The sequence below is a fragment of the Ranitomeya variabilis genome, chromosome 7 (assembly GCF_051348905.1).
Source record: "Ranitomeya variabilis isolate aRanVar5 chromosome 7, aRanVar5.hap1, whole genome shotgun sequence".
Classification (NCBI taxonomy): Eukaryota; Metazoa; Chordata; class Amphibia; order Anura; family Dendrobatidae; genus Ranitomeya; species Ranitomeya variabilis.
In genome coordinates, this window is record NC_135238.1 from 187,615,634 (window position 1) to 187,687,722 (window position 72,089).

The 72,089-nt window shown below is 45.2% G+C and overlaps 2 protein-coding genes across 3 annotated transcripts; both read right to left on the reverse strand.

Moving 5' to 3' along the window:
- Positions 1 to 2,423: 2,423 nt before the first annotated feature.
- LOC143784351 (lanosterol synthase-like) lies at positions 2,424 to 32,985 on the reverse strand. Its single transcript, XM_077272544.1, has 22 exons — positions 32,833 to 32,985; positions 32,357 to 32,516; positions 31,909 to 32,047; positions 31,169 to 31,277; positions 27,672 to 27,793; positions 27,453 to 27,549; positions 26,732 to 26,867; positions 26,410 to 26,518; positions 25,973 to 26,091; positions 25,796 to 25,893; positions 24,019 to 24,046; positions 13,560 to 13,616; positions 13,283 to 13,354; positions 12,608 to 12,658; positions 12,269 to 12,418; positions 12,096 to 12,192; positions 11,913 to 12,018; positions 11,271 to 11,336; positions 10,547 to 10,627; positions 9,700 to 9,864; positions 9,239 to 9,317; positions 2,424 to 5,480 (listed from the first exon to the last, which is right to left on the reverse strand). The coding sequence occupies exons 1-22, from the start codon at positions 32,886 to 32,888 to the stop codon at positions 5,334 to 5,336; spliced, it is 2,244 nt and encodes a 747-aa protein (XP_077128659.1). The 5' UTR covers positions 32,889 to 32,985; the 3' UTR covers positions 2,424 to 5,333.
- A 3,702-nt stretch (positions 32,986 to 36,687) lies between these two features.
- On the reverse strand, positions 36,688 to 47,931 carry LOC143784352 (endoribonuclease YbeY-like). 2 transcript variants are annotated; one of them, XM_077272545.1, is made up of 5 exons: positions 47,718 to 47,920; positions 47,140 to 47,353; positions 46,554 to 46,685; positions 42,517 to 42,585; positions 36,716 to 38,596 (listed from the first exon to the last, which is right to left on the reverse strand). In XM_077272545.1, exons 1-5 carry the CDS (start codon positions 47,771 to 47,773, stop codon positions 38,501 to 38,503), a joined length of 567 nt encoding a protein of 188 aa, XP_077128660.1. In that variant the 5' UTR covers positions 47,774 to 47,920; the 3' UTR covers positions 36,716 to 38,500. The 2 variants fall into 2 exon arrangements, with proteins under 2 accessions (XP_077128661.1, XP_077128660.1); XM_077272546.1 differs by lacking the exon at positions 42,517 to 42,585 and having other exon boundaries at positions 36,688 to 38,596; positions 47,718 to 47,931.
- Positions 47,932 to 72,089: the final 24,158 nt, after the last annotated feature.

Genomic DNA, 72,089 nt, shown 5'->3' on the forward strand with positions numbered 1-72,089 from the left:
CGTCCGCTTCCTGCACTGACTGAGCGCTGGCCCTAACAGCAGAGCGGTGACGTCACCGCTGTGCTGTGCTTTCACTTTACAGCCGGCGCTCAGTCAGTGCAGGAAGCGGACGGCGGGGGATGCGAAGGTGAGTATGTAGTGTTTGTTTTTTTACATTTTACACTGGTAAACAGGGTAAACATCGGGTTACTAAGCGCGGCCCTGCGCTTAGCATCCCGATGTTTACCCTGGTTACCAGTGTAAAACATTGCTGGTATCGTTGCTTTTGCTGTCAAACACGACGATACACGCCGGTCTGACGACCAAATAAAGTTCTGAACTTTCTTCAACGACCAGCGATATCACAGCAGGATCCTGATCGCTGCTGCCTGTCACACTCAACGATATCGCTAGCCAGGACGCTGCAACGTCACGGATCGCTAGCGATATCGTTTAGTGTGAAGGTACTTTTAGGACAAAAGAGAGATTTGCTTAACAATACTGACACAACTGAATGTCTGGTGGGATAGTTTGCTAGCCATTTTTTTCTTCTTCCACTACTTTTTGACCAGCTTTGATATGTACCAACGCCAACTCGTTAAAAGAATCCCCTATGGGCTATGTTCCCAAAGTAAAAACTGTACAAATCCTCCTACAAATCTAAAAACTCTGCAAAAAGATTCTGTGTGGCCTCTTTGAGGGGTTTTCAGAGCAGAAATTAAGCAGAACCTCCAAGTTTTTGAAGAGTTTTGTGGAGAATTTCCGCTTATTAATTACGTGCACACGTCTTTTTTCAGGCAGATTCTGCAGCAGAAAACATAAAGAAGAAAATGCAAATGTTCAAAAGAATGAACATATGCATTAATATGGAAAAATAACTTGCTGTGCATATCTTCAGGCTTATGAATGTCTTTTAACTGCTTGAACAAACGAAAACCATCAAGAAGTTAAAAGAAGTTAATTTTTCTAGCCTTTTCCGCTTGCAAAACGCTCTGTACTTTACAATTCAAGTCAGCGGGAAAACTCAAATGACGCCTGAATGTCTGAGTGTTTTTCAATAGTTTTTGCTTAGGAAAAAAACGCTAACAGCGTCTTCATTATTCAATGGAGGGGAAAAAAACAACTGGAAAACATTAAAAAGACTTCATGAAAACCTTTTATAAAGCCCTGCAGAAAAAAACAGGTGGAAAAAAAAACATCCAAAAAATGTTCAGGAAATGACCGAAAAAACTCAAAGGCCATGTGCACACGTTGCGGATTAGGCTGAGGAATTTTTGGTGCGGATTCTGCATCTCTTGGCAGAAGACGCAGGTGCGGATATGACGCGTTTTTTGTGCGGATTTACTGTGTTTTTTACCTCTGCGGATTTCCATAATGGAATGGGTACAAAAACGCTGCAGATCCGCAAAAAAAGTAGTGACATGCTCCTTCTTTTAATCTACAGCGTTTCCGCACAGAATTTTCCGCACCATTAGCACAGCATTTTTTTTTCTACCATTGATTTACATTGTACTGTAAATCACTTGCGGATCTGCAGCGTTTCTGCACTGCAAAAAACGCTGCGGATCCGCAGGAAATCCGCAACGTGTGCACATACCCAAAAGATGAGTTGGGGGGGGGGGGGGGGGGGGGAGATAACTCGTTTCTTAAAGCGTCTTTTACTTGAAACTTGGTTGGTTCACCTGAGTTTAGACATTGTGTGCACATAGCCACTGAGCGGAAACTCTCCAAATCCTCATCCAAAAATATAGAATTTTTGCTCAGTGTCTGCTCCAAAAACAAAGCAAAAATACGTTGTTATCACCTAGCCCTTCAATATACTTTTATTACCTGCACTTCTTCTCTGGGCGCATCTCGCATTATTTAACGTTGACATGCAGTTCCTCCTTCTTGTGCCGTATCAGACGATCCACCCTTTGCCAGGCTCTGGATTCAATCAGAACTGGAGGAACACATCAGCGAGCGTACTGCGATAAGGTGTTATCTGAGCATGCTCGGGTGCTGAGTGTCTTCTGCCTGCTCAAATACTATGTTGGAGTCCCGCGGCTGCATGTCTCGGGGCTTTTGACAACAGCAACACATGCAGGGATTATCTGTTCGTTAGGCAATCCCTGCATTTAGTAATATTAATTGAATACTAATTGAATACTAATTATGATGTATTATATGTACAGAAATATTTACTTTTTTTTTTCTTTCAATAATATTTTCTTTTAGAAAATCACTTGCTCAGCCAGGAAATAACTTTTTGATTTAGCACGGAGCAATTTATGTAGGAATCCTGTCGACCACACAGCGTTATTCTCATTTAATGCAGTAACATCTACTAGGAGAATCACCGGAGAGAGCTGCTGTCGTCATTCTCAAGAGATACCTCTGACAATGTGCGCAAATATAATAAGAGAAGCCAAACGACTGTACGGAGATACAAATAAAGCAATTGGTCGTATTACGTATTTTATTAAAATGTACAAAGCCGGTTTCAATGTTTTTAATTATTAAAAAGAAAAAATACAAACAAGTTTGGAAAATTCTGAATTGAGAAAGGATGGGAAGTTTTGTGCATGGTTTGAAAAAATGTCCACTTGCCTACCGTTAGCTATCAAACCATGAAGAAGACACCCAGGGGCGATGAATCATTGATCATGGTTGTGCAGTTATTGCAAATCAGCTCCATTCAACTCAACGGGGCAAAGCTGCAATACCCGACAGAAACCAAAGTCAGGGGTGGCGCCGTTTCTGAAAGACAACTGCCTTGTTTCTCTAATCCCGGATAACCCTTTTAATAAGAGTTTGTACATAGGTTCAAAACACTTACTATGACAATATCAACCTCAAAGTCTTAATTAAAGGGGAAAACACTACTACTACTTGACCAACCCCTTGTTAAGTGGGAACCGGTCATGTAAAATAATGCTACTTACCAGCACATATGGGGATAAACTGCAGGTTAATGGTGTTTTGAAACCGTGTAGCGCCGACACTGAGAGCCCCCAGCCAGGAGGAAATTACCTTTATTCCTCCCGGCAGAGTACTACTTCCAGTCCTAGGGGTGGCGCTGACAAAACTATTTTAAACACAAAAAAAATAAAAAAACCCTAGATTTTTAATTCCTTCTCTCCAGCGAACGATGCTGGGGAGAAGGAATGAATGCCGGCTTCAGCACCACACGCAGGGGGGACAGCGCTTAACTCTAGCGCTGTCTCCTGCACGGTCCGTGTGGTCCTTAGTCGGCACACGGGCGGCACATGGCTGCCACCTGTGTGCCACACTGATGTGCCACATGAGCACACGGACACGGATAACTCCGGTACCGATTTTTCCGGTACCGGAATTATCTGGACGTGTGAGACTGGCCCAATAGACACTTCATGTATTCAGCATAAAACAGAACTAGTATTGTAAAATCCTTATCTAATATATAATTGCCTAGAATACTACTTCCTGCAATTTGTGCCAACTTCCGTGGCTTTGTCCGGAGCTAATGTCCGGAGATAATGTCCGGAGATAATGTCCGGAGCTAATGTCCGGAGCTAATGTCCGGACATAAGTGACGTCACCAGTGTCCTACACCCAGGCAGAGCACAGGGGCCCCAGGCAGAGCACAGTGGCCCCAGGCAGAGCACAGGGGCCCCAGGCAGCATATGGGGCCCCAGGCAGAGCACAGTGGTCCCAGGCAGAGCACAGGGGCCCCAGGCAGCCTATGGGGCCCCAGGCAGAGCACAGTGGCCCCAGGCAGAGCACAGGGGCCCCAGGCAGCATATGGGGCCCCAGGCAGAGCACAGGGGCCCCAGGCAGCATATGGGGCCCCAGGCAGAGCACAGGGGCCCCAGGCAGCTTATGGGGTCCCAGGCAGAGCACAGTGGCTCCAGGCAGCTTATGGGGCCCCAGGCAGAGCACACACCAAATCGGAGGCCGAGGGTCCCCGCCCACCAAATCGGAGGCCGAGGGGCCCCACCAACCAAATCGGAGGCCGAGGAGCCCCGCCCACCAAATCGAAGGCCGAGCGGCCCCGCCCACCAAAGCGGAGGCAGAGGGACCCCGCCCACCAAATCGGAGGCCGTGGGGCTCCGCCAACCAAATCGGAGGCCGAGGGTCCCCGCCCACCAAATTATTCTTACATTTGAATAAATAAAGTATATATGGATTCTAGACTCCCGATTCTTTAGAATCGGGCTGCCATCTAGTCTACTATATAATTGCCTAAGGGTACTTCCGTCTTTCTGTAACGGTTATTCGTTCGCTGACTGGTCTCGGCTGCCGCGACCAATCAGCGACGCGCACAGTCCAGAAAAAAATGGCCGCTTACTCCCCGCACTCACTGCCCGGCGCCCGCATACACCGCTCACACAGGGTTAATGCCGGCGGTAACGGACCGCGTTATGCCGCGGGTAACGCACTCCGTTACCGCTGCTATTAACCGTGTGTCCCCAACTTTGTACTATTGACGCTGCCTATGCGGCATCAATAGTACAAAATGTAATGTTAAAAATAATAAATTTAAAAAAAAAACCTGTATACTCACAATCCGCCGCCTTTCTCGCTCCTCGCCACGCTCCCCGGACCGCTCCATTACAAGCGTCAGCTTGCGGTGAGGTCCCGTCCCAGGGCTGGTGTGCGGCAATGACCTGCCGTAACGTCACGGTCACGTGACCGCGACGTCTTCATAGGTCCTGCTCCCACCAGCCCTGGCACTTGCAATGGAACTCGGCTTCAGGAAAATGGCCGCCGCGATCTCGATCTTCGCACGCGCAGCATCCCGCGGCCATTTTCCTGAAGCCGAGCACTACCATCTGCACAGAAAGAGGATCCCAGGAAGAGGAGACACAGGACGCATAGGAGCAGCGACAAGAATGGTGAGTATGATACACTACAAGGGCCCCTCGGATCGTTAGGTGAGTATGTTTATTTTTTATTTTTTGGACCTGTGACATACGTGCCTCGGCAATATACTACGTGGCTGGGCAATATACTAACTGGACATGCATATTCTAGAATACCCGATGCGTTAGAATCGGGCCACCATCTAGTTTATTCATAGATATATTCACTTGTATCATTACTTTTCTTGTTTCAAGTAATTACATTATATCATCCTCGGTGCTCAGTTCTCAAGTTCTGGTTTTACATGAAAAACATCTCAGAGCCTTCATTTAATTTAAATTACTGAAATGCCTAAAACTGAAATAACACCCATATTACCCTAAATTATCTACTGCGCACACCAAGGAACTCAGAACCGGGAAATGATCATTCTACAAAAAATAAAATTGGAAAATTAATCTGTTAATTCTTAGAAGAATATCAGCAGGGCAGCAGCCAGGACATTTCTTCATACTGTTATTTGCCTTCCTTCAGCCATGCCGGCTCTTATGAACTCCGGCCACGGGATTCTCTGGGTGAAGATGGGAAAAACGACCAAGTGTCCATATGGGGAATACATTTCGGTATGAAGTGTAGCTGATCGCACAGCTCTTGTTAAAGACACCTGATATATTTTCCTGGAAAGAAAATATAAGATGTATTATTACAGGTTTCTGTGGGTAAAGGGGAGTTCATAAGTGACGGATTGAATCCGAGCATGTTTAACCCCTTAATGACCAGGCCTTAAAGGGAATCTGTCACCAGGTTTTTGCTATCCCAACTGACAGCAGCATGATGTAGGGGCAGAGACCCTGATTCCACCACTTACTTTACTGGGTGCAGGAGTTCTGATAAAATCAGTTTTCTCTGCTGTAGATCTCTGAATCCTGAGCTCTGTATAACCTCGGCCACACCACTAATTGTCAGCTTTCTATGTACACTGTGCATAGGCAGAAAGATACCAGTCAGTGGTGGGGGCATGGGCGGACATACCGCCGGTTCAACCGGTGCAGCTGCACCGGGGCCCGGAGGCTCTGGGGGGCCCCTGCAGAGCGGCTAATATAGAGGGCAATCTGGCCAGTCTATCCGTCCCCGAGGCTCCGGGGGCCCCCTGGCCAGATTGCCCTCATGTGCGGCAGGCAGGGAGCAATCCCTGCAGCTCCGCTGCCTGCAAGAGAAAATGGCAACGGATCTCTGCAGGGAATGAATCCATCCTGCTTCCTTTCTCACACAGACAGCAGCGGCTGAATGACATCATCATTCCGCGCTGCGGCTGTCTGTGCGAGACAGGAAGCTGCCGGCGTGCGGCTTCAGGATAGGATCCGTGCGCAGAGGTGAGACATCTCCTGTCTTCTTCACAGCTGCTCCTCCTGTCTGGTGCTTGTTGTTAGATCATCCCCTTCTCCCTGCACACACTTCCAGCCTGTGCAGAACGGCGTCTGCACACTCATGCCTGGAAGGAAGCTGCAGCTGTGTGCAGGACCTCAATCACCCCCTGAACAGGAGGTAAAGAACGGTCTGAATGTGACGGATTGTGTGCAGAGTAAAGAGGGGAGGCAGGGGCTGCAGTCAGAGACTAGAAGCAGTGATTTACTGACTGTGACCCCGGAGCTTTGTGTTCTCTGGTCAGTGCAGGATTTTCATCCACACACAGCAGGGACCAGAGAGCTCAGAACTCGGGAACACAGTCACTAAATCACTGGGTCTATTCTCTGACGGGACTCCAGTCATCACTGCAGTATCAGATCCAGGCTGGGACTGACCCCTGAGCCCATCCCCCAGTGAAGACTTTTTCACATATACTGTATCTGTTGCATTAAACACACAGGTACAATACATAGACACATATAAGGGTATGTTTCCACTGTCGGTAAACTCTGCGGATTGGACGCTGTGTACATCCGCAGCATCCAATCCGCAGCAGCCGGATGTTACAGCATAGTGCATGAGATTTCAAGGAATCCAATGTCTACTATGTAAGCAGCGGCACCCGCAGCTTCCCTGCGGAGACGAACATGCGGCGCATCTTTCTAGACCGTAGCATGTCTATTTATCTTGCGGAGACGCTCAGTCTCCGCAAGATAAATATCACAGTCCACTGTATAGGATGCGGTGATTCCGCATGTGTTCAATGAACACATGCGGAATCATCACTCGTACAAAAGCCGGCAGCGCTTTGGACTGAGCGGACATGTGCTGCATCCAAAGCTTTGCCGATTCCTGACCGTGGAACCATACCCTTATACATTAATGTATAGTATGTCACATATGCAGTAGACACAGGTGTTTATTATACATGGGCATATTCTACAGTATATGTATGCATTTTATTATATAGGTATGTACTATGAGTGCACTTCATATATATAGTTATACACTGATGCATTGATATACTGTAGGCAGCTACATCATTTTGCCTACTACTAGTTTTGAAAAGTCTCCCCAGACTGTATAAGCCCTTAACGAAATATGACATACTGCATACATCATATGTTGTCTTCCTGCCTTCATGCAGGAAGGGTTGATGGAGAAGGCAATGATGGGGCAGAAGGCAATGATTGGGTTGACGGAGAGGGCAATGATAGGGGTGGTGGGGGAGAAAGCAATTATGGGGGTGGTAGAAAGGGCAATAATGGGATGGTGGGGAGAAGGAAATGATGGAGGTCCTGGAATGTTTAATGATGGGGTGGTGGGGAGGAGGAAATGATGGTGGCAGTGGAAAAGACAATGATGGGGTGGTGGGGAGGAGGCAATGATGGAGGTGATGGAATGGGCAATAATGGGGTGGTGGGGAGAAAGCAATAATGGAGGTGGTGAAGAGGGCAATTAAGGAGGTGGGGAAGAGGGCAATAATGGGATGCGTGGGGAGGAGGACAATGAGGGATGTGGGGGACTGGGGTGAGAGGAAGGGGGATTTGGATGGGAGGAAGGGGGATTTATAATGGATTTAGGATCAGGGGGAGGTGGAGGAAGACGGTATTATCGATTATTATGTCTAACACAGTCCCTTAGTATAAAGTGTACTCACTTATTATGTATAGCACAGTCCCTTAGTATATAGTGTACTCATTATGTATAAAACCATCCTTAGTTACATAGTTTCCTCTTCTGTTATGTATAACACCGTCCCTTATTACGTACCATCCTCTCTAGCTATGTATGATGCCCTCCTTTATTATATAGCTTCCTCTGCTGTTATGTACAGTGCAGTCTCTTACATAGTGTATTCTTGATATTTTTGTTATTCACAGCGCCTTCTTTTACTACATGGTCCCCTCTCTTGTTAGATATAAAATGGCTACTGATGGAGGAGCCGGTGACCAGACTACCAGTCCATCAGCTCCTCCTTTAGAAAAGAAGCTTTCTTATGCTCCATCAGCCATCATTGCATTTTACAGCTAACAAGACAGGACGGTATGTAATAAAAACACAGGGCTCTATAAAATCCAATATGTAAGGGACAGTGCAGTACATAATAGGAGAGGGCACTGTATAATAAGGGACGGCAATATACATAATAAAGGAGACTATTTAATATATATACATGTATGTGTGTGGAGCTATATATATACTGTATATATATATATATATATATATATATATATATATATATATATATATATATATAATGTAGCTTTGTCGCCTTTATAAGAGGGGGGGCCCAGACACATTTCCTGCACAGGGGCCCCAAGCTGTCTGTGTCCGCCCCTGGGTGGGGGCGTGGTTGGACTACCTAATTTCATCAGCTGGCATGAGCCCCTAATAGCCGCGGGTGGAATCGCAATCCACCCACGGCTGTTAACATGTTAAATGCTGTTACCAGCGTAAGACATGTAATGACTGACAGTGCACTCTACTGGTCAGCAGTGCCAATGCTTCGGCACGCTACACAGCGGTCATTGAGAGCTATGTAGCCAGTGAAAAAGAAGACAAATGCAGTAATAAACCACTTCTGTCTTCTCCACAGGGTTTGCATTTGATACCTGGAGACAGAACACGCTCATCCTATGAGCAGAAGCTTTAACCCTGCACCATCATATTTTTTTTTAATTAATTTTATAGAGGATTTTCCAACATAACAAGGTTACATCATAGAACAAAGAGCATTTCTCATTAACACTGTCTGGCAATGGTAACTCTGCGCTTAACATACTGTGGGTCTAATATCTTACCCAAAACCATAAGACCCCCCCCATGTCAGGCACCAAATATCCCATACTGTATCTCAAGAAAATACTCCTCATTATTTGGGGGCTATTTTGAGTCACAGAGGAATCAAACCAAGGCTTCTATAAATTACTGATTTTTGTTATATTTTTTTTTTTTTTTAACAATGAAAGCATTTTTAGGTTCTTTGATATAAATCTATTTTATGTGTTTCTATATTTTGCTGTACCTGAGGCCAGTCTCCGTTGCTGAGCTGCTTCTCCAGTAGCAGTTTTACTCCTCTCTCCAAAACACCAACATTGGGAAACCTGCAAAAGATCAGCAAGCTCAACAGAAAGCTTCTATCACACAGCCCGACCCTGTAATCAGTACAGCACATAAAAAGCATGTCGCATTCACACATCCGTACGTCACGGTCTGAGCACGGGCCGTAATCCATGGACTGTCCACGGGTCTCCTGATCCGAACTTGACAGCGTCATAAGCATATTTGAGGCTGCCAAGTTTGGGCCAGGAGACCCGTGAACAGTCCATGGATCCATGCTCGGACCTTGACATGTGGATGTGTGAATGCAGATTGTGCTCTACAGCGAGAACCGGCCCCATATTTCCGGGAACATGCACAGTCAGCTTTTGTAAACCTCAGTGCAAAGAGAACATCCAGCACCAGTCGCCATAAAAGTGGTCGTACCTGACGGCCATCAGAGCCAGCAGTGCCCAGCAGGTGTTGTGTAGCTGAGAGCTGGCACTCTGAACATATCTTCTCTCTTCACATGATTCAAAGTCCTCCCCCCAGCCTCCATCTTCCATTTGGTGAGAGAGAAGAAAATCGCAGGCACGGGTGACCTCCGGGCAACTGAATGGTGTAGGACACAACAAGGCGGATTAGTAGAAATCAATTCATTTCACAAATGCCAGCAATAACTTCCTCTGCTAAGTTTTTCTTTGTTTCTAGGTAACATAAATGCCTGTTAGAGCTAAAGTGGCATTCCCATATCCAAGATCCTATCCCAATATGTAGCAGGTGCAATAATAATAATATTAGCAAATACCTCCAATTAGAAATTCAGTAGAGTTCTTCTGATTAGTCATGTCCCTTACCTCATGTGCAGGGTATAGCTTAGGTATCCATGGTTACGACCAGTAGCAACTATCACTACGCCAGTGGTTGTAACCATGGATATCTAAGCTACTGCAATGCCCTGCACATGAGGTAAGAGACATAGCGAATCAGAAGAACTATTCTACATTTCTAGTTGGAGGTATTTGATAATATTAGTACTACACCTACTAGATATTGGGAAAGGATCTTAGAGATGGGAATACCCATTTAGGACAACTGAAGAAAATAAAAGTCAGGGTCAACCTCTTCACCCTCAAGTTGTAATTTTTTTGGAGTGATAGTAGATAAAAAAGTAATCATTTTAACTAATAATATCCCCTTGCACAACCTTAATCCCAACGACTGCACACAACTCAACAACTAACATATCAGACATTGTTTTGCATCTACGTGTCGGCTCCTTGATGACACTCACCCATCTGAGTACTTATATCCCATGCAAGCAAAGGCCTCCAGTCCAAACCATATGCCATATGTAAAGCACACACCCCAGGACCTGGACAACGGGGAGAAATAGAAGAATATATTAAACTAAGAAAAAACAACAACATTTCTTGTCCTTAGCATTGGGGACCCAGCATCATTGGTTCAGGATCTGTCATTAGGAGGCTGATATTAGGTAGAATAAAAAGTAAACTGGTGGGGGTGATGTGGAAAGCGCCACACAAGAGAACATGTGGAGGGCAGCGTGCTCACACGGCAGCTTTTTAATGCAAATTTTCTGCTACAAAAACCATTATCCTCCCAACAGGTCCATTGCTATTACGGAGAAAATTAAACCTTTACACTTCTTGTAAAACCCCTTTGCTGTTGACTACACTAGGGCACACCAGTCCCACCCTATACATATTTTACTGCTCTCCAGAGTTGATTTCCGACCCCTTTGCACATGGCTCTCTTCCCCGGGTTCAGATCATGTTGGTTCTACTTTTACACATTTTTTTTTTTTGCTCTCTTGCTGCTTTTGGCACAAACCTCAGCTGGCCAGTTAGCCCACCAGACAGAGCCAAGGCTTCTTTTCTGCCTACTACTGGAAGGTTCTACGCCCAAGGTTCTGCGCTCCTTAAGGTATTCATCGAGAGAAGGATTTTACCAAAAGTTCAAAAGTCTAAATGATAACACAGTTCTAGAATACTTACCCTTCCCAGGATCCATCTTTACGCTGAACCCTGCGACAGTAATCCAGGCCTTGTTTGAGAGTTTCCCTAAGTAAACAAAAAAAAAAGGAGAAAAGTCCCGATAAGAAAATCAGTGCAGTTGCCTATCATAGTTTTGAAAAAGAACTCCTTTCTATATGAGGGCCATTTGCTTTCCCTGCTGGAAAGGGAATTCTGGACAAGAAGAACAGTACTGTGGATGCAATGTCACAGACCTAAAAGTGCCAGTGCAGCGGTAATACCAGAATTCGATCATTTACAAACGGTCATGCATTTATAATATATTATTGGAAGGTGCTTTAAGATGAAAAAACCTGAAAGAGGTTTTCTAATCTTAAGATACTGATGACTTTTCCTTTGGCTAGGCCATCAATATCAGATCGGTGGTGGGCAGATACCCAGGACCCAAACTGATCAGCTTCATTCTCCGTATAGCAGCCACTGCCAGGTACTGCAGAACAGCTCCTAGTCAAGAGGATAGGGCATCAATATCTTCTGACCACACAACCCCTTTAAATGAGTTTGCCATACAAATCCGAAAGGCAAATTTATATAAAGTAAATAATTTTCTGAACATCAGGAATATGTAACATTGCCTTTGAAGAAGAAGGTCTGAGAAATTACCCGATTTCATGTGCTCTGTAGTCCGGGTCCCAGGCTTGGTAATGTTTCAAGGCTTGCATTGCAGCAGATGTGCACTCCACATAGGTGTAGTCAATCATAATATCGCCTGCAGTGAGTGAAAGCATTGAATGTGATCTCCATGCTCCTCATCAGGATGTATTTATTACATTACTATGTACGTACCAAACACTTCAGAGGGATTGAGCCTTTCCAACAAGCGGCCACCTCGTTTGGTTTCATAGGTAGCAAATCCGCCATCAGAATTCTTCATACTAAGTAGCTACAGCACATCGAAATTATCAAGTTACATCACAGAAGACCACCAATTCCCACATACACGGCTGAACGTTTCTTACCACATCGACGGCATCCCGTAATCTGCTCCTCGGAATATGTTCAGATAAGAAAGAGCAGTTTTCTTGGAGCAGCATTGCAGACTTCAGCCCCTCCGCAGTACAATCTGCTACAACCCAACCACAGTCCCGAGTGCTGAATGGGAATCCGCCCTGGATTACAACAAAAAGTCATAGTACTGAAAATACTCAAAGGAAAACAAGATATCGGATACTGCGTTTCTAAAAGAGTCACTTGTTAGGAAGAATGATGTACGGTCATATAATTTGTATGGTAAATACACCTGCCCCCTCAGGAAACCTACAGATGACCATGAACACTCCTTTATAATATATACCCACCTTGTTCATCTGTCTGTAGAATTTCTTGTACTCTGGTGGGTTATCAGGTATCTGCAACATAAAGAAATTAATCATATATTATGTGTATGTGACTGACAAACACAACTGATCACAGAAAAAAAACAAGCCCTCATCTGACTTTGTCACCCAAAAACCACAACGTATGACTCCTGGGATGCCACAATAAATAAAAAGAACAGGCTTGCAGTTGTCGGTTATTAAAAATGTACTACTGTGTAACTTGTAGAGCTTGCATGTAATACAGAACAGTGCACGCTGCTCGATAGCATACTTTTCTCATTGCATCATGTAAGCTCTGTGACCTGTGCCGAAGCTAATCTAAGCTCAGATTCTTCATTTATGTTAATTTTATTTGTGTGTATATATATATATATATATATATATATATATATATATATATATATATATATATATATATATATATATATATATATACACATATATATATAAAAGCTAAGATTAGCTTCAAGATTCATCATCTCATCTGAACTAATGAAGACAAAAAAGAGCAGCATAACCTGCAAGCTCTACAAATCGAAAGGCAAAACATTTTAATGAAATAATCAACTGCAAAAATAAAAAAAAAAATGTTCAAAAGATGTATATAGTGTTCACATCTCTTCAAGCTCCTTTTAACATTTTCCAAAACGTCACCTGTGTAATACGAAGAAATTCATGCGCCTTCTCCAATGTTTTCTCAAATAGTTTTTTCCGGTGTGCTCCAGCCTGTAGACAGACGGCAAAAAAAATAAAAAAAACAAAACAATAAAAACATACTGAAACAAATTATAGAAACTGATATGAAAAAAAAAATATGGGCTTTATTGTAATTTTTTTTCATGTTTTTTTTCACTAATGTAAATAAAATAAATTAAATCTTACAAAATGTCCCCGAGATGAGGCACAACTGCTTGTAGTTCACATACTTTACCTCTAAATATGCCTGTATTGCAAATGCCGTGTCCCAGAGCTGCGATCCATTTGTTCCCTGCGAAAAATGAACAGACAACTGTTACATTTTGGCTACACACGTGGACACAGCACATGGTACCTACGAATGAAAAGCTACCAAGTTGTTAAAAATATCACTAAAATCTCACACGCACTCAGGCCTCATTCAGACGTCTGATTGTCGCGTACGAGTACAACTTGTGGTTTTCACGGATAGCACTCATACCCGTGATACACTATGGGGCCATTCACATATCCGTGATTTTCGAGGACCAAAAGAAGTTCTACACATGTCCGTTTTTGATCTAATTTTATGGAACCAAGGGAAAAAAAAATCATTATATATATATATATATATATATATATGTATATATATATATATATATATATATATATATATATATATATATATATATATATATATTTTTTTTTTATTTCTTCTTTTTTAAATCCACCATATGGTCCCAGATCTCTGGCCTTTTTATCTAATGCCAATGTTTATGTTCTTTACCAAGGAGACGTTGCTCCCAGGGTTATCTAAGGGCATATGTAACCTGTTTTGCATAATTATCTTGTGAGCCCTGCCGCCTTGTAAAGACTATGAAAATTATCACTAAATAAAAAAGGCCTATATTTCTGAAACTGTATGTCAGATTTATGACAAAAAATAAAATAAAAATATAGAAAAAATATCCCAAAACAAAAGAATGGTCAGGGGAGCAGCGAGAATAAAAATCAGAGCAAAACCTGACCACTTTAGACCTGGAACTTGGTAAACACTAGGGTAGCTCAATCAACATTTGTTAGGCAATTCAAACACCTCCTAGCAGAAACACAATTGCATCATCGTCACGGGGAGAAAAACAAAAACATGCTGGGAATCCCTTTGTTGTAAAAATTTTAGAGATTCTAAATTCATAAACCCCAACTAATCTCCTGACACGTCACGTTATAAAGTGTTCTACCATGTAGGCAACCTGACTGCTTGTAGGGCGAACAGGACCTCCAAAGGGCGATATACGGCAGGAAATATCTGGGTGCAGTGGTGTAAGCAACAAAGATACCAATAAAATAAAAAAGACATAGATTTCAGCCTTTAGTTTGAGGGTATATGCACACGTCAGGATTTCTTGCAGAAATCTTCCTGACAAAATCCAGACATTTCTGCCAGAAATCCGCATGCGATTTTTTTTTGCACGTTTTTTACGCGTTTTTTTTTTTTTGCGGAATTTTTGCGTTTTTTCCCAGACACTCCAATTTCATGGGAAATCCGCAAAAAATCCGCAAAAATAATGAACATATTGCTTCTTTTTCCGGATTGCGTTTTTTTGCGGAAAAAAAGCAACATTTGCACAAAAAATGCGGAATGCATTCTAAATGATACGATGCATAATGTATGCGTTTTTTTATGTGGTATTATAGCGTTTTTATCAGGGAAATCCTAAAAAAAAACGCAAAAAATCCTGAAGAAATCCTGACGTGTGCACATACCCTAAGGGTTTGTCCAGTAGCGATCTAAAGGAGATAGGAAATAGAATTTAAAAAAAATGATACTCATCTCCCAAAACCGGCCCCTCTCCTCCATAGTCAGTGTTGTGGGGCCAGTCTAGGAAGTATACTGAATAACAGGATTTTTGGTTGCTTACCGTAAAATCTGTTTCTTGGAGCCTCCATTGGGGGACACAGGAACCATGGGTGTATGCTGCTGCCACTAGGAGGCTGCCACTATGCAAATAAAAAAGTTAGCTCCTCCTCTGCAGTATACACCCCACCGACTGGCATTATACTCTTCAGTTAATGAGAAAGCAGTAGGAGATAAATAACAAGGTTGAAAACCATAACCACAAACTATCTAACTTCAAAATAAATGAGACTAAATCAGAAATGTTAAATCTAGGCATACCAAACAATATAATGAGGAAACTCAAATCTACATTCCCCTTCCCGTGGCAACCCAAAAGTTTAACTTACCTAGGAATTCAAATAAGTGCGTCTCACAAAGATTTATTTGAGCTCAATCTTAACAAACTATACCAAACTACAGCCACCAATCTCAGATCTTGGAAGGACCCCTTTCTTTCCTGGATTGGAAGAAAAAATATACTAAAAAGCCTCATTCTCCCCAAATTTATATACGTCTTCAATATGCTCCCAATCCATATACCCATATCCTTTCTAACTAAAGTCCACTCATTATTTTTTAAATATATATGGCAAAAATGTAAACCCCGCATTAATTTCCAAACCCTCACCCTACCGAAAGACAAAGGTGGCATGGGTGCCCCAGACATTGTCAAATACTATCAAGCCTCTCACCTAGCTAGAACGATCCACTGGTTCAGAAATGATAAAGGAAAACAACAATGGCTTCAAGTAGAGGAAGCAATGTCTCCCATGCCACTGCGCTCTATCTTATTAAACCGCAATAAAATACTAAATCTTAAGGACCATAAAAACAATTTTACGCTAGCTACCTTAAAAATCTGGAAGAAGTGGGGTGAAACCCTGGCTCCATCCTTCTCCCCATTGACCAGAGTCTCCGATTTGATAGACACTCTCCCCATATCCGCTGCCCGTATATCAATCGAGCAATTGCTTGAAGATGGGTCACTTCTCCCATTACATGACCTACGTAAAATTCCAGGCCTATCGGGCCTCACCTTTCTTCAACATGGGAAATTGGCCCATCTTTTCTCTCCACCAAACCGGCCAATTGATTTGAACAGAATACTAACTCCCTTTGAGGTCCTCTGTGCCAGATTTGAACCCCCTCGAAAAATTCTTTCAACGATTTACCAAACCTTATTAACCATAGATACACCCCTGAAACGAGCATACTTAGCCCATTGGGAAAAGGACATAGGGATCCCTCTAACTGAGCAACACATCAAGTATATCTATAAAAACTCTCATGGGCCCTCAAATTGCGTCCGCATACAAGAGAACTCTTATAAAATTATTACAAGATGGTATGTCACCCCCAAACAGATACATAAATGGCACAGAGCCTCATCTAATAATTGCTGGAGATGTGGGACCAATGAAGGAAGCTATTTTCATATCTGGTGGACATGCCCACAGATCTGTCCTTTCTGGAAAGAAGTATCCCAAGTCATATTTACACTTTTGGGTAAACGTGTAACACTGAAGCCAGAGAACCTTTTTTTGAATCTTCCGATTTGGCCTCAAGACAGCAAAGCTTCAAAACTAGCTCAATATGTTCTAGCAGCCGGGAAAACGCTAATCCCATCTAAATGGAACTCAACTATTACGCCCACCACCCAACAACTTTACCTTAAAATAGATCAGTTATACTACGTGGAGAAATTAGCGGCAAGAGTCAATAATACTCACAGCAGATTTCTTAACGTCTGGTCTCCATGGACTCAATTCAGATCTCAATTAACCTTCTTAAGTTCAGTATCAGCTAAATGAACTCACCCTTGGTGCCCACCCTCCTGTCCCCCTCCCTCCACCCCTCCCTACTCTACACCCACCTAAGTCCCCTTATTCTTACCTTTTTTTTCTTTTCTCGTCCTCTTAGCCTACATCATCTTCCTATCACTTACAGATACAGTTCTTTTTTTATTGTCTGACATTCTTAAGTTGTACGTGAATGGATGTAATAATATACTTAATATGTCAATATTTTTTTGTTCGCTCAAAAGTTCATTTGTAATATTGCATATTATTTAATAAAAAGATCATTGAAATGAAATGAAAACCATAACCACAAGCTTGAGAACTGTAAACGTGAGAACAGTCATAGAACATAAAACAACAGAAACTGAGAAACATTGGGAGGGTGCTGTGTCCCCCAATGGAGGCTCCAAGAAACAGATTTTACGGTAAGCTACCAAAAATCCTGTTTTCTTTATAGCCTCTCATTGGGAGACACAGGAACCATGGGACGTCCCAAAGCAGTCCCAAGGGCGGGAAGAAACAGACTTCCATCAGGCCAGAGGACTCACCACTGCCGCCTGCAAGATCCTTCTGCCTAGGCTGGCATCCGCCGAAGCGTAGGTATGGACCTTGTAAAATTTGGCGAACGTGTGGATGGAAGACCAGGTTGCCGCTTTGCAAAGCTGTAGGGCGGAAGCCCTGTGGTGCACCGCACAGGAGGCGCTGACTGCCTGGGTAGAGCGAGCCTTGATCCCAGGAGGATCAGAATTGCCATTCTGATCCAGCGAGCAATAGTCACCTTAGATGCCGGTTGGCCTCTGCGCAAGCCATCAGGAATGATGAAAAGAGAATCCGTCTTCCGGAAAGTGGACTTTCTATCCAGGTAGATCTTCACTGCCCTGACGAGGTCCAGCTTGTTCAACGATCGCTCCAGAGGATGAGTCGGAGCTGGACAAAAGGAAGGTAGAACGATGTCCTCGTTGAGGTGGAAGGTGGAAACCACCTTAGGAAGAAAAGAAGGCGGAGGCCTGAGGACCACCTTGTCCTGGTGGATGACCAAGAATGGAGGACGGCAAGACAGGGCCGCCAACTCGGAAACGCGGCAGATAGAAGTGATGGCCACAAGAAAGGCCACCTTCCAAGATAGAACTGACAGCGAATTTGTAAATAAAGCCGTAGGCACAACTATTGGTTGTGGTGCTCAAGTAGGTGCCCAAACCATATAATATTAGAGATAACTTGGCACACACGTAGTGAGATGCAATAAAGATTTAATCAGTAAAGGAGAGTACATACAATAGACGTTTCGGTCAAAATTAGACCTTCATCAATGTACCTCTCTTAGAGCATTTTAAGCTTATGGGTCACCAAAGGGTTAAGCCCCACTCTTAGTAGAGAGTCAATAGAGAGTCAATTGAGAACTGGCCAAATCCGGCACAAGTGGAAGATAAGATGGACGCGGTATCCACCGCTCGTCCAGTGTGTGCTAGGCCCGAATCCAGTCCTGCCTGAAGGAAGGCCAAAATGGAAGGCAGGGAAAAGGACATAGATGAAATGCGGTTGGACTCGCACCAACGGAAGTAAGCCTTCCAGGTACGATAGTAGATCCTGGAAGAAGGCTTCCGAGCCTGGATCATGGTGTGAATCACCCGGTCCAAAAGGCCGGACGCTCTTAGAACTGCGGTCTCAACAGCCACGCCGTTAAACTGAGCGACCGAGAATTCAGGTGGCAGATCGGACCCTGAGACAGCAGATCGGGCCTGTCTGGAAGGCGCCAGGGAGCGTCCGCGAGAAGATTGACGAGCTCCGCGAACCAAGCTCTCCTGAGCCAATCCGGGGCGATCAGAATGAGCGGCACCCCTTCCGCTTTGATCTTTTTCAACAGTTTGGGAAGTAATGGAAAGGGTGGGAACAGGTAGGGCAGCACGAACTGTGACGAAGGAATGGTCAGAGCGTCGACGCCCACAGCAAGAGGATTGCGAGACCTGGAGACGAACTGCGGAACCTTCCTGTTCATTCGAAACGCCGTGAGATCCACGTCCGGAGTCCCCCATCGAAGACAAATCTGATGGAAGACCTCCGGATGCAAGGACCATTCCCCTGCCGCGAGACCCTCACGGCTGAGGAAGTCGGCAGCCCAATTGTCCACGCCGGGGATATGCACCGCGGATATCACCGGAACTGTTGCCTCTGCCCAGAGGAGGATCTTGGATACCTCGGCCAAGGCGCTCCGAGTCCCCCCTTGATGGTTGACATATGCCACCGCCGTGGATTCGGATTGGAAGGCCCCTGAAAATCCCTTCCCAGTGACGAAGGAACATAAAAATGGCCCGGATCTCGAGGACATTGATCGGCAAGGTTGACTCCTGCGCCAACCAGCGGCCCTGTACAGTCAGGTGGCGAAACACCACACCCCAGCCGAGTAGGCTAGCATCCGTCGTCACCACTTGCCAGTGAACTGGAAGGAAGGACCTGCCCTGGGAGACGAGAGGTGACGTGAGCCACCAGTTGAGAGACCGTTTGACCAGGGGAGAGAGTCGGATCGGGCGGTCCAGGGAGAAGACAGACCTGCTCCACTGAGACAGGATGGCTTGCTGAAGAGGTCGCGAGTGAAATTGGGCGAAGGGAATTGCTTCCAATGTTGCTACCATCCTCCCTAAAACCTTCATGGTCGAACAGAAGGAGGGAGACCGAGAGCCCTGGAGCACGCGTATGTCCCGACGAAGAATGGATCTCGTCTTCGGGAAGAAAGACCTTGGTCTGACGAGTGTCGAAGAGCATGCCCAGAAAGATGATGCGCTGAGAAGGAATAAGGCAGGACTTCTTCTGGTTGACCAGCCACCCGAAACGGGCTAGGGTGTCGAGAACGATGGACAGGCTTTCGTGGGCCTGAGAAAAGGACGGAGCCTTGATGAGGATGTCGTCAAGGAATGGAAACAGAACCAGGCCTCTGACCCTCAAGATGGCCATCAGCGCCACCATGATCTTCGTGAAAACTCTTGGGGCGGTTGCAAGACCGAACGGCAGGGCGACGAACTGAAAATGTTCCTGAAGCACTGCAAAGCGCAGGTATCGGTGATGTCCCGGGAATATCAGAAGATGGGACGCACCCTGCCGTCTTTTTTCGGTACCACAAAGGTTTGAATAGAAACCTGTGAACCGTTCTTTTTCTGGGACGGAAACAATTACCTCGGCTTTGAGGAGAGAAGTGATGGCTGCAAAGAAACCCAGAACTAGAGTGGGATCTCTTGGAGATCGGGATTCGAAAAAACGATCCTGGGGTCGTGAAACGAACGCTATCTTGTATCCCGAGGATACAACTTCCCTGAGCCATGCGTCCTCTACTGAGAAGATCCAGACGTCCCTGAAGAAGAGGAGACGGCGGCCCAGCCTGGGAGGTGGGCTGACGACTAGCCGAGAGTCATGCCGAGGTGGTTCCTCCAGTCCTGGACCTGGAAGATCTACCCTGGGAGTAGCGAGGATGCCAGGAAGGAGTGGGCCTAAAGGATACCGTCTTCTTCTCATGACGTGCCTGTGGCCTCTGTTGCTGCTGGGAGAAGGAATTCGATGCCGCAAAGCGACAAAAAGGCCGAAAAGACCGAAATTGATGTCTAGGAGGAGGGCGACGAGGCTTGGCCTGGGGAAGAAGGGAACTTGTGCGCCCTGTAGCGTCCTTAATGATTTTGTGCAGCTTAGAACCAAAGAGACGAGACCCCTGAAAAGGCAGGCTGTTAAGGGACTTTTTAGAAGACAAATCCGCCTGCCAGGCCTTAAGCCAAACGGTCCGGCGGATGGCAACCGCGTTGCCGGACGCCTGAGCCACACAAGACGCAGCGTCCAGGGAGGTGGAGACCAGATATTCACCTGCGTGAGAAATCTGGTTGGCAAGTTCCACCAGCTGTCCAGATGGAACCCCGTCCAGAATGCCCTGACGGAGCTGTTTGGCCCATTTGGATATGGATTTTGAAACCCAAGTGGAAGCAAAGGCCGGGCAAAGACTAGCTGAGGCCGCTTCAAAGGCTGACTTTGCGAAAGATTCTATGACTCTATTGTTAGAATCCTTCAGAGATGCTCCGCCGGACAGTGGGAGGACTGTGTTGGTGGACAGTCTGGAAACTGGAGGGTCCACCGAAGGAGAAGCAGTCCAATTAGCAGTGAGCTCCGGAGAAAAGGGATATAAAACGCCAAGTCGCTTTCCTCTCTGAAAGCGTCTGGTTGGGTTCTCTCTTTCTCTGGTCATAATCTCTTCGAATTCCGGGTGAGGAGCGAAAAACTTGGAAGGTGGTTTAGCCCGTCTAAACGAAACCGCCTGATCTGTGGGTTCCGTAGAGGACTCCTTGATGCCACAGGTTAGATTTATCGCTCCAATGAGATTCTGAACGATATCCCTCATGGTAGCGATTTGGTTCGAATCCAGCTCCGAAACATCCTCCGAAAGCGCATCAGAGAACGCCTCGCCTGACTCAGGAGAGGGAGGACGCCGACCGCAGAGGACCGACTGGCGAGATGGAGCGAGAAGAGGACTCAGACCGACGTTCCTGTCTGGACCTTTTGCGGCTAATCAAGGAAGGCTTGGGCGGAGGCTCCTGCGACCCGCTGGCTACTGCGGGGGTCTGCAGAGTTAATCGGTCCAGCACGGACACCAGGGTTTGAGACACCCGTGTTAGATCGGCCACCGATTGTGACAGAGAGGAAGCCCAGCCTGGGATGGGGGTATCACTCTCGGGTGGATCGGCCGGGGGATCCTGGGCGGTGGGAACAATCGGGTTGCTGCAGGCCTGACAGAGCGGAGAGGACTGAACTGAGGGAAGTTTGCTGTTACAGCACGAACATGCAAAGTACTTGACTAAGGCAGAAGAGGAAGAAGTAGGAGGACAAGAGCAGCCCCCTTTAGAGTTAGACATATTGAAGAGGTCCCTGAAGAAAATGCGAGTGGGTTAAGGGACAGTGGGGCAGAGGGGGGTGTCAGTCTGCAGTGCAGAGCTACTCACGGCAGACGAGAAAACGGATACCAGGTTGCTGCCGGCCTGGATGTCCCCTGTTGTGAATTCTGCTTTTTGGCTCCCTCCGGTGGTTGTAGGTGGTAATGCAGTTGTTTCTGAGTGGCAGCCCTGGTCAGGTGTTTCTGCTGATTGCAGTTCTGACTGGGGTATTTAGGTTTGCAGGATTCATTAGTCCTTGCCAGTTGTCCATTGTTTTGGGAGGTTTTGTCCTTGCCTGGTTCCTCTGCCTTGCTGCCAAATCTACAAAGATAAGTGTCTGGTTTTCATGGCACACATGCCGTGTGCTTATGATTTAGTGCTATTCAGTGTTTTTTTGTCCAGCTTAGATTGTATCAGTGATTTCTCTGTCTTGCTGGATTCTCAGGAGTTGCAGATATACATTCCATGTCTTTAGTTGGATTGTGGAACTTTTTGTATTTTCTGCTGTGGATATTTTTAGTGTTTTAATACTGACCGCTTAGTATTCTGGTCTATCCTTCCCTGTTTAGCTAGAGTGGCCTCTTTTGCTGGAATCTGTTTTCTCTCTGTGTGTGTCCTTCCTCTCCTATTCACAGTCAATATTTGTGGGGGGCTGCCTATCCTTTGGGGTTCTGCTCTGAGGCATGTGAGTATTCCTATTTCTATCTATAGGGGTATTTAGTCCTCCGGCTGTGTCGAGGTGTCTAGGGTTGTTAGGCACACCCCACGGCTACTTCTAGTTGCGGTGTTAAGTTCAGGGTTTGCGGTCAGTACAGATTCCACTTCTCCTGAGAAAGTCTCATGCGGCTCCAAAGTCACCGGATCATAACACTAACCTGAGGGGAATGAGACGTCCACGGAACTGTGATGGACGTCCTCTTCCCCTCCAACCGACAGGCTCTGGTGGGCGAGTGGGTGGGGGACAGAGCCAGGACCGGACTTCTAAGCACGCTGGTGTGCTAGGCTCTTGGTCCTGGAGAGGGATCTATGAGGATACGAGGTGGCAGTACACGCCGTACTCATAGTCTGTATTATGGGACTACAGGTGTGACTGTTCACCCTGTATCCCTCCGGAAAAACCTGAAAAGAAACGACACACATTGAGGTAGATAAGGGTCTAATGAAACACCCGTGTCCACCTCCTACTGACACTAAGCTAAACGGAAGAGCATAATGCCAGTCGGTGGGGTGTACACTGCAGAGGAGGAGCTAACTTTTTTATTTGCATAGTGTCAGCCTCCTAGTGGCAGCAGCATACACCCATGGTTCCTGTGTCCCCCAATGAGAGGCTGTCAGGACTCTGAACATTTTTTACCTTTTGTGCATTACTGCCCTTTTCCAACATGGCGTCTTTGGTCTCATGTGCACTTGTCTTCCTGCTATAAAACTCCACCCCAGCCTTCAGTCTGTGCTAGATTATTCTGCTTTGCATCCAGCTCCTTATTACTCCCTGGCCTTGCACTTGCACCTGCTCCTGTGAACCTGTTTTGGAGATCCTGCCACTCTGCTCTGAGTTCCTGCTGCATACATCAGTGTTCAGTAATCCTCCTTCATCTGCTGCTCGTGTTACTTCCATCTGCATTTGCTGGACATGTAAGCTGTTTCTGCTCTGCAAAACCTGAGACTATTAACCAGGCCTCCCTGGTTGAGCTAAGATATGATTTGAACTGCCTAATAGCATATCTATCTGTGTCTGGACTAAGTCAAGGATCTATTCGTGTCAAGTTTCCTCAAGTATAACTGTGCTTCATAGACTTTCTGTTTGTTTGCATCTAACTCTGAAGTTTCCTATTGACTGCGAAGCTGCGTTTATTATTTGGACCAAGTGTTGTGGACTTGAGTTTCTCTCTGCACCTGCTTGAATCACCGTGTGATAATATAAACTTTACCACTTATAAAACTGTGTCCTGTTGTCTTGTTCCACGCAAAGAGTCTCCTGAATTATCCCCTATAATTATTACAGAGGCGATAAAGAAATTTTTTTTCTCATCACCCTGTGCCCATTACTAAAGGGTTGTCTAGTTCCTATTTTCCAAGTGTATAGGAAGAAGAAAAGATTAAAAAGAATTCATTTACCTGCATTTTCATTCCATCCAATCCGAGCCTGCAAGAAGATCATTGTTTAAAGAAAAATGGAGAAAGGAACTAAGTTTCAGTTACATGTGGCAGCATAAAATAAAATATTTTTTTTTCGAGGTGAATTCTTATGCTACATTGTACAGTAACATCTAGCTCTAATAAAAAAAGAAAACAGGTGCAATAGTTTTAGGTCCCCATGTGCAGTACCTGAGACGCCTTTCCCTTCACAGCTCAGCTGTGTGTGTCGCACTTGCAGATATCTTCTTCCTCTCAATGCACATGTTATTAAAGAGAATCTGTCAGTAGGATCCACCCTCCTAAGCCGTCTATATGGGCATGTAGGTCATAGGAAGCTGAATAACATGATACATTGATATCTGTGATCTGATGTCTTATTCCAGAGAAATCCACGTTTTTCTTATATGTAAAGGAGCTGTTCTAGGCTATGGGCCGGACACTGATCTGCATAAGAATCTGCCTCCAGAGATTAATTTTGAATGGCAGGGAGCGTTACCAGTGTAACTAACACAGAACAGTAGAACTGAACTTTGTCTTATTACACATTTGCTGCAGCTCTCACAGCTCTGCTGTATTGCAATACTGTCTGCCTGTGAGATGGAAGCTGAAGCTGAGAGGAACCTGCAGATGTGTCAGGTATAATCACACACAGTTCTGCAGTGAGATCAGGAGAGCAGAGAACGGACATTACACGTCACACTGGTAACCATTACACGTCACACTGGTAATACCCCCATCTATTTAAAACAAGGCCTGGAGGCAGATTCTCAGGGAGATCTATGTCCGGCCCATAGATCTTAACAGCTCATTTACACCTAAGAAAATTGTGGATTTCTCAGGAATAAGACATCAGATCGCAGATATCAAGGTATCATTATATTCAGCTTCCTATGACCTACATGCCCATATAATGCAGAGGCTGCTGTAATCATAGGATCTTATTAAGAACACGAGCACTAAGACCTGTATCTCGGCTGTTGTGAATTCTGCTTTTGGGCTCCCTCCGGTGGTTGTAGGTGGTAATGCAGTTGCTTCTGAGTGGCAGCCCTGGTCAGGTGTTTCTGCTGATTGCAGTTCTGACTGGGGTATTTAGGTTAGCAGGATTCATTAGTCCTTGCCAGTTGTCCATTGTTTTTGGAGGTTTTTCCTTGCCTGGTTCCTCTGCCTTGCTGCCAAATCTACAAAGATAAGTGTCTGGTGTTCGTGGCACACATGCCGTGTGTTTATGATTTAGTGCTATTCAGTGCCTTTTTTGTCCAGCTTAGATTGTGTCAGTGATTTCTCAGTCTTGCTGGATTCTCAGGAGTTGCAGATATACATTCCATGTCTTTAGTTAGATTGTGGAACTTTTTGTATTTTCTGCTGTGGATATTTTTAGTGTTTTAATACTGACCGCTTAGTATTCTGTTCTATCCTTCCCTGTTTAGCTAGAGTGGCCTCTTTTGCTGGAATCTGTTTTCTCTCTGTGTGTGTCCTTCCTCTCCTATTCACAGTCAATATTTGTGGGGGGCTGCCTATCCTTTGGGGTTCTGCTCTGAGGCAAGTGAGTATTCCTATTTCTATCTATAGGGGTATTTAGTCCTCCGGCTGTGTCCAGGTGTCTAGGGTTTGTTAGGCACACCCCACGGCTACTTCTAGTTGCGGTGTTAAGTTCAGGGTTTGTCAGCACAGATTCCACTTCTCCTGAGAAAGTCTCATGCGGCTCCAAAGTCACCGGATCATAACACTCGACCCAGGGTGGGGAATCACTACTTACCAGAGGTAATCAGGGATGCGATCTACATGTTCCTGAAATGAAGGAGATTCTGGTCCATCGACATGCCACCGGACCAGCATATTAATCACTTTAGAGATCTGTGAAACAAGAAGATTTGTTTTTAAGACCAGACATTTTTAATAAAAAAAAAATAACTCATGTTTCCATGACACTTACTGGACCAATGCTGATACACTTTGTAAACCGGTCATCTGCTATTACATGGTCGTATAATTCATGCACCGCACGTCGGCGAAGGGCGGGAATGTGGTACGACTCGTATATATTCAGCAGGACTGTGAATAAAAGGGCAAAAATTACTGATCAAAATAAAATACTATATCTAGAGTATAGCTAAAAAATGTCGTTATTGTGCAGCCACATATATCTGCAGAATTACATAGGTGCAAATGCCACATTATTATTATTAATATTATTATTTATTTATATAGCAGCATTGATTCCATGGTGCTGTACATGAGAGGGAGCTACATACAAATTACAGACATCCCTTACAGTGAGCAAACTAACAATTACAGACTGATACAGAGGGGCGAGGACACTGCCATCGCGGGCTTACATTCAACATTCTGACCATAATCAGTGCCTCTTACCGTAAGCAATGTCCAGCAGTGCGCTGTGCGGTGTGTACAGGTCACAAGCAGCAACACAGTTCCTCTGCGTGGGCCAATTTATACTGCTATATTCCTGCACGTACAGCTCCTGCATGAGAAGCAGATGTGGAGATACTAGTGATGAGTGAACGTGCTCGGGTAAGGTGTTATCTGAACATGCTCGAGTGCTAATAGAGTGTCTTCGGAGTGCTCGAAAAATAGGTTTGACTCCTCGCGGACACATGTCTCACGGCTGTTCGACAGCTGTAACACATGCAGGGATTGCCTGTTTGCTAGATACAAGTTCTTGTTATGCCTTTACCTGTCTCAAGCTGCGGATCAAGTCGTCCTCACAGGCCCTCAGACGTGTAGCATAGCAGTAACTCATGGGCAAGTAAACCTGACGGCAGTGACACCAGATGGTGCTGGGGTGGGCCGGAAACCACTGGGGAAGAAGCCTACAAGACAATGGTGGACGTTAGAGAAAATCAGTAAAGGAGAATTCACATCACTGTCCCTGCAAGATAGTAAGAGACAGGCGGTGACTAAATGTGACGCAGAGCAGTGCTGCTTAATAGGAGTTGTCCACTACTCAGAATCCCTATGTTTCCCTCTTGTAAAATAGTACCACCTATACTCACCTCCGGTGCTGGAGCCGTTCAACCGGTGTCGGCACCCATGTCTAATTGTTACGTCACGTGAGCCCCGGGAGAGCGACACCGCCGGAGGGGAGTATAGGTGTTATTATTTTACAAGGGGGGAACATAGGGATTCAGAAGAGGGATGTCGGAATAGTGGACAACCCTTTTGAAGGGAGCCTGAAAATGACTGATCACACCCAGTACCGGTGTGCGGTGCACCCTTGGCGTTGCCGAACACTTAAGTGCAAGAAATCCAATTTGCTTGAAACTTGATGCAGGGGTCCAGGCCCATAGTCGTATGACTTTTAGTATATCCCACTAATAAAGGTATGGATAATTTTCTGATGGTCACAGCCACCAATAGTGTCATATCAGGTCTGAATAATTCTAAAAGAAACTCACCACATCTCCGGGAACAGCGTGTTCATTCCCTCCCAACTGTACACATTGAGCACAGCTAGCCAAAATTTCCCCCAAGAAGGAATTCCAATGGCACCACCTGCAACAAAAGTAAGATGCATTAGACCAAACATGGAAAAAATATATATAGATACTGACTATCTGCTGCAAATGGTCGGCAAGTGTGAGATGTGCTAAAGTTAAAAGCTCGTGTGAACCTACCCTTACTGTGAAGATTGTTGCGAGCACGGGTCATATCTGGATCATCCTGCGACACTCCGAGAAGCCGCAGAGAGGTATAACTGAGAGCCGTGCCAAATACAGTGCTCTTGTCTTCAATATGCCTACGATTAGGAGAGTTATTTACTATGGGAACATAGAACCAATATCCATCATTGTCATGTACCATTAAAAATACACAGGAACTCAATATTGAGACACTTAATCGCGACTGCCAGAGCGTGTATTCCTCTACTATGGAAAAAAAGGCGCCACCCCAACAATCTTCCAAGGGCTTGCCAAGGTGAATGATGTGACGCTTATGGAGGACCTGACCTCTACAATCAATAACAAACGTTTTTATAAATCTTGGTTTTACTGGCTGCAATTTAGATCCTGTGGTGAATATCTGGCTCTAACTGGGGATAACTGAATCCGCATTTTCTCTAGCCCCATCCTTACATACATCCACCTTTCACCTCTCCTTCCTGCCCTCCCACCTTCCCTCTCTTCTCTTTCTCTCTTCTGCTTCTCTCTCTTTTTCTTCTGAACTTACTCATATGTTGCTTTTAGATCACTTTGACCCAGATTATGTTTAGGGAATTAATATTCTGCCTTCAATCTATGTTTTATGATGAGGTCCTAGTCTGGGTGCCAGATCCTTGGAAATGATAACACTGTCTATGGTTACTACTTTCTCATCGTGATTTTTCTTCATTTTGGCACAGTTAGTGCCTTGTGATTGTATTTCTTTCCTTCTTTTCTAACTCAATAAATAAAGAAAAAAAACCCATAGAATCTATAATTACCAATTTGATTTTTGGCAAACAAAAAACAAAAAGAAGTAATTCACGACCAAATCCACGTCTAAAAAGAACTCATTAAAGGGGCTGTCCACCATTCGGACATGCCCTTCTCAGCTGATATATTTCCCAGTATAAAATAAAAAAGCATCTACTAACCAGTGCCATTCCAGCAGCATCAGGTCTCCTAGGGCTCACTTAATGTTATGCCGCGTGAGCACTGCAGCCAATCAGCGGCTGCTTCATGTGCTGGTGAACGTGTAGAAGTCCGTTCCTTACAGGGCAGGTGCTGGCTTTGTTATATACAGTATATGTCGTTGACAGCGGCATTGAAAAAGTTTGGTTGCCAATACACGCCTATACCATCACCAATCGCGATGTGATTGGGGGTTGCCACAGCTACAGAATTGACATTTTTTGGGTCACCATGCCTTCCCCCCCAAAATGCAATGAAAAGAAATCATACATACCTCAATAAATACTATGGCTCGCTAATCAATACATAAAAAAAAGTCCTCACAGAAGAAAAATAAAGCTATTTGCATCAGAAAATAGCAATCGAAAACAATATATATATAAATTTAAATCTGCTAAAACAAACAAACCAAACAAGAACTATACTAGCTAGGTATGACTGTCATTGTACTGACCTAAGGAATCAATGTCAAGTCATTTTTTCCCACACACCTAATGCAGTAAACAGTAAAACCCAAACATTTGTGTTTTTTGCTTTTTTTTCTCACCATTTCATTCCACTTGAAATTTTATTTTACCCGTTTTTTCAGCCATTATACAGTTAACTCAATTATGCCAATCAAAACTATAACTCGTCCATCCAACAGAAAAAAAAAGTTATGGCTCTTGGAAGAAGGGGAGAAAAAAAAATAAAGGAAAATGCAAAAACAAACAAATAAACAAACAAAATACCTGTTTAAAAATTAAATGGTAATGCAAAGTTTAAAAAAATAAATAAATACTCTGGAAACTTGTCAATTAACCTTTGGCTAGTGCTCTCACAGTCGGTCTAGATAAACCTAGAAGTAAACCTTAAGGGCAGTCTCACACGTCCAGATAATTCCGGTACCGGAAAAAATCGGTACCGGAGTTATCCGTGTCCGTGTGCCCGTGAGCTCACGTAGGCCATACGTGCAGCACACGTGTGCCACCCGTGTGGCGAGTGGGTACCACACGGAGCGTGCAGACAGCGCTAAAGTTTAGCGCTGTCCCCTGCATCGTGCTGAAGCCGCCATTCATATGTTCTCTGCAGCAGCCTTTGCTGCAGAGAAGATATGAATAATAGTGTTTAAAAGACAGATCTATGTGTCCGCCGCCCCCCCACCCCCTGTGCGCCCCCCCCGCTGTTCTGAAAATACTCACCCGCTCCCACGTTGGCTGTCACTCCTTCCTCTCTGCCCCGTGCCTTCTACTGTATGCGGTCACGTGGGGCCGCGATTACAGTCATGAATAGGCGGCTCCACCTCCCATAGGGGTGGAGCCGACTATTCATGATTGTAAATGAGCCGCCCCACGTGACCGCATACAGTGGAAGCCGCGGGGCAGAGAGGAAGGAGCGACAGCCAACGTGGGACGCGGGTGAGTATTTTCTGACCAGCAGGGGGGCGCACAGGGGGTGGGGGGGCGGCGGACACATAGATCTGTCTTTTAAACACTATTATTCATATCTTCTCTGCAGCAAAGGCTGCTGCAGAGAACATATGAATGGCGGCTTCAGCACCATGTGGGGGGGACAGCGCTTACTGTAGCGCTGTCTCCTGCACGCACACGGACTGCAGACGGAGAATGTCCGTGTGAGGTCCGTGTTTTACACGGACCCATTGACTTTAATGGGTCCGTGTAATACGTGCGCTCCCACGAATACTGACATGTCTCCGTGTTTGGCACACGGAGACACGGTCCGCAAAAAATCAATGACATCTGCACAGATGCATTGATTTTAATGGGTCTACGTGTGTCAGTGTCTCCGGTACGTGAGGAAACTGTCACCACACGTACTGAAGACACTGACGTGTGAAACCGGCCTAAAGGTATCCTGCACAATTAGGCTATGTTCACACGCTGTGGTTTTAGCTGCGTTTCCACAGCTGTGGGTCCGCAGCAGTTTCCCCTGAGTTTACAGTACAATGTAAACCTATGGGAAACGCAATCCGCAGTGCACATGCTGCGGAAAAAAACGTGCGGAAACGCAGCGGTTTACATTTCCGCAGCATGTCAATTCTTTGTGCGGATTCCACAGTGGTTTACACCTGCTCCACAATAGGAATCCGCACAAAATCCGAAATAAATCCACAGTAATTCTGCAGGAAATCCGCAGGTAAAACCCAGTGCCTTTTACCTGCGGTTTGGAAAAATCCGCAGACCCCAAAAAGACGTGTGCACATACCCTTATACATACAAAGGGCAAAGTCAGATGGCCGTATAGATCGGACAGAGATTGCACCTCAGTGCTCGGACAGAATGCAGTTCTCCTGACCTGAGAGTGACAGCTGCATAGAAATACATGAACCTGTCACGCTCGGGCTGGGAGAGTCACCGGCCAGTCCATGCATTGCAGTCTGATCTCAGTGCGATTTATACGGCTGTCTGACTGTGCGCATATACAGCGCACATAGATTCTGCACCCTGCTTTATGTATGCGGCATGGGTGATCACAAAATATGAAGTCAGTCAGATACTCACAGGCCCCATCCGCCATCAGGTAGCTGCACAGATCGCAGGTAGCGCACCATCTCCTTCTTGGTAGCGTCAGGGAGGGGTGTCTGTGTCACGTGACATACAATAAGGAGACCTAAAAAGTGTCACAGGTTTAGGCCACATTCACAAGTTTTTTTCACATACATGAAAAACTGACCAAGTTTCATCAGTGATTTTTGGTCAGAGTTTCATCCAAGTGTCATCAGTTTTTCTATATTCTTTTCCAACATAACACTCCGTAAAAACAGACCACACTCGGATGTCATCTAACTGCTGGCCATTTTTTTTACGGACCCTTAGGCTGCCGTCACACTAGCAGTATTCGGTCAGTATTTTACATCAGTATTTGTAAGCCAAAACCAGGAGTGGAACAAATAGATGAAAAGTATAATAGAAACATATGCACCACTTCTGTATTTATCACCCACGCCTGGTTTTGGCTTACAAATACTGATGTAAAATACTGACCAAATCCTGCTAGTGTGACGGCAGCCTTAGTCTTGCCGTGCTGTTTATGATCAGACACTCAGATCACAGTTGTTGCACTCGGTCTCCGGAAAATCACGGACATATGACTGACCGCATTCACTATTGTAGGTGCGAGCGCTATCCGTGGAAAACACTGATAGCACTCTTATGAGAAGTCTGAAGGAGGACTTACCGTGAGTATATTCTATGGCAGACAGATCTAGTCATAGTGGTCCAATGTCGCTGAAAAGCCTCACCTGGCATCAAGAACAGTGGTCCGCCATAATCCCCCGCCCAATGCCCATCCTCCGCTTGTAAGGCAGAATAAAAAGTTAGTCCATTTTCTGCTCCATCGTGGGCCGTATGCGCCTTGGGTAAGTCTTTAAAAAACTCGTTCTGCAGGAAGCAAAATCCGCGTTATTGATGATCAGCGCCATTAACAGATCCTAGAACAGATCAGACATTCAGCTCATCTGCTATGAACGCCGGGCACAGGGCTGCGCTCAAAGCAGATCGGCAATGACAAAAATGTCCCCAGAGGTGGACAACCCCTGGTGTTTGCTCTCCTGCAGTTAAAGGGAGGGTTTCACTTTCTAATAATAAAATAATATTATAGTTATTTAAAGGGATTTTAATACTGGATCATTTTTTTGCTCTAAAATCCTTAGCGTATAATACGGGCTGAATTTAAGTAGTCTTATGTACCGGGTCCAGCCCCAGAGAGTGCGCCTCCAGGGCAGTTTGTGGGCGATCTTCTCCCTCCACATAGCGCCAGGTTTGCCTGCCCTCCGTACACGAGAGGCGCCAGCGTGTGAGGTCTGTTGCTGGATCGGTCTTGTACGGACCCCCCCTTCTGCGGAGACGCCTGGAACAAAACATTGCAAAATTACTTTTTAGGTTTCTTTCATTACAATGACTACAGTACGTGGACTAAAATATCGGACAACTGCATAAATAGCAACTCCCATTTATAAGCAGGAGTGATGACATGAGTAGAATACTACAAAATCACTCCGGGGCTGTAAGCACCAAAAACTGATTCTATTCAAGGCTATATGATGCAATAGTGTTAGATCAGGCAGCACATTTGTAAAGTTTGCTTTTCTACAGTCTGTGCTCCCCCATATGCCTATGCAGCAGAGATTCCAGGGACCGTCCCCATACAGCTGCCTAATACTCACGTTCCTTCACTCATTTCTCTGCGCTTCACCTGGTTACAGTCTAACGATAGATCCATCCTTTAAAACCAAAGTGGCTACTGCATTAAACGCAAAGCATTCTAGGACTTGTAGTTCTTGAAGCTCCCCAAGCCCTAGTCAGTGTTACAGTAAAGGACTACATTTCCCAGACAACACCACGCCTCCAGATTTACGTCACACTATCCTGACATGAGCAGAGGCAGCAGGAACCAATCACGGCGCAGATAGATGTATACACGTAGGCGGGGCCATCAGCTACCAGCCAATGGGTGATGAGAAATATGGAATAGCGTGTTCCTTCCAGCGCTGTCGCTGCTGTAGTTGTGCAGGCTGCAGCTGGTCTCGTAGTGAGAGGTCAGAGCTGTCGGGAGACGGAGAAGCTGCGGCTTTGTGTAGTGATAGCATTGACAATTACAGCTCGACCTCATATTAGTGTGCGGATGGTATGCAGAGTGAAAGGAACGTGTTAGCCCCTTCTATAACACCCTGACACTCAGTAGGTGACATACACCCTGAAAGGGTCCTTCCTAAAAATAAAAGTTCTCCTCCTTCCATAGGTCCCACAAGTGGGACCCTCAAAAATGGGTGTTATGGGCTCACCTGGAGAGGTGGAGCCACTAAGTCGTTGTGCCAGGTGATGATTCAGTGGACTGGCCTCACCGGACAGCATGTGAATAGCGAAGACTAGCAGAGCTGGATGTGCAAGGCAGCAAGAGGAGCAGCACAGCTGGAAGTGCTAGATGCAGCAGAGTTAAGAATGCAGTCGGCACCTTGAACAGCAGACAAATAGGCTGTTGGATACCTTGATGCTGCAGAGTTGAGTGTGCAGACAGCACTGTGAATCAGCTGAAATGAGAAGGCGGACAAGTACCTCCATACAAGTGTGCAGACAGCTCCTTGGATTAGCAGAGATAAGTTGGTTGTCAGCTCCTGGTTGTAGCAGAGTTGTATGTGCACACAGCACCCAGGAACAGCAGAGCTGTGTTGGGATTAAGGCACCTTACTGCAGAAGAGCTGAACACAATCGGAAATGTGGATAGAATCCTATACAGTGAGTGGTAGCAGCGTGCACCTGCTACCTCAATACTCCGGCCGTGCACAGGTGCCTGACCTGAAAAGATCTTATCATAGGTGCGTGCCACGTTACTATAGGAACTCGACGTATACTGGCACAGATGGTGCAAGCTGTAGGGGAAGGAGGGAGAAAATCACTGGGCTGGAGTCAAACCACATGATTAAGGCTGGGGTTACACTTGCGAGAAACTCGCACGAGACTCGCGTTTCAATACCTGGCACTGCCGCCAGCACTCGGACTGGAGCGTTCAGCTGCATAGAAATACATGCAGCCGCACACTCCGGACCCGACTGCCGGCGGCAGTGCCAGGTATTGAGACGTGAGTCTCGTGCGAGTTTCTCGCAAGTGTAACCCCGGTCTTACAAAGGGGCTCGGAATCCCTAAGAAAAGGGCTCCGCAGCCCCCTATTGTATGGAGCAGAGGTGCGAATTCTCATCCTCTGCTCCACTCATTGCCTATAGGACTGCCAGAAGAAGCGAGCGTTGTGCTCTGCTTTCTCCAACAATCCCAGAGACAGAGCTGAGACCAAGCTGGGCTCCTTCACTCCATTCAGGACCCCCAGAGACAAAGTCATCCTCTATCCAATTCCTCATTCCTTGTAAGGACGCAGACTAATTTGGCTTTCAATTATTTTTTTTTCATGCCCACCTTCTGATAGCAACAACTTTCAATTACATTTTTTTGGGAGAACAAAACAAGTGAAGCAAACAGCACTAGGATCCAACATTAGTCTGTTTTTTTCGCAGATCTAATGACTTAAGCCGGGGTCACACTTGTGAGTGCAATCTGAGAAACTCATGCGAGTCTCTCGCCTCAATTCATTCGAGACCGGAGCGTGCGGCTGCATAGAAATACACGCAGCCGCACACTCCGGTCTCGATTGTCGGTATTGAGGCTCGAGTTTCTTGCATTGCACTGGTAAGTGTGACCCCGGTCTAAGATGGATGATTTCACTTCCCAAATCGGATTCAAATTGGACATTTCTTCAGTTTTATTTACAAACTGCAAGAAAGTTCATGTAGAAAAGGCCAAAAAATATGAGAAACATATATAAAACACATCCAACAAAAATGAATGAATAAGAAGTAAAGCACAAAAATTAAGTTGAGCTCTATACATAGCTATGTCATATCATTTATATAGCTGTAGAAGAACTAAGGTTTGAGCCGGAGAATCAGAAAGCTCTGACTTAGTTTTCAACAGTCAGGCCCAAATGTTTTGAGACCGACACAAATTTTGGTTTTCAGATTTTGCTACTTCAGTGTTTTTAGACCTTTTAGTCAGATGTATCTATAGTTCCTGAAGAACAATTACAAGAACTTCATAAAAGTGTATAATATTTTATTGACAAATGGCAAAGACTCAATATACCGGTATACAGCGTTGTCCCTTACTTTTTCAAAACTCCTGCAACTCGTCCAGGAGTCTGGATATCAGCTTCTGGGCCAAATCCTGACAACACAATCTTGTCTAATCAGTGTTTGAAGTTTTTCACAATTTTTGTTTGTCCACTCGCTATTGTGACTTTAGTTACTTCTCACGGTAAGAATGTGAGGCAGAAAAGTCAGAGATTGCGGGGTCAATACCAAGAGAGCACGTACATAACCAAGGGAAAAGACAAAGTTGTAAAGGTACCGTCACATTAAGCGACGCTGCAGCGATATCGACAACGATGCCGATCGCTGCAGCGTCGCTGGGGAGCTGTCACACAGACAGCTCTCCAGCGACCAACGATGCCGAAGTCCCCAGGTAACCAGGGTAAACATCGGGTTACTAAGCGCAGGGCCGCGCTTAGTAACCCGATGTTTACCCTGGTTACCAGTGTAAATGTAAAAAAAACCCCAAACACTACATACTTACATTGCCGTGTCTGTCGCGTCCCTCGCCTTCAGCTTCCCTGCACTGTGTAAGCGCCGGCCCTAAAGCACAGCGGTGACGTCACCGCTGTGCTTTGCCTTACGGCCGGCACTGACACATTCACTGCAGGAAGCTCTGAGCAGCAGCGCGGACGCCGGGGGACGTGACAGACATCAGAGGGTGAGTATGTAGTGGTTTTTTTTACTTTTACAATGGTAACCAGGGTAAATATCGGGTTACTAAGTGCGGTCCTGCACTTAGTAACCCGATATTTACCCTGGTTACCATTGTAAAACATTGCTGGCATCGTTGCTTTTGCTGGCAAACACGACGATACACGCCGATCTGACGACCAAATAAAGTTCTGGACTTTCAGCAACGACCAGCGATATCACAGCAGGATCCTGATCGCTGCTGCGTGTCAAACACAACAATATCGCTATCTAGGATGCTGCAACGTCACGGATCGCTATCGTTGTTAAGTCGCTCAGTGTGAAGGTACCTTAAGTCAGGTCACAGTCCAGGGTCAATAACAAGAAATAGCGGATCAACGCAAAAGGAGGAGACAAAGGGATTTTCTGAACACAGTTCAAATGGTTAGGCCGGGGTCACATTTGTGAATGCAGCGCGAGTCTCTTGCATCAATACCCGGCACTCGGGACCAGAGTGTGCGGCTGCATGTATATCTATACAGCTGAACTCTCCGCTCCTGAGTGCCGGCCACAGTACCGGGTATTGATGCAAGTTTCTCTCATTGCACTTTCAAGTGTGACACTGGCCTTAGGCAACAAAATCAGGCTAACACTCACCAGGAAGCACAAACTACAGGGATCAGGGGCAGACAGATCAGGTAAATAGGCTGGGACAATCTCCAGAACACTGAACACCTGGAGAAAGTCCCGCACCTCCTAATCACAGATTGGACAGCTGACCTGTCAATCAATACACTGACACTCCAGCAATAATAATAATCTTTATTTTTATATAGCGCTAACATATTCCGCAGCGCTTTACAGTTTTGACACAGTATCCATCGGACAGCATAGAAATCACTCACTGAGTGGAGGAATTGTGACAGATTTTTGAGGATTGATCACAGATTTTCAATCTTTGCAGTTTCCTGGCCATTGGCGCAAAATTTCAATGTTTTGTTCCCCGAGTCTCTCAGTTAACACATTTCTCTTTGTGAAATGCTAGGAAAAGCATTGTTCATCACCTAAATTCCACCTGGATCATTGGGAGAACTTGCTCTAGGAGGATGTCTACCATTCATTATTCATAGCAGTGTTCTAAGGTGAAACTCCTGTTCGCTCGCCTTTTCTTCCCCAATCATTCTTCTAGATGTCCCAAACAGTCTGAAGGGGGCTTCATCAGATTAAATAACTTTACCCCAGTCTACTGCAGTCCAACCCCTGTACTTCCTGCAAAGTTACTTTCTCTGATGAAGGCCTTTTTGGATTATTTAAGACATCTACAAGAATGATTGTCCTGTAAAAGTAAAAAAGTGCAACATTTTGAATGAAGCCGAATTGAAAAAGTGATTTTTAACCCCAAATAAAAAAAAACAACAACATTGACCCCAGCGGTGAACAACCCCATGAAATTATTTTTTATCAAGTTATCAAGGTGATGAGTTGTTTGTCAAGTTAGACTTGGATAAATCTGTAGTCTGATGCTGATTGAAGAATAATTTTAGCAGGTAGAGAGACTTTTCTGCACAGTGAGTCAAAGACCTCCATACCCAAAAGATAGGATCAGTAATGTCATTGTTGTCACAAATTTGGGGCTATTCAGGTGATAGAGTGTCCGTGTGAAAAACAAATTAAAGAATTAGCTATTTTCTTCCAAGACTCCATTTGTCTCCTATTTAAGTCTATGGGTGTGTAAAAAAATTGGATCCTATACAGAACATCCGTATTTCACCTGACTTTTTTAACCTAGGAAACGGTATTTGATCATATACATTTTTGAATGTAAATGTCCGAAAAAAGATCGCACACGGATGTAAAAATGGGACACAAGGAAAATCATCTGAGGTTTCTGGATGAAAACCGAACGATTATACATACACTTGTGTCACCCCTGCCTAAGTCTTATTGCTCCCAGGACAATATTTTGTATTTTTACTATTCTTTCTCTTCATTTCTGATTTTCATAAACTCTTGTCCAAGTTTACTTAGATCCTGTATCTCATTTTGCCTGTGGCGTACCTCTGGACAACAAGCTACCACAGTGCGCAGAATTGTTTTTCATTGTAAGGTAAGGCCACCATAAGATTTGCAAAGATGATAACTTACAGTCAGGACATTATCAAAATCCCCCTTTGTTGTTCGTAATGTTAATAAACGAACTCATCTCAAGGGAAATGCTTCCAATATTGCATTCAACTAGTAATGTTGGATTAGGCAGTCATCTGGGACACAAATTGTGGAAGTATACAAGTACAGGATTATCGAGTTAGCTCATACCTTCATATCCTATAATTGATGCATAATTTGTTTTAGTTTACTTACACAGCCGATTAATTATCACAGCACTTTACAGACATCATCACTGTCCCCATTGGGGCTCACAATCTATATTCCCTATCAGGATGTCTTTGGAGTGTGGGAGGAAACCGGAGGAAACTCGGGGAAAACATATAAACAAATATAATTGCAAATATTCCATTTGTGCTTTCTCTGCCATCTGTGCACCCCATGACATGGAAGTGATAGATTATTCTCGGTCATAATGCTCTGAAGTCAGTGGCGTAAGTGCAGATCCAGTAACTCGGTTTATCTCCATTAGAACTTCACTTTCCTTCTCAAACATCTGTTAAAGTGAACAAATGATATGAAAACAATTAGCATTTATTAACATAGATTAATCCTAAATATCTGAATCCTTGGGTCAACTTTTATATTAGTGTTCCTTTATAAAAACAAACAAACCATAATATACAGGTCACAGAGACTACAGGTATCCCCAATGGCCAGAAGACCTTGCTACTACAGTTCAACAATAAAAGCAGCATTGTAACGGCCACGTATTTGTGGATCAGCAGCAAACATTTTCTTTAGTGGACAGGATGGAATGGAAAATATTTAGCATAATAGGCCACCTCCTGATATGAAAACCTGCTGCATGACCTCAAATCCTGAGTAGAAATATCAAATACTACTAGCACATCTTCTGTCTGCCAGGGCGCACCGCTTCCCTGCCTTCAGCCTTCCTGCTTGCCTCGTGTAATGGTGTGCTCATGAAGACTGACAGTTCACACCACTGGCATGTTTGCATCACTGGCCTGAACGTTGCTCTCTCCCGTGCTGTTAGTACAGACAGGTTTGTCTTTGCAGCATGGTATGGCAGGGACACCAAAGCTGCCCAGATCCAGCAATCCTGCCAACTTCAGAGTGGTGCTAGCAAGTTGTATAACTAAATATTCACCCGTTCTTGATATCGGAGAATAAGACGTACATTGCAAAGTTTCTTGTTTTTACAAGCACTTTGCCGTTTTGACCATTATCAAACATGAGACGTCTTTAAAGGTCCATTCTCTTTATTAATGGGTAAAGTTGTAAAAATGAGCAAAATTGCAAAGAGGATTTTTCATTTTTTTGTTTACTGCTTGTTGCCTTGTTTACTGACCATCAATGCAATCTAGCAACGGTGGCCGAGCATGTGCAGTGGTTACAACCTCTTTCTAATAGCTCCGGGTCCCAGAAGTTTCAGTGTAACTACGGTCTTCAAATGGTACGGAGGCAAAGCTGCTTCTGCTTGCAGCATTGGAGCACACAGTTTGGGCCAATTACAGGACTATACCACTAGTCTGTACTGTCAATCATGCAGGAGCACACTGCCCCTATCAAGCACGAAGCCAGGGGCCAAGGGAGCGTGCGCTCCCCCAAAATGCACATGCAGGGCCGGACTGGCCATCGGGCAGTTCTGGCAAATGCCAGAAGGGCCGGTGGCAGTAGTGGGCCGCTCGAGTGTGCCGCTGTCGGCACACTCTCCCCACTGTCGGCGCACTCCCGGCCCCGCATTCAACTATACCTACGTCATAGACGCCGGTACAGTTGAATGCAATGATGGAGGAGAGAGCGTCTGCTGACGCCCCCTCTCCCATCATTCCCCGCTCTGCCTGCCGCTGACACTGCGGGTGCGCGATGACGTCATATCATAGCGCACCTGCTGTGTGTCCGGGCGGGCAGACTGCGACTGCTGAGACCAGAGCCAGAGCAGCGCGGGGCAGGAGGAAAGGTGAGTAGAGTGTTTTTTTTTTTTTTTTTTTTAATCAATGAGTGATGACTGGATTGTGGAGCTATTGGGGGGGGCTGTGCTGCATTACATTCTATGGGCCTCTGCTGCATTATATTCTATGGGGCTGGCTGCATTCCATTCTATGGGCCTCTGCTGCATTATATTCTATGGGGCTGGCTGCATTCCATTCTATGGGCCTCTGCTGCATTATATTCTATGGGGCTGGCTGCATTCTATTCTATGGGCCTCTGCTGCATTATATTCTATGGGGCTGGCTGCATTCCATTCTATGGGCCTCTGCTGCATTATATTCTATGGGGCTGGCTGCATTCCATTCTATGGGCCTCTGCTGCATTATATTCTATGGGGCTGGCTGCATTCCATTCTATGGGCCTCTGCTGCATTATATTCTATGGGGCTGGCTGCATTCAATTCTATGGGCCTCTGCTGCATTATATTCTATGGGGCTGTGCTGCATTCCATTCTATGGGCCTCTGCTGCATTATATTCTATGGGGCTGGCTGCATTCCATTCTATGGGCCTCTGCTGCATTATATTCTATGGGGCTGGCTGCATTCCATTCTATGGGCCTCTGCTGCATTATATTCTATGGGCCTGTGCTGCATTATATTCTATGGGCCTGTGCTGCATTATATTCTATGGGCCTCTGCTGCATTATATTCTATGGGGCTGGCTGCATTCCATTCTATGGGCCTGTGCTGCATTATATTCTATGCGCCTGTGCTGCATTATATTCTATGGGCCTGTGCTGCATTTTATTCTATGGGCCTCTGCTGCATTATATTCTATGGGCCTGTGCTGCATTATATTCTATGGGGCTGTGCTGCATTATATTCTATGGGCCTGTGCTGCATTATATTCTATGGGCCTGTGCTGCATTATATTCTATGGGGCTGTGCTGCATTATATTCTATGGGCCTGTGCTGCATTCCATTCTATGGGCATGTGCTGCATTATATTCTTTGGGCCTGTGCTGCATTCCATTCTATGGGCCTGTGCTGCATTCCATTCTATGGGGCTGTGCTGCATTCCATTCTATGGGCCTGTGCTGCATTATATTCTATGGGCCTGTGCTGCATTGTATTCTATGGGCCTGTGCTGCATTCCATTCTATGGGCCTGTGCTGCATTCCATTCTATGGGCCTGTGCTGCATTATATTCTATGGGGCTGTGCTGCATTATATTCTATGGGGCTGTGCTGCATTATATTCTATGGGCCTGTGCTGCATTCCATTCTATGGGCCTGTGCTGCATTATATTCTATGGGCCTGTGCTGCATTATATTCTATGGGGCTGTGCTGCATTCCATTCTATGGGCCTGTGCTGCATTATATTCTATGGGCCTGTCCTGCATTATATTCTATGGGCCTGTGCTGCATTATATTCTATGGGCCTGTGCTGCATTATTTTCTATGGGCCTGTGCTGCATTATATTCTATGGGCCTGTGCTGCATTCCATTCTATGGACCTGTGCTGCATTCCATTCTATGGGGGCTGTGCTGCATTACATTCTATGGGGGCTGGCTGTATTACATTCTATGGGGGCTGGCTGCATTACATTCTATGGGGGCTGTGCTGCATTACATTCTATGGGGGCTGTGCTGCATTACATTCTATGGGGGCTGTGCTGCATTACATTCTATGGGGGCTGTGCTGCATTACATTTTATGGGGGCTGTGCTGCATTACATTCTATGGGGGCTGTGCAGCATTACATTCTATGGGGCTCTGCTGTATTACATTCTATGGGGGCTGAGCTGTAATGCTGGATACAGCTGTAATTATATGTTATATAGTCGTGTTACACTCCCCTCACTTCTTGTAGCCTACAAGTGTACAAAGATATTATACAGTCACCATGTGACAAGTGGGCCTGTGTGACTTCAAATGCCAGGGCTGAATTTTAGTCCCAGTCCGGCCCTGTGCACATGAAACAACACCTTATGTCTGGAGCTACTGGAGATCTGTAAAGAGATCAAACCAGTGGTTTTCCGTTAAAGAAGAACTGTCACTAGATTCATACTGCTTGAACTACAAGCAGTATGAATCAGATGCTGGCTGCACATGTAACTTTAACTGTGAAATGCTGGGACATTTTAGTGAAAACACAGATTTAAAAGCTGGCCGGGGAGGATAGAGAGAAAGCTAGCTCATCAGGTGCTGTTCCTGTTCTGCTCTTGTTGATTTTCAGGTCTCTCCATGTATGTGCATTATGAACAGACCTGGCAGTAGATGACTCACGTCTCTACAGCCTTTTAAACTATGTTTTCTCTGAAACGGAGGAGCATCTCAAACTAAAAACAAACCTGGCTGTAATTGCACAGAAGAGTCTAATTTATGCTGATTGTAGCAGATTTCCTATAATAAAATAATACTGCAAATATAAGCCATTACTATATACTCATGTAAAGCTAAAAGCCTTGTAATATCAGCACAATCTTAATTTAAAAAGAAAAATCCCACAAAACTAACCTTTCTCCAGTCTTCTGGGCTATGATGAGTATAACCTAGTAGGTGACATAAGCCATGCACTGCCGTCACCTGGGAGAAACGTAATTTATATTTGAGTTTCCGTCAGTAGAAACACATTATAAATATTCACTGGAAGGAACAAGACCATAAAATGTGACCAGCCAGACTTAGGGCAGATTCACTTACTACACGCAGGGCCGGCGTTGGGGGCAGGCAGACCAGGCAGCTGCCTGGGGCCCCCGCTCCCCCAGGGGCCCCCAGCTAGCGGCAAGTCACGCAGCCGACTCCCCCGCCGCATTGAACTATACCAGCGTCTGCCGATACAGTTCAAAGCAATGATGGAGGAGAGCGCGCCACCTGACGCTCCCTCTCCCACACCTCTGACACAGCGGGTGCGCATCATCGCGCACTCGCTGTGTGTCAGGCAGTGCGGCGGCCGCCGCCGACACAGGAGCAGGGAGGGAGCAGCGCGGGCTCGGGGAGAGGTGAGGAGCTTGTTTTTTTTTGTTTTTTTTTAACTAGACTATGCGGCCATTCTCGGGAGGAGAGAGGCGGGGAGGGAAGGAGGGATGTGGACAGTGCTGTATACTCCTGTGGGCTGTGCTGTATACTCCTGTGGGCTGTGCTGTATACTACTGCGGGCTGTGCTGTATACTCCTGCGGGCTCTGCTGTATACTCCTGCGGGCTCTGCTGTATACTCCTGCGGGCTCTGCTGTATACTCCTGCGGGCAGTGCTGTATACTCCTGCGGGCAGTGCTGTATACTCCTGCGGGCAGTGCTGTATACTCCTGCGGGCAGTGCTGTAAACTACTGCGGGCTGTGCTGTATACTACTGCGGGCTGTGCTGTATACTACTGCGGGCTGTGCTGTATACTACTGCGGGCTGTGCTGTATACTACTGCGGGCTGTGCTGTATACTACTGCGGGCTGTGCTGTATACTACTGTGGGCTGTGCTGTATACTCCTGTGGGCTGTGCTGTATACTCCTGTGGGCTGTGCTGTATACTACTGTGGGCTGTGCTGTATACTACTGTGGGCAGTGCTGTATACTACTGTGTGGGCAGTGCTTTATACTACTGTGTGGGCTGTTATATACTACTATGTGGGCTGTGCTATATACTATGAGGGTATATTATATTCTATGGGGGAGGCTGTATTATATTTATATTCTTTGAGGGGTGATGGCATCATACTCTATGAGGGGGCTACATTATACTATATGGGGGGGCTGCATTATATTCTATGGGGAGGTTACATTATACTCTGTGGGGGGTTACATTATACTCTGTGAGGGCTGCATTACCGTATTTTTCAGACTATAAGACGCACCGGACGATAAGGCGCACCCCAAATTTGGGGTGAAAATTGCAGAAAAAATATTTTTTATAAGATGGGGGTCCATCTTATTGTCCGAATTTACAGAATCTTACCTGAGGGCTGGTGGTGGCAGAGCAGGATCACAGGAGGCATGGTGTCGGCAGAGGTGGGGTGATGCGGTACGGCGTGCACCTGAGCAGGGTACCTTCCTGCTTAGGTGGGCGACGCCACGGCATGGTGTCCATGGGAGGGTGGCAGCAGTGGTTACCGACAGATGCTGGGATGAGGAGGCACAGTGAGAGGTATGGCGTGAGAGGGGTCCCTTTCCCCGGTGAGGTGATGCAGCATCCCGGTAATGCAGCAGAGCCGGATGAATCCTGTTGTTATCGGTGGGCGCAGCCATCTTCCTGAGGCCGCGCGTGCGCAGATGGAGGGCTCTGCTGCCTGGGGCTTCAGGAAAATGGCCGCGGGATGCCGCGCGTGCGCAGATGGGGATCGCGGCGGCCATTTTCCTGAAGCCGAGTTCGCATCTCGGCTTCAGGAAAATGGCCGCCACGATCCCCATCTGCGCACGCGTGGCATCCCGTGGCCATTTTCCTGAAGCCCCGGGCAGCAGAGACCTCCATCTGCGCACGCGCGGCCTCAGGAGGATGGCCGCGCGCACCGATAACAACAGGATTCACCCGGCTCTGCTGCATTACCGGGCTGCTGCATCACCTCATCGGGGAAACGGACCCCGCTCACTGCGCCTCCTCATCTCCACACCTCTGCCGCCACACCTCTGCCGCCGCACCTCTGCCACCGCACCTCTGCCGCCACGGTAAGCCTGCATTGCGACTATTAAACGCACCCCCCATTTTCCCCCCTTTTTTTGGGGGGGGAAAAGTGCATCTTATAGTCCGAAAAATACGGTATACTCTGTGGGGTGGCTGCATTATACTATATGTGGGTTGAATTATACTGTATCGAAGACTATGGGGAATACATTATACTATATGAAGAACTATGGGGTGCATTATACTATGGGAAGTGAATTGTACTACATGGATGACTATGGCGGTGCATTATACTATATGGAGCACTGCGAGGAGTGTATTATGCTATATGGAGGACTGAGGAGTATATTTTAATATATGGAGGACTATGAGGAGTGTATTATACTATATGGAGGACTATGGGAAGTGTATAATACTATATGGAGGACTATGAGGAGTGTATTATACTATGTGGAGGACTATGGGGCACATTATATTATATGGAGGACTATGGGGTGTCCATTTTACAATATGGAGGACTATGGTACACATTAAAATATATGGAGGACTATGGGGTGTATTATACTAAACAAGCAAAATGCTGCATATTTATTGGGTGATTGGATTGTTTATGCCGGAATAAAAATCATTGTTCTCATCAGCACATCGCCGATGTTAACTGTAGATGTGCTGCTGATAACATAATACTGTATGGTGATCTGTTAGTGATCTACTAGTGATGGTTCTGTCCCCTTCATTCTTTCTCAGATGGTGGAAAGAGGCGGGGAAACAAGCGTCCAACGACTTCAGTATTGTCGATCACACTCGTTTAGCGGCCTGAGATCAGCGCATGTAAATACAACCGAAATGCTTCTGTATGATGCGCAATACTCGTATGTTAGCATTTGGGGCCCCATTTTAAACTTTGCCTAGGGCCCCACTTTGCATAAAACCGGCCCTGACTACACGTACTCGCTTGTGGAGCAGATACTAGCGAGGGTAGTTATGTTTCACCAGTAGATCTACCCCTGAATGTTAGGTGCTACTCTCAGTGAGGACACAACTCTTTACACATTCCTGAAGCATCAGTACAAGTAATAAATCCTTTGCTTCTCTACTTTTTTTTTATTTTTACCAAATCTTCTACAAGTCCTTATCCAACTCAGCTCAGATCCATTTTACTATGTCGTACCTCGCAACAACCAACCTTTGAGCTACAAATAATTTGCCATGGGTTTACCATGACAGATAAGAGCCAGAAGATCGCAGTGTCTGATTTCTCCTACTCCTGCACTGTTTAGAAGCACTTCACCTTCATATTAAGCGGTACAAGTTTCTTTTAGCAGTGTAGAATCTGCTCAGTTGAGAGTTCTTAGAAGCTTTCCTGCATTAAGGCTCTCAGCGGTTCACTGGTAGCCACACCCCTCTCCAATATATTCTGGGCCCCGTCAAGCACTCATTGCCAGAGCTAGCTTATGCTGCATGGTTACGAGATGGTGGTTTCTTGTGGTTTAGTGGATTTATCGGACACTGTTGCTAGGTTTTGGTTGTGTGATAATTCCATTCCTTCCCTTACTTTGTTTTTTTTCCCCATTCTCAACTCCCCGGTGTTTACCTCTGTTGTTTGTGTGAGTATATTTGTATGACTGGGAATGTTCCTTTATCCCTGTTTTTATTACCTACCTTGTTAGTTTGGTTGGTGTATTACGGAACACTACTACTCTCCTCTTCCCTGGGTGGGGAAAGGGTACAGACTGAGCTAGGATTCAGGAGCTAAAGCAAAGTATGTGGTGCCGGCTTCTTCACCATAAGAAGTAATTCGGTGCATAAGGCAAGATAAGGCGCCCCTGGCGTTAGGGACAGGAAAGGAGCCCCTGGTCCCGGGACACCCGACAACAGAGTCGTGACAAAATTGTTGTTGATAGCATGATAACACCATTTGATTTCCATTCTCCAAAACTTACAGTCAAGACATTGTTAAAATCCTCCTGCTTTTCTTCACACTGGTGATATATAAACTCTACTCCAAGGTAAATGTCTCCTAAATTGTATTCATCTGGGAATGCTGGATCAGGCAATAATCCGGGACACAAATTCTGGAAGTATACATGGATTACACAGTCAGATGCAGCTAACACATATTGTATATAAGTGCAATTACTTAAAGAGTTGCTATCACCTGAGCAAAAGTTGCTTGTATGCAGTTTTTTTTTAAATCTGCCATATGATTCTAAATATATGGGCCTTTTTATCTAATATTAATTTTGATGGTGTTTACAAGGGTGCGTGGCTCACAAGAGAGGATCCTCAGGGGCGTGTCTTTAGGCTCCTCTGAATTATTACTCTGAGCCACACCCCCTTATAAAGACTATAAAAATTAGCACTGAATAAAGAAGCCTATATCTCTGGAACGGTATAGCAACTAAAAAAAAGCAAAAAAACTGAGTGCTCAGGGGAGTGATAGGAATAAAACCAGAGCCAAAAGTGGTTACTTTTTATACCTGGTGACAGGTTCCCTTTAAAGACAACCTGCTCTGCTATTTGGTGTACCTCATGAAATGGAAATGATAACACGTCTGTAGCTTTGTCTTGTCGTCTATAACGTTTGTTCAGTTGTCGGATCTTGGTATCATTTATACATATTACCCCAACATCAAACCTCTTCACACCGAGACAGCTTCTGGTAATTTCTAGATTCTTGCGTAAATGGGCTCTGCGAAGAGGGATCACATGCTGCAGGTTCCGTATAAGAAGAGACATTACCCTGTTGGGACAAATAATACATAGAGACTTGGGGTACAGGTGTTGTCTGCTTTGGACGATGTCTGCATGTTAGAAGGGCTCTTGGACAATAAGATGACGACAAAGTTTTCCATCTCCAGGACCGTCCACTGTATTCAGAGGGATAACCAGACAGCAAATGATTTATTTCCCTACAGCTCTACCACAAGCAAAATTACAGGGGTTCTGAGACAAAACAACCGATGACCTGCTGTATCTGTAGGATAGGGCATCATCATGAGATCGGGGGTGGTCCAACACTTGGCACCTGAGACAATCAGCTGAAATCAGCCCCAACGGTTACCAGATACCAGCAATGTGCAAGGTGAAGCACAGCAGCCCCGTACCATGCTAGTGAGTATGACACGCCGCTGGCATTTTCATGAAGGATCTTCGGCTTCATAAAGTATGCGGATATGGTGGCCTTTATAATTTGCTGTGTGCTCACGATAAGTTTTGGGTGACTTTTTGGATGTTGGATATTGTCCTGTGTCCCAAGACTCCAGAGTCACTCAGACAGAGAGGCGGTGTCGAGGGCGGGCAAAGTAACAAGAAACAGGTCAGTGATGACCCGTGCTGCAGACTCACACAGTGCAGTGTGTGCGTGCGTCCCTGTCTTCTCCTCTCTGACTCACACACACAGTCAGTCAGCTCAGCTGTTTCCTTGGACTGTGCTGGCAGAAGTCAGTGAGATGAGGTCGGCACTCGCACCACGCTGCGCACGGGCTGCAGCCTGCTCTTATCAAGAGCACAGACTCGGCGCCGTCGGCAGCAGTGCGAAAGATGATCATTTCATCAAGTGAAGGAGCGAGCAGCTGCCGCGCAGCACTTCAATCACATCACATTCTTCCTCTTTGGTACAGCCTGCTGTGCGCCGGGCCCCGGCTATAGAATAAATAAACTATGCTAAATAAACGTGCAAAGCATGCAGGGCAGGGACAAATCACAAATGAAGGAGGATGGGGGCGGGGCCCACCGGAGGATTCTCCGGTGTCCCGGTGCCCCAGTCCGAACCTGATCACACACACTAGAATTAGGCGTGGATCGTGCCTGACTCTGCCTAGACGACTCTTCACAGCCTGAGAGGTAACTACCCCTAAAGAGAAATATAGCCTCACCTTGCCTCAGAGAAATTCCCCAAAGGAAAAGGGCAGCCCCCCACATATATTGACTGTGTTAAGAGCAAGGCACAAACACAGGAATGAGACAGGTTTCAGCAAAGGAGGCCAGACTTACTAAATAGACAGAAGATAGATAAAGGGATCTTTGCGGTCAGCACAAAAACTACAAAAAGCCACGCAGAGTGAGGAAAAAAAAACCCGCACCGACTCACGGTGCGGTAGGTGCCACTCTGCAACCCAGAGCTTCCAGCTAGCGAGACAATATCATGATAGCCAGCTGGACAGAAACTTAGCAGGTACTCAGAAATATATTCAGCACACAAATGAACAACAAATGAGCTTAGCAGGGACTTAGCTTCTGTTGAAGTAGACAGGTCATCAGGAGATCCAAGTGAGATCTGAACCAGTACTGATACATTGACAGCTGGCATCAAGTAACGATCTGAGCAGAGTTAAATAGAGGAACCAGCCCAGTCCTAAACGATGCAGCTGAGGAAGCCACTTCAAGACCAGCAGCTCCACTTTCAGCCACCAGAGGGAACCCACGGACAGAACTCACAGAAATACCATTCCTGACCAAAGGAGGGAGTTCAAGAACAGAGTTCACAACAGTACCCCCCCCCTTGAGGAGGGGTCACCGAACCCTCACCAGAACCCCCCGGCCGATCAGGACGAGCCAAATGAAAGGCACGAACCAAATCGGCAGCATGGACATCGGAGGCAAGAACCCAGGAATTATCCTCCTGACCATAGCCCTTCCATTTGACCAGATACTGAAGTTTCCGTCTCGAGATACGAGAATCTAAAATCTTCTCCACCACATACTCCAATTCTCCCTCGACCAACACCGGAGCAGGAGGGTCAACGGAAGGGACCATAGGCGCCATATATTTCTGCAACAACGACCTATGGAACACATTATGGATGGCAAAAGAAGCTGGAAGGTCCAAACGAAATGACACAGGATTGAGGATTTCAGAAATCTTATAAGGCCCAATAAAACGAGGCTTAAACTTAGGAGAAGAAACCTTCATAGGAACATAACGAGATGACAACAAACCAGAACCCCAACACGAAGTCGAGGACCAACACGGCGACGGCGGTTAGCGAAACGTTGAGCCTTCTCCTGTGACAATGTCAAATTGTCCACTACATGAGTCCAAATTTGCTGCAACCTGTCCACCACAGAATCCACACCAGGACAGTCCGAAGGCTCAACCTGCCCTGAAGAGAAACGAGGATGGAAACCAGAATTACAATAAAAAGGTGAAACCAAAGTAGCCGAACTGGCCCGATTATTAAGGGCGAACTCAGCCAATGGCAAGAAGGTCACCCAATCATCCTGATCAGCAGAAACAAAGCATCTCAGATAGGTCTCCAAAGTCTGATTGGTTCGTTCAGTTTGGCCATTTGTCTGAGGATGGAAAGCCGAAGAAAAATACAAATCAATGCCCATCTTAGCACAAAAGGACCGCCAAAACCTTGAAACAAACTGGGAACCTCTGTCCAACACAATGTTCTCCGGAATGCCATGCAAACGAACCACATGCTGGAAGAACAACGGAACCAAATCAGAGGATGAAGGCAACTTAGGCAAGGGTACCAAATGGACCATCTTAGAGAAGCGATCACAAACTACCCAGATGACCGACATCCTTTGAGAGACAGGGAGATCTGAAATAAAATCCATAGAAACATGCGTCCAGGGCCTCTTCGGGACCGGCAAGGGCAAAAGTAACCCACTGGCACGAGAACAGCAGGGCTTCGCCCAAGCACAAGTCCCACAGGACTGCACAAAAGAACGCACATCCCGCGACAAGGAAGGCCACCAAAAGGACCTAGCCACCAAATCTCTGGTACCAAAAATTCCAGGATGACCAGCCAACACCGAACAATGAACCTCCGAGATAACCCTACTAGTCCATCTATCAGGGACAAACAGTCTCTCCGCAGGACAGCAGTCAGGTCTATCTGCCTGAAACTCCTGTAGAACCCGCCGCAAATCAGGGGAGATGGCAGACAAAATTACCCCCTCTTTGAGAATACCAGCCGGCTCAGAAACTCCCGGAGAATCAGGCACAAAACTCCTTGAAAGGGCATCAGCCTTCACATTCTTAGAACCCGGAAGGTATGAAACCACGAAATCGAAACGGGAGAAAAACAGCGACCATCGAGCCTGTCTAGGGTTCAACCGCTTGGCAGACTCGAGATAAGTCAGATTCTTGTGATCCGTCAAGACCACCACGCGATGCTTGGCGCCCTCAAGCCAATGTCGCCACTCCTCGAATGCCCACTTCATGGCCAACAACTCCCGATTGCCCACATCATAATTACGCTCAGCAGGTGAAAACTTTCTAGCAAAGAAAGCACATAGCTTCATCACAGAACCATCAGAACTCCTCTGAGACAAAACAGCCCCTGCTCCAATCTCAGAAGCATCAACCTCGACCTGAAAAGGGAGTGAAACATCTGGCTTACACAACACAGGGGCCGAAGAAAAACGATGTTTCAGCTCCTGAAACGCCTCAACGGCCGCAGAGGACCAATTTACCACATCCGCACCTTTCTTGGTCAAATCAGTCAGTGGTTTGACAACACTAGAAAAATTAGCGATAAAGCGACGGTAAAAATTCGCAAAGCCCAGGAATTTCTGAAGGCTCTTTACAGATATAGGCTGAGTCCAATCATAAATGGCCTGGACTTTAACTGGATCCATCTCGATAGTAGAAGGGGAAAAAATGAAGCCCAAAAAGGAAACCTTCTGAACTCCGAAGAGACACTTAGACCCCTTCACAAACAAGGAATTAGCACGAAGGACTTGGAACACCATTCTGACCTGCTTCACATGAGACTCCCAATCATCCGAAAAGACCAAAATATCATCCAAATATACTATCATGAATCTATCCAGATACTTTCGGAAGATGTCATGCATAAAGGACTGGAATACAGATGGCGCATTAGAAAGCCCGAATGGCATCACCAGATACTCAAAATGGCCCTCGGGCGTATTAAACGCGGTTTTCCATTCATCGCCCCGCTTAATACGCACAAGATTATACGCTCCTCGAAGATCTATCTTGGTAAACCAACTAGCCCCCTTGATCTGAGCAAACAAATCAGACAATAGGGGCAAAGGGTACTGAAATTTGACCGTGATTTTATTAAGAAGGCGGTAATCTATACAAGGTCTCAGAGAACCATCCATCTTGTGTTATGATCCTAGTGGCAAGGATCGCAGGTCGGACTAGCTAAGTAACTGAACAGACTACTAGCTCTGGGGAAGTGGTAACTAGATTGACCGCAACCTGATCCTATCCGCAAACAACTATAGGCAGCCGTGGAACGTTACCTAAAAATCCTAGACGTCTCGTCACGGCCTGAGAAACTGACTATTCCTGGAGGGAAAGTAAGTCCTCACTTGCCTCAGTGGAAGACCCCAAAGAAATAGAATAGCCCCCCACAAATATTAACGGTGAGTTAAGGGGAAAGCACAAACGCAGAGATGAAATCAGATTTAGCAAATGAGGCCCGCTAATACTAGATAGCAGAAAATAGGAAGGAAACTGTGCGGTCAATAAAAAACCCTATTCAAAATATCCACGCAGAGATTGCTCGAGCCCCCGCACCAACTAACGGTGCGGGGAAAGCAACTCCGTACCCCAGAGCTTACCAGCAAAAAGAAATCACATGTTAGCAAGCTGGACTAGACTCATCATACACAGAAATCATATTGCAGGCAGATGAGCAAAAAATATTCACACAGAACTTAGCTTATCCTGAAGAGGCAGAAAACGAGATAATCAGGAGTAATCAGAATAGCACTGAATACATTGACAGCCGGCAACAAGTGGAAGTGAAGCAGAGCTAAATAGGAGCCTCCCTGGTGAATAACGAGGCAGCTGATCCAGCAGACCCGCAGGATAATAAACCAAACCACCAGGGGGAGCCAAAAAACCAAAGTCACACAATACCATCTGTGACCACAAGAGGGAGCCTGAAAACGGAGTTCACAACAGTACCCCCCCCTTGAGGAGGGGTCACCGAACCCTCATCAAAACCCCCAGGGCGATCAGGGTGAGCCACATGGAAGGCACGAACCAAATCGGCCGCATGAACATCAGAGGCGACAACCCAGGAATTATCCTCCTGACCATAGCCTTTCCACTTAACCAAATACTGAAGCCTCCATCTAGAAATTCGAGAATCCAAGATCTTCTCCACCACGCATTCCAATTCTCCCTCAACCAGCACAGGGGCAGGAGGCTCAACCGAAGGAACCACAGGCACCACATACCTCCGCAACAACGACCGATGGAACACATTATGAATAGCAAACGATGCCGGGAGGTCCAAACGAAATGACACAGGGTTAAGGACTTCCAAAATCTTATAAGGACCGATAAACCGAGGCTTAAACTTAGGAGAGGAGACCTTCATAGGAACAAAGCGAGAAGACAACCACACCAAATCCCCAACGCGAAGTCGGGGACCCACACAGCGACGGCGGTTGGCAAAGCGCTGAGCCTTCTCTTGTGACAGCTTCAAATTGTCCACCACATGATTCCAAATCTGATGCAACCTATCCACCACAACATCCACTCCAGGACAGTCAGAAGACTCCACCTGACCCGAGGAAAAACGAGGATGAAACCCTGAATTACAAAAAAAAGGCGAAACCAAAGTAGCAGAACTAGCCCGATTATTAAGGGCAAACTCGGCCAATAGCAAAAAAGTCACCCAGTCGTCCTGATCAGCAGAAACAAAACATCTTAAATAGGTTTCCAAAGTCTGATTAGTTTGGTTTGGCCATTCGTCTGAGGATGGAAGGCCGACGAAAAAGACAAATCAATGCCCATCTTAGCACAAAAGGTCCGCCAAAATCTAGACACAAACTGGGATCCTCTGTCGGAAACAATATTTTCAGGGATCCCGTGCAAACGAACCACATTTTGAAAAAACAGAGGAACCAACTCGGAGGAGGAAGGCAACTTAGGCAAGGGCACCAAATGGACCATTTTAGAAAAACGATCACACACCACCCAAATGACCGACATTCTCTGAGAGACAGGGAGATCTGAAATAAAATCCATGGAAATGTGCGTCCAAGGCCTCTTCGGGACAGGCAAAGGCAACAACAAGCCACTGGCACGAGAACAGCAAGGCTTAGCCCGAGCACAAATTCCACAAGACTGCACAAAGGAACGCACATCCCGCGACAAGGAAGGCCACCAGAAGGACCTAGCCACCAAATCTCTGGTACCAAAAATCCCAGGATGGCCTGCCAACAACGAAGAATGAACCTCGGAAATAACTCTGCTGGTCCATTTATCCGGGACAAACAGTCTCTCCGGTGGACAACGGTCAGGTCTATCCGCCTGAAACTCCTGCAGCACTCGTCGCAAATCTGGGGAGATGGCAGACAAAATCACCCCTTCTCTGAGGATACCAGCTGGCTCTGAATCACCAGGAGAGTCAGGCACAAAACTCCTAGAAAGAGCATCAGCCTTCACATTCTTCGAACCAGGCAGGTACGAGACCACGAAATCAAAACGAGAGAAAAACAACGACCAACGAGCCTGTCTAGGATTCAGCTGCTTGGCCGACTCGAGATAAATCAAATTCTTGTGATCAGTCAAGACCACCACACGATGCTTAGCTCCCTCGAGCCAATGTCGCCACTCCTCAAATGCCCACTTCATAGCCAACAACTCCCGATTACCAACATCATAATTCCGCTCGGCAGGCGAAAACTTTCTTGAAAAGAAAGCACATGGCTTCATCACAGAGCCATCAGAGCTTCTCTGCGACAAAACAGCCCCTGCTCCAATCTCAGAAGCATCAACCTCGACCTGGAAAGGAAGGGAGACGTCTGGCTGACATAAGACCGGAGCCGAAGAAAACCGGCGCTTCAGCTCCCGAAAGGCCTCCACAGCCGCAGGAGACCAATTAGTAACATCAGAACCCTTCTTGGTCAAATCCGTCAATGGCTTAACAACACCAGAAAAATTAGCGATGAAGCGACGGTAAAAATTAGCAAAACCCAAGAACTTCTGAAGACTCTTAACAGATGTAGGCTGAGTCCAGTCATGAATAGCCTGAACCTTGACTGGATCCATCTCAATAGCAGAAGGAGAAAAAATGAAACCCAAAAAAGAGACCTTCTGGACTCCAAAAAGACATTTTGAGCCCTTCACAAATAAAGCATTGGCACGCAGGACCTGAAACACCATCCTGACCTGCTTAACATGGGACTCCCAATCATCTGAAAAAAACAGAATATCATCCAGATACACAATCATAAATTTATCCAGATATTCGCGGAAGATGTCGTGCATAAAGGACTGAAAGACAGAAGGAGCGTTAGAAAGTCCAAAAGGCATCACCAAGTACTCAAAATGGCCTTCGGGCGTATTAAATGCAGTTTTCCATTCATCACCCTGCTTAATACGCACAAGGTTATACGCACCACGAAGATCTATCTTGGTGAACCAACTAGACCCCCTAATGCGAGCAAACAGATCAGATAACAATGGCAAAGGATACTGAAATTTGACCGTGATTTTGTTTAGAAGGCGATAATCAATACAAGGTCTCAAGGAACCATCCTTCTTAGCCACAAAAAAGAACCCCGCACCAAGAGGGGAGGAGGAGGGGCGAATAAGTCCTTTCTCCAAAGACTCCTTTATATAACTCCGCATAGCAGCATGCTCCGGCACTGACAAATTGAAAAGTCATCCCTTAGGAAACTTACTACCAGGAATCAAATTTATAGCACAATCACAATCCCTATGAGGAGGTAGAGAACTGAGTTTAGGCTCATCAAATACATCCTGGTAATCTGACAAAAACGCAGGGACCTCAGAAGGAGTGGATGAAGCAATTGACACCACAGGAGCGTCGCCATGAATTCCCTGACAACCCCAACTTGACACAGACATTGCTTTCCAATCCAGGACTGGATTATGAGTCTGCAACCATGGCAGGCCCAACACGACAACATCATGCAAATTATGCAATACAAGAAAGCGAATCACCTCCTGATGAACAGGAGTCATGCACATGGTCACTTGTGTCCAGTACTGAGGTTTATTCGTAGCCAATGGTGTAGCATCAATTCCCCTTAGTGGAATAGGGAATTTTAAAGGCTCCAAAACAAAACCACAGCGCCTGGCAAATGACAAATCCATCAGACTCAGGGCAGCACCTGAATCCACAAAAGCCATAACCGGGTAAGATGACAGGGAACAAATCAGGGTAACAGACAAAATGAACTTAGGCTGTAAAGTACCGATGGTGACAGATTTATCAATCTTTTTTGGGCGCTTAGAGCATGCTGAGATAACATGAGCTGAGTCACCACAGTAAAAGCACAACCCATTTTGCCGTCTATAATTTTGCCGTTCACTTCTGGTCAGAATTCTATCACATTGCATAGACTCAGGTGTCTGTTCAGAAGACACCGCCAAATGGTGCGCAGGTTTGCGCTCCCGCAAACGCCGATCAATCTGAATGGCCAGTCATTGACTCATTCAGACCTGCAGGCGTAGGGAACCCCACCATGACATTCTTAATGGCTTCAGAAAGACCTTTTCTGAAATTTGCAGCCAGGGCACACTCATTCCATTGAGTAAGCACCGACCATTTCCGAAATTTCTGGCAGTACACCTCTGCATCATCTTGCCCCTGAGAGAGGGCCAACAACGCTTTTTCAGCCTGGTTCTCAAGATTAGGTTCCTCATAGAGCAATCCAAGGGCCAGAAAAAACGCATCCACACTGAGCAATGCAGGATCCCCTGGAGCCAATGCGAAAGCCCAATCTTGAGGATCGCCACGCAAGAAAGAAATAATAATCTTAACTTGCTGAACAGAATCCCCAGAGGAACGAGGTTTTAAAGAAAGAAACAACTTGCAATTGTTCTTAAAATTCAGGAACCTAGATCTACCTCCAGAAAACAACTCCGGAATAGGTATTCTAGGCTCTGACATAGGACTGTGCACAACAAAATCCTGAATACTTTGTACCCTTGCAGCAAGATGATCTACACTGGAGGCCAAACTCTGGATATCCATGTCAGCAGCTGAACTCCAGAGCCACACCAAGATTAAAAGGAGGAGAAAAGCCAGACACACAGCAGCTAGACACACGGCAGCAAAAAAAAAAAATATCTCCAAGCTTCTTTTCTCCTGCTTCTGCCATGCAGTTAACACTTTATGGGCCGGCTGTACTGTTATGATCCTAGTGGCAAGGATTGCAGGTCGGACTAGCTAAGTAACTGAACAGACTACTAGCTCTGGGGAAGTGGTAACTAGATTGACCGCAACCTGATCCTATCCGCAAACAACTATAGGCAGCCGTGGAACGTTACCTAAAAATCCTAGACGTCTCGTCACGGCCTGAGAAACTGACTATTCCTGGAGGGAAAGTAAGTCCTCACTTGCCTCAGTGGAAGACCCCAAAGATATAGAATAGCCCCCCACAAATATTAACGGTGAGTTAAGGGGAAAGCACAAACGCAGAGATGAAATCAGATTTAGCAAATGAGGCCCGCTAATACTAGATAGCAGAAAATAGGAAGGAAACTGTGCGGTCAATAAAAAACCCTATTCAAAATATCCACGCAGAGATTGCTCGAGCCCCCGCACCAACTAACGGTGCGGGGAAAGCAACTCCGTACCCCAGAGCTTACCAGCAAAAAGAAATCACATGTTAGCAAGCTGGACTAGACTGATCATACACAGAAACCATATTGCAGGCAGATGAGCAAAAAATATTCACACAGAACTTAGCTTATCCTGAAGAGGCAGAAAACGAGATAATCAGGAGTAATCAGAATAGCACTGAATACATTGACAGCCGGCAACACGTGGAAGTGAAGCAGAGCTAAATAGGAGCCTCCCTGGTGAATAACGAGGCAGCTGATCCAGCAGACCCGCAGGATAATAAACCAAACCACCAGGGGGAGCCAAAAAACCAAAGTCACACAATACCATCTGTGACCACAAGAGGGAGCCTGAAAACGGAGTTCACAACACTCTTGGCCACAAAAAAGAACCCTGCTCCTAACGGTGATGACGACGGGCGAATATGCCCTTTCTCCAAGGACTCCTTTATATAGCTCCGCATAGCGGCGTGTTCTGGCACAGATAAATTGAAAAGTCGGCCTTTAGGGAACTGTTGTGAACTATAGTTCTTTGCTCCCTCTTGTGGTCATTAGCGGTATGGCACTTGGAGTGTCTTTCCCCAGGTTGGCACTCACCTGCTTCGTTTGGCTTGGGTGTGCCTATATAAACTTCCTGGATTCTCTGTATTGTGCCTGGATTCGTTGTTATCAGACCTTGTCTGTTTTCTCCTGTCTCCTGATTTTGCAAGATAAGCCTTGCTTTCTTATTTTTGTGCATTTGAATTTCCCTTATTTTGTTCCAGCTTTGTTTAAAATGTGATTCCTGATTTTTCTGGAAGCTCAAGGGGGGCTGTTATCCTCCCCCCACACCGTTAGTCGGTGCGGGGGTTCTTGGATATTCAGCGTGGATATTTTGTAGGGTTTTTTGCTGACCGTATAAGTCATCTTTCTATTTTCTGCTATTAGTCAGTGGGCCTCTCTTTGCTAAATCTAGTTCATTCTTACGTTTGTCATTTCTTCTTACCTCACCGTTATTATTTGTTGGGGGCTTGTATTATAACTTTGGGGTCCTTTCTCTTGAGGCAAGAGAGGTCTTATTTTCTCTGAAAGGGTTAGTTAGTTCTCCGGCTGGCGCGAGACGTCTAGAACCAACGTAGGTACGTTCCCCGGCTGCTGCTAGTTGTTTGTGCTAGGATCAGGTATACGGTCAGTCAAGTTACCACTTCCCTATGAGCTGTTTTTTTGTGTTTGCAGACTTAGCTGGTACTCCTGAGATCCTCTGCCATTAGGATCATAACAGGGAAATTACTACCAGGAATCAAATTAATAGCACAATCACAATCCCTATGAGGAGGCAGGGCACTGGACTTGGGCCCATCAAATACATCCTGGTAATCTGACAAAAACTCAGGTACTTCAGAAGGAGTGGAAGAAGAAATTGACAATGCTGGAACATCACCATGGGCCCCTTGACAACACCAACTGGACACAGACATTGATTTCCAGTCCAATACTGGATTATGGACCTGTAGCTGTTATGATTACCCCAATGGCAGGGGAATAAAAATAACAAAACAGACTAGCTCTCGGGTGATGGAAACTAAAGTTGACCGTGACCTGAACCTGACACAACACTGGAAGTAGCCAGGGGATGTTCCTACGATGCCCTAGACACCACGCGCCAGCCGGAGATCTAACTACCCCTATCAGAGGAATATACAGGCCTGCCTTACCTCCAGAGATGAACCCCAAAAGGAAATAGCAGCCCCCCACAGATATTGACGGTGAGTTAAGAGGAAAAGACATACGTAGGATGAACAGCAGATTTAGCACAGTGAGGTCCGCTTTCTAGATAGCAGAAGGATAGGAAAGAGTTACTTCACGGTCAACTTCAAAACACTACTCAAAAAACACCATCCTGAAATTACTTTAAACTCCAGTGACAACTCATGCCACTGGAGTGGCAATTTCAGTCCACAAGAGCTTCCAGCTAAAGAGAGTCACATTGCAGAAAGCTGGACAGAAAATAGCATTAACTAGAAACAAAATTCAACTTAGCTGAACTGGAACTTGAGGCAGGAGAATGCAACAGAATGCTACTGATACATTGTTGGCCGGCATAGGGCTAACAGCCAAGCAGCCTTAAATAGGAAACTCCCCTAATGGGTGGCAACAGGTGATCAGGGATAGAAGAAGGCACATAAGAGGCACTACCATAAAACACCACCGGGGGAGCCCACAAGCAGAATTCACAACATGTAGCCATGGCAAACCCGACACGACCACATCATGCAAATTATGCAACACCAAAAAGCGAATATCTTCCCGATGTGCAGGAGCCATGCACATGGTCAACTGGGTCCAGTACTGAGGCTTATTCTTGGCCAAAGGCGTAGCATCAATTCCCCTTAATGGAATAGGATGCTGCAAGGGCTCCAAGAAAAAACCACAGTGCCTGGCATACTCTAAGTCCATCAAATTCAGGGCTGCGCCTGAATCCACAAACGCCATAACAGAGTAGGATGACAAAGAGCAAATCAAAGTAACGGACAAAAGAAATTTAGGCTGTATAGTACCAATGGTGACAGACCTAGCGGACCGCTTAGTGCGCTTAGGACAATCAGAAATAGCATGAGTGGAGTCACCACAGTAAAAACACAGCCCATTCTGACGTCTGTGTTCTTGCCGTTCAGCTCTGGTCAAAGTCCTATCACATTGCATAGGCTCAGGCATCTGCTCAGAGGACACCGCCATATGGTGCACAACTTTCCGCTCCCGCAAACGCCGATCGATCTGAATAGCCAAGGACATTGATTCAGTCAGACCAGCAGGCATGGGGAACCCCACCATAACATCCTTAAGGCCCGCAGAAAGACCCTTTCTGAAAATTGCTGCCAGGGCACACTCATTCCATTGAGTAAGCACAGACCACTTTCTAAAGTTCTGACAATACATTTCAGCATCATCCTGACCCTGACATAGAGCCAGCAAGATTTTCTCTGCTTGATCCACAGAATTTTGTTCGTCATAGAGCAATCCAAGCGCCAGAAAAAACGCATCTACATTAAGCAATGCAGGATCTCCTGGCGCAAGGGAAAATGCCCAGTCTTGAGGGTCATCACGCAACAAGGAAATAATGATTTTTACTTGCTGACTAGGGTCACCAGAGGAGCGAGGTTTCAGAGCAAGAAACAGTTTACAATTATTCTTGAAATTCAGAAACTTAGATCTAACCCCAGAAAACAAATCAGGAATTGGGATTTTAGGCTCTAACATAGGATTCTGAACTACATAATCCTGAATGCTTTGTACCCTTGCAGTGAGATGATCCACACAAGAGGACAGACCTTGAATGTCCATATCTACACCTGAGTCCTGAACCACCCAGAGGTTTAGGGGTAAAGAAAGGCAAAACACACTGCAGAAAAAAAAAAATGGTCTCAGGACTTCTCTTATCCCTCTATTGAGATGCATTAACAGTATGTGGCCAGCTGTACTGTTATGGACCTGGTGGTTAGGAGCACCTGGAATGACCTGCTAGTCAAACTGCCAGAATAGAGCGAGCTCTGGGAAGTGGGAGCTCTGCTGACCGCAACCCTAATCCTATTATCACACACACTAGAATTAGCCGTGGATCGTGCCTGACTCTGCCTAGACGACTCTTCACAGCCTGAGAGGTAACTACCCCTAAAGAAAAATATAGCCTCACCTTGCCTCAGAGAAATTCCCCAAAGGAAAAGGGCAGCCCCCCACATATATTGACTGTGAGTTAAGAGGAAGGCACAAACACAGGAATGAGACAGGTTTCAGCAAAGGAGGCCAGACTTACTAAATAGACAGAAGATAGATAAAGGGATCTTTGCGGTCAGCACAAAAACTACAAAACGCCACGCAGAGTGAGCAAAAAAAACCCCGCACCGACTCACGGTGTGGTAGGTGCCACTTTGCAACCCAGAGCTTCCAGCTAGCGAGACAATATCATGATAGCCAGCTGGACAGAAACTTAGCAGGTACTCAGAAATATATTCAGCACACAAATGAACAACAAATGAGCTTAGCAGGGACTTAGCTTCTGTTGAAGTAGACAGGTCATCAGGAGATCCAAGTGAGATCTGAACCAGTACTGATACATTGACAGCTGGCATCAAGTAACGATCTGAGCAGAGTTAAATAGAGGAACCAGCCCAGTCCTAAACGATGCAGGTGAGGAAGTCACTTCAAGACCGGCAGCTCCACTTTCAGCCACCAGAGGGAACCCTGTCATGGTTCTCAATGGCAAGAGAACGTAGCCAAGCATAAATAAGGACTAGCTCTTGGAAGATGGAATCTCGAGCTGACCATGAGCTAAACCTGCTGCACAACTAACAGTGGCCGGGTAGCGTGCCTACGTTTTTATCCCTAGACGCCCAGCGCCAGCCGAAGGTCTAACTAACCCTAGCAGAGGAAAATACAGACCTGGCTTACCTCTAGAGAAATTTCCCCGAAAGGCAGACAGAAGCCCCCCACAAATATTGACGGTGATTTCAGAGGAAATTGACATACGTAGTATGAAGATAGGTTTAGCAAAATGGAGGTCCGCTTACTAGATAGCAGGAAGACAGAAAGGGAACTTCACGGTCAGCTGAAAACCCTTTCAAAATACCATCCTGAAATTACTTTAAGACTCTAATATCAACTCATGACACCAGAGTGGCAATTTCAGCTCACAAGAGCTTCCAGGCACAGAAATAACCAATTACTGTGAACTGGAACAAAAATGCAAAAACAAACTAAGGACTAAGGTCCAACTTAGCTGGTAGTAGTCTAGGAGCAGGAACATGCAACAGAAAGGCTTCTGGTTACATTGATGGCCGGTGTGGAGATCAGACTGAACCAAAGAATCCATTTTGTTTTTCCTCCTGAGAAATCTGACTTACAGCAGAAAACATTTTTTGCAAACTTGACATTTCCTTTTATGAAAGTAATCACGCGCACATTTCTCCTTGATATTGTAGCCTTTATCCACATACCAGTTGTTGTAACTTTTCACTAAAATAGATTTGCTTTGTAAGTGATTGTGAAATATGAGCGCTTGTGCGCATGTCAGTAAATGTCTAACTTTTTACTATATAAAGAAGGGGGAGAGCCCAGTGAGGCAGGCGTGCTCCAGGGCTATCCCCGTTTATGAACACACAACCTTTGTGCTGCGTGTTATTTATTTGGATCCCATCCAGGAAGCCAGGGACGGAGAAGGACTCAACATTTCTTGGCGCCCGAACACAGGGACCCGAGGCGAGAGTATTTGCTCGAGATTCACCTGCGGATACGGACAACGGAGATCTGGGATAATGGACGGCAAATGAACTGAAAAACCTGGCCAGGTAAGAGACATTATTAGTTCTCTTTTATCTGCCCTGTATTATCCGAAAGATCTCTACGAGCCGTGTCACGCTGGGTTAGTCTAGTAGTGAGTAGATACCTATAAAACTCGGGTTACCATATTGTATAGATTTATAAGTCCTGTCCCTGGCAGTGTGTGAACAGTGTGAAGGTTGTGGCATGTTGTGAAAGAAGAGCAAAAGTACGTAGAAAAATAAGCCAAAATAGTTGGGGTATAAGCCTTATACACGGAAGTCAGCCTAACTGGGTCATGTGGTTGTGTCCTTTCGAGGAGACCTCCGCCCATGCTTGACTCTCATTAAGTGCTTAACCTCCTTCATTTCTGGATAAGGTTTGATAGAATGAGCCCAGGACGCGGTTTCATGAGCCTGGGACAAGTATGATAACAGAGACTGAGAGTTTTGTGATCTGTATGGTGTTGCTGGGTCTGTTTGCGTGCATAATAGCACTTAAGTACGTTCTGCATGTTAGGAAGAACAGAGCAGACAAGTCTTTCAATATTTTAGCTCCCTAGGAGAGAAGGCAACGAGACATCACCACAGAGTAAGTGATTGTCCAAACGTCACCTGGGGTAGAAATAGCAAATATTAAAAGGATATTTTAGCTCCCTAGGAGAGAAGGCAACGAGACATCACCACAGTGATTGTCCAAACGTCACCTGGGGTAGAAATAGCTAAAATGGGAAATAAACAGACAAAAACCGTCCTAGGACAAGTGGAAGCAGCAGATATCATACAAGAAAGATGTGGAAGGACAATCAGAAGGCAGATTAGAAGGGTAAGAGAAAAATTGGGAATTTCAGAAGCACTTATGTTCAGCACAGAATGGGAAAGAGTAAATAAAGAGGAGGAATAGTTAAAGATAATGGGTGGGAAGATATTGTGCATTGCATGATAAAAGTCTCAAAAACAGCAAGAGAGGAAAATTGGAGATATGACCCAGACACTTCCAAATGGTCAATAGGAAGGAAAGGATGTATTCCACCTCCTTACCTAGATCCAAATGCTCCACCATTTACACCAGCAGAAGGGGAAAAACAGATTCCATCGTTATATCCTAGGCTTAGCGGACCAGGAGGATGGGTATGTTCACACTGTGGACAACAAAATCCAGATTGGAGAAATGATTGCCAAGCCTGTGGTGCACCCAGACATGGCGCTGTTCTCGCCCCTGTTAGGATAGTGCCAAGACCTTTTAGAGAAGCTGGTGAAAGAGGAGTAATGAACACCAGATATCATCAGACCAGACAATACTTTCCTTGGTCCCCTGCTGAGGGTATGTCACTCTTGCATAATGCACCAGATCCCACTCAATACCCCATAAGGTTTGCGCAGTACATACAACAAATTGTGCAAACTCATGCTGGAGTTTGGGCTGATGGTGAAGAGTTGTGTCGAATGAAAATGACACCAGGACTTTTTCAGGAATTATTGGCACACTTACAACCAAATAGACCGCCGGTCGAAGGAGGTGCCTTACAGACAGTAGAATCAGGAACTCAGTTTGTGAATCAGCTTATACTTTTTATGAGGGGAAAACAGAGAGAGAGGGGATCCACGGGTGTGATTATGCAGAAACCAGGGCAAGGAGTTGAGGACTATAGTCGAGAATTGGAAAATAATTTCCGAGATGAAGGATTAGATATGACAGACCAAGGTGTCTTGCGGCTCTACACAAAACAACTGATAGAAGGGTTAGAGCCAATACTTAAAGGAAAATTCAAAGCTGCTACTCCAGACTGGAGAACGTTAGAACAACCAAATATTGTGAAACAACGATGTTTAGGAATAGCCATGGATATGAGAGAGAATCGCAAGCCTGTTAGAATAGCACAAGCTAATACAGGAGGAAGAGCGAGACATAATCTTCCTTGCCACTACTGTAAAAAGCCAGGTCATTTCCAAAAAGAGTGTAGGAAAAAGTTGGCAGACATAAAGTCAGGCAAATTTGTTCCCAGAAATAACCCTCCCCAAACGGATAACCAGCAGAAATCTACCATCGTAGATGGTCCCATATCAGATTCAGATTGACTCGATGTATTACAAACTTCCCTACCAGCTAGAAGACCTATGATACAGGTGAATGTGGGGGGGAGAGAGATTCCATTTTTGATAGATACAGGTGCAACTTCCTCAATTTTGAATCAAGATTTTCTTCCAAACCCGGAAGATATTTCACAACAAACGACTTTTGCTGAGGGTTATGATGGGGTAATTCGAACACTGCCATATACTGTACCCTTAGAGGTCTCGTTAGGACCTAAATGTTTTGCATCCAGATTTTTGTATGCCAGAGGTGCTCCAACATGTTTGTTAGGAACTGACGTCCTAAAGAAATTAGAAGCTAACATCAATTTTAGGGAAGATGGCACAGTTATGCTGACTATCCCTGATGATGCAGAAACATTAGAACAATATGTCAGAATTCAGGCTTTTGAGGATTGTATTGAAGAAAAAGAGTACACCACAGATCTAGACCTCTCAATGGTCCCAGAAACACTGTGGGCACAGGGTGACACTGATGTGGGATTATTGCATATCTCTCCTGTAAAACTATCTGTGCAACCAGGAACTGTTCTCCCACAGCTCAGACAATACCCTGTGAGTGCCCAGCAGGAACTAGCAATTACAAAACAGATAGAGGAATACAGAGAGAAAGGAGTTTTGGTAGAGATACAATCACCTGCTAACACTCCTCTGTATCCAGTCAAGAAGAGAACTCTTGATAAGAGTTCTATGCCCAAATATCGTATGGTACATGATCTAAGAGAAATAAACAAAGTTCTAGATCCAATCACCCCAGTTGTACCCAATCCTCATACGTTACTATCACAGATACCAGCCAGTTCTCAAGTATTTACTGTAATAGATCTTTCAAATGCATTTTTCTCGGTTCCTTTACACCAAGATAGTTGGCATTTGTTTGCATTTACATTCAAGGGCAAACAGTTGGCGTGGACACGCCTTCCACAGGGAATGATACACTCCCCTACTCTTTATTCAAATGCCCTACAAACAGTCCTTCAGAGGTTTGAACCCGAACCACAGGTAGTAATTTTACAGTATGTGGATGACATACTACTCTGTTGCCCAGATCTAGAAACCGCAGAGAGGTCCACTGTAAGTTTACTATGTTTTCTAGAAAAAGAAGGGTGTAAAGTGAATAGACAAAAGGTACAAGTTAGTCAGACCAAAGTGGTCTTTCTAGGTCATTGCATTTCTCAAGGTAAAAAGCATCTTACACCTCAAAGAACTGAAGCAATAAGACAGATGAATGAGCCTAGAAATCATAAACAGCTACGAGCATTTTTAGGAATAGTGTCTCATTGTAGACAATGGATTATACATGCCAGTCAACTAATGCAATCACTGTATGACTGTGTAAAAAGTGAACCTTATTTGTTGACAAAAGAAGGTCAGATTTCGTTCCAACAATTAAAAGATGCCCTTGTTTCAGCTCCAGCGTTAGGGCTACCAGACTACACCAAACCATTTCAGCTTATGGCTGCAGAAGTTGATTCTCATGCTACAGGAGTTCTTACCCAGAAGCATGCAGGGAAACAAAGACCAATTGCATATCTTTCAGCAAGGTTAGATCCAGTGGCTAAGGCAGCGCCAACCTGTGTACGTGTGGTTGTTGCTGTCTCACTATTGTTGGACAAAGCATCAGAAATTGTCCTAGAGCATCCACTCACAGTTCAAACCACACATGATGTTTATGGGATATTAAACCAGGTCCAACCAAAACACATTTCCATGGCCAGACATTTGCGGCTACAGTGTTCTTTGCTGCTCCCCTCTACTATCACATTTGCAAGGCTTCAGACTCTTAATTTAGCAACACTGCTACCTCTCAAGTCTGAAGGGGGGAATAAGGACACTGATCCACACGCAAATTTTTTCCCTACAGACACACATGATTGTACAGAGCTCATTTTACAAGAAACAGCAGGCTTACCCAATGTATTCGAAACACCACTTCAAAATCCAGATTTAGAGCTGTTTATAGATGGTAGTAGGTTTGCAGATGACACAGGTAACTTTCATACAGGGTATGCAGTTGTGTCAGAATCTGAAACTCTCAAAGCAGAACCTCTTCCACCGAAACAGTCTGCACAAGAAGCAGAACTAACAGCATTGATTGAAGCGCTAAAAATAGCTGAGAATCAGACAGCTAATATATACACTGATTCTAGGTATGCACATGGTATTGTGTTTGACTTTGGAGTAATCTGGAGAGCTAGAGGTTACATGACAGCGTCAGGCCAACCTGTAAAACATGCTTCTCTGATCAAACAGATCTTAGAGGCTGCACAAGAAACAAAAGAAGTAGCAGTAATTAAGGTAGCTGCACATGTGAGACTCGACACTAGGGAATCTAGGGGAAATGATAGGGCTGACAAAGCAGCCAAAGCAGCGGCAGTCAAACCCTTACGACAGGTTCATACTGTAAACCTCACAGAAAATACTGAAGATAGACTGAGACAAGCACAGGAAGATGCAGGAGAAGAGGAGAGGGACAGGTGGAAAAAGGAAGGGGCAGAAGAACAAGCAGGAATTTGGAAGAAAGATGGACTAATATGTCTACCTAGAGCCTGGTACCCGATTGTAGTTGGTGGACTGCACCACCCTACTCATGTGTCTGCAAATGCAATGACACTACTGGCAAAGCAAGTCTGGTTGGCTCCAGGTTTTGGCAACTACGGAAGAGACTATTGTGCTGCATGCGTTATATGCCTGGCACATAATCCCGGACAGACGACAAAGACCCCTATGAAGCACCACGTCCGACCTCTCTATCCGTTTCAGCGATTACAAATAGACTTTATCCAGCTGCCAAAAAGTAATGGGTATGAGTATGTGTTGGTGTGTGTGGACATGTTCTCAGGGTGGCCAGAGGCCTATCCAGTTCGGAAGGCTTCAGCTAAAAACACTGCTGTAAAGCTAGTTGCCGAACTGATACCCCGTTACGGTCTCCCTGAAGTGATCGAGTCAGATAGGGGTACTCATTTCACTGGAGAAATATTTCAAAATGTACTGAAAATGTTGGGTGTTGAAAGTCAGTTACACACTCCATACCATCCTCAAAGTTCTGGTAAGGTGGAACGCATGAATGGAACTTTAAAATTAAAAATACAGAAAGCCATGGCTGAAACAGGAAAGCCTTGGACAGAATGCCTTCCACTGGCCCTTTACTCAATACGCAATACCCCAAGGGGTAAGACTAAACTGTCTCCATATGAAATTTTGTTTGGCAGGACTGCCAATTTAGGATGTTATTTTCCACAGCAACTTGTGTTAAATATTGAGTCATTGACTTCTTATGTGCAAAACCTCCAGAAACAATTAACTAAGGTGCATGCACAAGTTTTTGCTTCTCTTCCAGATCCTGACAACACTGAAGGAAGTCACAAGTTGGAACCAGGTGATCAAGTCTATGTAAAAAGACACACCAGAAAGGCTCTTGAACCAAGATTTGACGGACCCTTCCAAGTCCTGTTGACAACACCTACATCAGTCAAGCTTGAAGGAAAGGCATCATGGATACATGCAAGCCACTGCAAAAAAGCAGTACAAAACTCATGATATTGATGTTAATAATGTTAACACAGATGTGGGATAAATTAGTTAGAGCCACGGATTATCTAGATGATCAGATTTGGGATATATTGGATATACTAAACACTAGTATAGCTGTACAGAATCAGCTTATAATAGTCATCAACCAACATACTCTGGTATTGGATTACCTAACTGCCTCACAAGGGGGTATGTGTCAAATCATCGGACCCACCTGCTGTCATTGTATAGACCCGAATAGTACTATGAGTATGACATTTAAATTAGGGGACGTACAACGACTCAGAGATCAGTATGACAAAGATAATGACCAGAATAAGGATAGCTGGTGGTCAGATACCTTTTCTTTTCTTAACCCAGCCAACTGGTTCAGAGGGATCGGTGGGTGGGTTGCTGGGATAATGCAGAGCATAATACATATAGTTATGATTATTGTAGTCATATACGTACTATTCCAGATTGTGCTCAAGGGTATCTCAGTATGCACAGATAAACTTTGTGTAATAGATGCAAGAGTATAAAGTTTTTTTGTTTTTTTTTTTTTCTTTATTCTTATGTTATCCTCTAGTGATTCTAATTAATATTACTGTACTAATTTTTGTTTTTATATTTTAGTATACTGCTAAAGAAGAAAATAATTTGCAATAGAATAATTAATACTAGATTTGATTCTCTTATTAATAATATAAGCATGTACATGTGTAATACCAAAAATAAAGGCTTTGTCTTTGGCCCTGTGGTAATAAATAAAAGGAATATGTCAAAGGGGGGAATTGTAGAGATTAGACTGAAAGAATCCATTGTGTCTTTCTGCTGAGACGTCTGGCTTATCAGCAAGAAACTAGAGCAATGTTGACATTTCCTTTTTATGGACGCATTCCTTTGATAGTGTAACCTTTTACCTACATACTAGAAAGAATACCTCATCATAGTATAGATCTGCTTGTAAAGGAATGTGAAATATAAGCGCTTGTACGCATGTCTGTAAATGTCTTACTCTTTCCTATATAAAAAGGAGGGGTGAGCCTCAGTGGGTCAGTCGTGCTCCAGAGGGCGATCCCTGCATATGAATACACAACTCTTGTGCTGTGTGTTATTTACTTGGATTTCCTACAATTAAGAAGCCAGGGACTGATAAGGACTCAACAGTATCTAGTGTTGGATTTATTGGCTTCCCAACCAGTTAGAGGGGGTTACCAGAAATTAAAATTGTTTAATGCAGATTCAAGAATTTTTCTGGGTCTTTATTTTGAATACCTGCCAACCCAGAGGCTTAAACATAAGGTAAGACTTGATTCATACTTATTAAGTGTAAAGGTACCTTCACACTGAACGATATCGCTAGCGATCCGTGACGTTGCAGCGTCCTGGATAGCGATATCGTTGAGTTTGACAGGCAGCAGCGATCAGGATCCTGCTGTGCCATCGTTGGTCGGAGCAGAAAGGCCAGAACTTTATTTCATCGCTGGATCTCCCGTAGACATCGCTGAATCGGTGTGTGTGACACCGATCCAGTGATGTCTTCACTGGTAACCAGGGTAAACATCGGCAAGAAAAGAGAAATGGCGGGCACCGCACAAAAATGGTAGGTCAGGGATCAACCACGTGCATATAACAACATATGAAAACTACGCAAAGAACAAAGATATGCACAACAGTGGGATCAACCATCAATATTAACTTTTATTGAACATGAAATCACAAAGGACAGCAACAAGGACACATAGTATAAAAACAATTAAAAGAAAAGACCAACCCAGGTCCCCCCTAGATAATCTTGAATAACAAAACACCGGACCAGTATAGGTATATACAAGATAAATACAGGTGTATATAAATAGTACATAAATATCAAAAAATTATTAACAGCCTATACTGCCAGCCAACCTCAGCCTTGAACTGCCAGTTTGCATAGATGATAATAAATAGTCAACATACTTATCAGTAACCAACCCTATATCAAAAAATAAATATAAGGGTGAAAAAAGAGTCCTAGACCCTATAGCGTATCTCAGGTCTGCCCCAATCCTAATGCATATAAAGGCTTATCCCTGATTCTGGTGTGGATAGGCATGACCATGAAAGTATCCAAACTGTGCAAATTCCAAAGCTAAAGTGCAAATAGAGATTACCAAAAAAAGTCCATAGGGGGGGACCAAGGCCCCACGCGTATCGACGCTACTGGAGCGTCTTCAAAAAAAAGCTAAAAAAGTCAAATGGTGCTCCCTCCCTTCTGAGTCTGCCGTGCGCCCAAACAGTGGTTTACCCCCACATATGGGGCATCAGCGTACTCGGGATAAATTGGACAACAACTTTTGGGGTCCAATTTCTCCTGTTACCCTTGTGAAAATAAAAACTTGGGGGCTAAAAATCTTTTTTGTGAGAAAAAAATATTTTTTTATTTTCACTACTCTGCATTATAAACTTCTGTGAAGCACTTGAGCATTCAAAGTTCTCACCACATATCTAGATAAGTTCCTTAGGGGGTCTAGTTTCCAAAATGTGGTCACTTGTGGGGGGTTTCTACTGTTTAGGTACATCAGGGGCTCTGCAAACGCAACATAACACCCACAGACAATTCTATCAAAGTCTGAATTCCAAAATGGTGCTCCTTCTCTTCCGAGCTCTGCCCTGTGTGCCCAAACAGAGGTTTACCCACACATATGGGGTACCAGCATACTCAGGACAAATTGGAGAACAAATATTGGTGTCCAATTTCTCTTGTTACCCTTGTGAAAATAAAAACTTGGGGGCTAAAAAATCTTTTTTGTGGAAAAAAAAAATATTTTCTATTTTCACTACTCTGCATTATAAACTTCTGTGAAGCACTTGGGCATTCAAAGTTCTCACCACATATCTAGATAAGTTCCTTGGGGGGTCTAGTTTCCAAAATGGGGTCACTTGTGGGGGGTTTCTACTGTTTAGGTACATCAGTGGCTCTGCAAACACAACATAACGCCCGCAGACCATTCTATCAAAGTCTGCATTCCAAAACGGCGCTCCTTCCCTTCCGAGCTCAGCCATGCGCCCAAACAGTGGTTTACCCCCACATATGGGGTACCAGCATACTCAGGACAAATTGGACAACAACTTTTGGGGTCCAATTTCTCTTGTTACCCTTGTGAAAATAAAAATTTGGGGGCTAAAAAATCTTTTTTGTGGGAAAAAAAATATATTTTTTATTTTCACTACTCTGCATTATAAACTTCTGTGAAGCACTTGGGCATTCAAAGTTCTCACCACATATCTAGATAAGATCCTTGGGGGTCTATTTTCCAAAATGGGGTCACTTGTTGGGGGTTTCTACTGTTTAGGTACATTAGGGGTCTGCAAACCCAATATAACGCCAGCAGACAATTCTATCAAAGTCTGCATTCCAAAACGGCGCTCCTTCCCTTCCGAGCTCAGCCATGCACCCAAACAGTGGTTTACCCCCACATATGGGGTACCAGCATACTCAGGACAAATTGGACAACAACTTTTGCGGTCCTATTTCTCTTGTTACCCTTGTCAAAATAAAAACTTGGGGGCTAAAATATCTTTTTTATTAAAAAAAAAAATATTTTTTATTTTCACGACTCTGCATTATAAACTTCTGTGATGCATTTGGGCATTCAAAGTTCTCACTACACATCTAGATAAGTTCCATGGGGGGTCTAGTTTCCAAAATGGGGTTACTTTGGGGGGGTTTCTACTGTTTAGGCACATCAGGGGCTCTCCAAACGCGACATGGCGTCCGATCTCAATTCCAGTCAATTTTGCATTGAAAAGTCAAATGGCGCTCCTTTGCTTCCGAGCTCAGCCATGCGCCCAAACAGTGGTTTACCCCCACATATGGGGTATCGACGTACTCAGGAGAAATTGCACAACAACTTTTGTGGTCTAATTTCTCCTGTTACCCTTGTGAAAATAAAAATTTGGGGGCAAAAAGATCATTTTTGTAGAAAAAATGCGATTTTTTTATTTTCACGGCTCTACGTTATAAACTTCTGTGAAGCACTTGGGGGTTCAAAGTG

Bases quoted from the DNA above. Each gene is read 5' to 3' on its own strand.
- LOC143784351 (XM_077272544.1), bottom strand. From the start codon at position 32,888: ATGGATCTATCGTTAGACTGTAACCAGGTGAAGCGCAGAGAAATGAGT. The intron at 26,868-27,452 runs GTGAGTTTCTTT...ATTGTCTTGTAG, and splicing joins ACGCTGTTCCCGGAGATGTG to GCTTCTTCCCCAGTGGTTTC. The intron at 9,318-9,699 runs GTACGACCACTT...GATCTTTTGCAG, and splicing joins CTGGCTCTGATGGCCGTCAG to GTTTCCCAATGTTGGTGTTT.
- LOC143784352 (XM_077272545.1), bottom strand. From the start codon at position 47,773: ATGAAGCCGAAGATCCTTCATGAAAATGCCAGCGGCGTGTCATACTCA. The intron at 47,354-47,717 runs GTACGGGGCTGC...TTGTCCCAACAG, and splicing joins GTGTCATACTCACTAGCATG to GGTAATGTCTCTTCTTATAC. The intron at 42,586-46,553 runs GTAAGTTTTGGA...CGTTTCTCCCAG, and splicing joins ATTTTAACAATGTCTTGACT to GTGACGGCAGTGCATGGCTT.